General features: G+C 50.4%; 3 protein-coding genes, 1 long non-coding RNA gene and 1 pseudogene across 4 annotated transcripts; 4 read left to right on the top strand and 1 right to left on the bottom strand.

Moving 5' to 3' along the window:
* The first annotated feature begins 2,152 nt into the window (after positions 1–2,152).
* Positions 2,153–19,616, top strand: LOC119505460 (protein FAM102A-like). Its single transcript, XM_037798253.1, has 10 exons — positions 2,153–2,461; positions 2,685–2,714; positions 5,510–5,626; positions 7,124–7,170; positions 7,298–7,455; positions 14,117–14,221; positions 14,328–14,523; positions 15,141–15,262; positions 15,381–15,447; positions 16,820–19,616. The coding sequence occupies exons 1-10, from the start codon at positions 2,168–2,170 to the stop codon at positions 16,863–16,865; spliced, it is 1,182 nt and encodes a 393-aa protein (XP_037654181.1). The 5' UTR covers positions 2,153–2,167; the 3' UTR covers positions 16,866–19,616.
* Positions 19,617–21,516: 1,900 nt separating this feature from the next.
* Positions 21,517–24,740, top strand: LOC119505628 (dolichol phosphate-mannose biosynthesis regulatory protein). Its single transcript, XM_037798469.1, has 4 exons — positions 21,517–21,675; positions 21,975–22,064; positions 22,886–22,988; positions 24,023–24,740. The coding sequence occupies exons 1-4, from the start codon at positions 21,673–21,675 to the stop codon at positions 24,079–24,081; spliced, it is 255 nt and encodes an 84-aa protein (XP_037654397.1). The 5' UTR covers positions 21,517–21,672; the 3' UTR covers positions 24,082–24,740.
* A 2,621-nt stretch (positions 24,741–27,361) lies between these two features.
* On the bottom strand, positions 27,362–34,239 carry LOC119504983 (ral guanine nucleotide dissociation stimulator-like). Its single transcript, XM_037797629.1, has 8 exons — positions 34,210–34,239; positions 33,257–33,536; positions 32,267–32,997; positions 31,984–32,105; positions 31,218–31,410; positions 30,877–31,046; positions 29,445–29,559; positions 27,362–28,110 (listed from the first exon to the last, which is right to left on the bottom strand). The coding sequence occupies exons 3-7, from the start codon at positions 32,933–32,935 to the stop codon at positions 29,556–29,558; spliced, it is 1,158 nt and encodes a 385-aa protein (XP_037653557.1). The 5' UTR covers positions 32,936–32,997; positions 33,257–33,536; positions 34,210–34,239; the 3' UTR covers positions 27,362–28,110; positions 29,445–29,555.
* Positions 34,240–43,646: 9,407 nt separating this feature from the next.
* On the top strand, positions 43,647–54,743 carry LOC119504986. The gene is made up of 5 exons (XR_005210661.1): positions 43,647–44,000; positions 44,154–44,295; positions 46,016–46,379; positions 46,620–46,686; positions 54,468–54,743. It is a non-coding gene; the product is annotated as an uncharacterized LOC119504986 (long non-coding RNA).
* Positions 54,744–66,786: 12,043 nt separating this feature from the next.
* LOC119545266 lies at positions 66,787–68,267 on the top strand (annotated as a pseudogene).
* The last annotated feature ends 1,375 nt before the right edge of the window (positions 68,268–69,642 follow it).

Below are 69,642 nucleotides of genomic sequence, written 5' to 3'. Positions count from 1 at the left end.
GCCTTTTTATTATTGAGTTGTAAGTATTAGTTACGTAGTCTGTTTTTAGATAGTCATCATATATGTGACTTGCACATATTTTAGTTCATTCTGTAGGTTGTCTTTCTACTTTCTTTATGGTATACATTGTAATGCAGAAATTTTTGATTTTGAGAGAGTTCAATTTATCTATTTTTTTTCTTTTTGTCACTTGTGCTTTTTGCTGATCATATCTAAGAAACTGTTGCCTAACCCAAGGTCACAAAGATTTACCGCTATGTTTTCTTCTAAGACTTTTATAGTTTTAGTTCTTACATTTGGTCCAATTTGAGTTAATTTTTGTATATGATGTTATTAGGGTCCTACTTCTTTCTTTTGCATGTAGGTATCCAGTTGTCTTAGCATCATTTGTTGACAGAACTTTTTTTTCCCTCACTGAATTGTTATGGCACCCTTGTCAAAAATCAGTTGGCCATAAATGTGAGGGTTTATTTCTAGACTGTTCTGTTCTTTTCTATTGATCCATAGTCCTGTCATTATGCCAGGACCATGCTGTCTTGTGCATTGTAGCTTTGTGGTAAGTTTTGAAATCAGGAAGTGTGGATCCTTTAACTTTGTTCTTCCTTCTCAAGATTCTTATGCTACTCTGGTCCCTTGAATTTCTGTATGAATTTTAGGATCAGCTTGTCAGTTTCTGCAAAGAAACCAGCTGGGATTTTGATAGGGATTGCTTTGAACTGTAGTTCGATTTGGGAGTTTTGCCATCTTAACAATAGTAAGATTTTTGACCCATGAACATGGGATGCCTTTTCATTTATTTAGATTTTTAATTTATTTTAGCAATGTTTTGTAGTTTTTGGAGTTTTCTATTTCTTTTGATAAAATTTATTCTTAGGTGCTTTATTCTTTTTCATGCTGTTGTAAATGTTTTCTTAATTTCATTTTGAATTGTTCATTGCTAATGCATAGAAATACAATTATTTTTTAACTTATATTTTGCAGTCTTGCTGAACTGTCTTATTAGTTCTAATTGTTTTTTAGTGGATTCCTTAGGACTTTATATATCCACAAAATCATCATCTGCAAATAGAGATAGTTTTACTTCTTTTCCACTACTGTGTATTATTTAGGTTTGTTTGATCCTTCCCTCTCTCCTCCCACCAAGGTATAAGCTGGTCCCCGCTGTGTTTCTGTTGCATAGAACAGGGTATGGCACAGCTGGCGCTCACCTACTTTTTGAATGAAATGAATGAGCAGAGTGGGGTGACTGGAGCCAATGATACCCCTCCCCTCCCCGGGCTCCCCTCCTGTGGCACCTGCTTTCTGTGGGGTCCCACCCACGTCTGCCAGAGGGTTGGGTACTCTCCCTTCCTTACCCCCTTACCTGGCCCTGCCCTCTTCTGCTTGTCCCAAGTTTGGGTTTCAGCACCTCACCCCCCAATGAGGAGCGTTTTGGCGATGGAGTTCCCCTGGATCCTTACCATCTTCTTCAGACGAGACACTTCCCACAGATCCCTCCTGACCAGGCAGACACTTCGCAGGGCTCATCTCACTGAGTGTCCCAGTGCCTACAGGGAGCAGGTGGTGTGCACATTTTACAGTGGATGGAGAGGTCAGGCCCCCAGCCCGAGCCACACAGTGAGTGTGAGGGCTGTGAGCCCAGGGCTGCCTGGCCCAAGTCAAGGTGCCCCGCATCACGGCCCTGGCAGGGATGCAGGATAAGCCTTGGACCCATCCCCAAAGCTTTGTGGGGGCCAGGAGGGGTTAACCGGAGAAAGCTCCTCATAGAAGGTGAGACTTGGGGGCTCTCCTTAGCTGAGGAAATGAACTCCCCAGCAGAATGGAAAGTAGATTTTTGCCTCACTTGAGCTGTTCCCTCTTCCTGGAACTGTCTCCTTCCCCGCTTTTCATTCAGATCTGAACTTGAATGTCACCTCCCTGTAGCCAGTCACCTTCTCTGACTCACCCCTTTCCCCACCCTCTCCTGGGGACACTGAGTCATCACTGGGGTGACTGTCAAATGTCAGTCTGTGAATAAAGACCACTGCAGTAGCCCATCACCTAGCATATACTCACCACTCAGATACATGGACAGGTAGGATGTTGCACACGGCTGACCCCACAACCCCATGGGTTCTTTCTGCCCGTCAGCCTTTTGTGGGCTCTGAGGGGCCTATGAACCAAGGCAATGGCTGAGTGCTCTGGTTCTGAAATCCACCAGCCCTGGGTTCAAACCCTGCTTTGTTGCTCATTTAGGGATCTGATCTTTGGGAGGGTGTGTCTTTCTCTTGGAGCCTTGGTGCCCTCAGCTATAGGAGGAGGTGACTTAGAGCCTACCTCACAAGGTTGTCTGGCCCACAGGGAGGAGGTCCAAGAGAACTGCGTGCGGTGGCAGAAGAGGTTCACCTTTGTGTGTAAGATGAGCGCCAATCCGGCCACCGGCCTGCTGGACCCCTGCATCTTCTGTGTGTCCGTGCGCAAGGTGAGGCCAGGGGCGGGAGTGGGGCAACTGGCCTGGCAGCTTAGGGTCCATCCCCTGAGTTACGCCCCCCCACTCCCCCACCCCAAGGGAAAATGAGAAGTGCGGCTCTGCCTCTTCTTGTCCTCCTCCCCTGGCAGTCAGACTTAGGGGGTTTGGGGGAGACCCGCGTGGTTCCTCGGATTCCATAATTACCCTGCTGCTTGTGTCTCCCCTCCTTGTGCAGGAGCTGAAAGGCGGGAAGGCTTATTCCAAGGTAAGCAGGGCTCTGTGGAGGGGGGTGGGATGGGGTGGGAGGGAGCTCACCTGAGAGAAGTGCCCAGAAGGACTTCCGGTCCCTTCTCTGCCCCAAATGGGAGGCATTCAGCTCTACATGAGAAAGAGTATTTTGGGAAATGTCTTTATTAATAATTTTTTTATTAGAGAAGCTGTAGGTTTACAGAAAAATTATGCATAAAATACGGAGTTCTCATATAACATCCTTTTATTAACACCTTGCATTAGTGGGGCATGTATTTATTTGCTATAATTGATGAAAGAATATTTTTGTAATTTCACTATTAACCGTGGTCCTTGGTTTACATTAGAGTTCATTGTCTGTTGTACAGTCCTATGGTTGGATTTTTTTTTAATTTTTTATTCTAGCAACATTCAAATATATAATTCAGTGGTATTAATTATGAATGCAATGTTGTGCTGCCATCATCACCATCCTTTTCCAGAACTTCTCCATCACTCCAGATAGAAATTCTGCACAGCTTAAGCATTAACTCCCCATTTCCTATGCCGACTCCAGCCTCTGGTAACCTGTCTTCTAGTTTCTGAAGCTATGAATTTGCTTATTCTAATAACTTCATGTTGTGAGATCATGCAATATTTGCCTTATTTCACTCAACATGGTGTCTTCAGAGTTATTCCATGTTGTCTCATGTATCAGAACTTAATTCTTTTTTATGATGAATAATATTCCATTGTATGTAGGTACCACATTTTGTTTATCTATTCATCAGTTGATTGCTTGGGTTGCTTCCATCTTTTGGCAGTTTTCTTTATTAATAATTTTTGCGCTGAATATTATAAAGGCAGCACAGGTTTGTTGCAACAGAAGTGGTACAGATGTTCATAGAATTAAAAAAAAGACTTTTTCATCCCCCTTCTTCACTCCAGGCCTCCTCTCTGGACCTCACCATTGGAGTTGGTTGGGTTCTTTCCGGGCCTTCTTAGAAAAAATAAATAAATTATTGTAAAGTAAATCAGACATACAGAGCAGTGAATAAAACGTGTGTGGTTTAGAGGAATGTAAAATGCACATACTTTGTATGATCTTGTACACATGTAAACAATATGATTTTTTAATACACAAATGGGACTCACTCTAAGCAGATTCTGCAGCTTGGAATTTTACTTTCCAGTAAAAATCGTTTCTGGGTATCTTTTCCTGTCAACACAAACAAATTTCCTTGTGCTTTGTAGCAGTAGCAGAGGACCCCATTGTATGGTTGGGCTGTACTTGATTCAGCCATTCCCGACTTGTTAACATGTATGTTCTTGCCAGTCTTCTCACTGCCCTCACAGACCGGCCCTCCACAGAAACCTTTTCCACTGGGAAAAGTGGAAGAAAACAGCTTTAGAAGGTTTACTCTGCCCTCAGCGCCTCTCTGTAGGGACCCTGGGCACATCCCTTGTGGGCCAGCAGGCAGAGGGTGGGCTCATTCGGTCGGGACCACAAGTGTCTTCGCCTCACCTCTCCCCCAGCATGGAGGGTGGCACTGCCCAGGGCCTGGCCCTTCCCACTGAAGAGCTCAGGAAGCTCAGCAGGTCTGCAGGCACTCTGCCCCGGCCCCACATGCTGCTGTCTCTCTCCAGAAGCAGGGGGCGGGTGGCTAGAACCAGGCTGTGGAAGAAGCCTGTGGAAGAGGCGGTTGTATTGGAAAGTTCTCCTTCTGTTGGCTCATGTGGGTTAGGACAGCAGCACAACTACGAAAGAACCTACCAGCAGACAGCTGGGAGCATTCCCCCTCCACCCAGCAAACATTTATTGGCACCAAGCACATGTCAGATGCTACCAGGTCCCTTCCCTTCTGTTATCTGGTAGAACCTTCACTCCAGGTTTTATTCCCGTTAGAGGAGAAACTGAGACCCAGACAGGTGGGACTGGGTGCTGCTCAGGCATGAGGTTCAGTACTGGCTCTGCTGGTTAAAGTTGTGTGGCTCTGGGCAAGTCCCTTCCCCTCTGAACCTTGGTTTTTTCATCTGTAAAATGGGCATCATTTTGATTCTGGAGCATGTGTCCTGAAACACTGCAGTGGAGTTGCACATGGCAGGTGCTCAGCGGTCATCCCTGGGTGCCTTGGTTGTCCCCCAGCCACCAAGCCCTCACCTCAAGTGCAGTTTTCCCTCCAGGTCTGGGCCGCCTTAGCTTCGATCTAGGGACTCCTTAGCTCCTGCCCTGTTTTTGCACTCTCCCCCACTTCCCTACCCATCCCTTGCCTCCTCTCTGGGACTTGGCATCAGAGAAGCAGCCTAGATTCCCTGTCCTTGCTCCCAGAGCTCCACAAGAGCCTGTCCAGACCCTCGACTCTGCCCACCAGCCCCTTCACTATGGGCCTCCACCTGCAGAGTGCCCCGTCTCCCAGACCCCTGCCCCCCACCCCACTGCCAAGTTCCCATGGGCCTTCTCTTCTCCCCTGCTCTCTCGCCTGGCAGCTCGACAGCACGGCCTTGTTTCCCAGGGAACAATGTGACTGTGTCACAGACAACAATGTCCTTTCATCTCAGGCGCACTGGCCCCAGTGCATACTGGGATGTGGCACAAAGGGTGCTTTGTGTGGCTCAGGGATGTGAGCTCCTGGCTTTGCCATGTCTGTGACGCCTACCCGGGGCCTCTGTCCTTGGGGCCTGGTTATGCAACAGTCAGGGCTGTGGGTCAGGCTGGGGGCTCTGCCTGCCCCTCCCCGCTCTGCCAAGTTAACCCTTCCGGCCACATCTGCCAGCCATGCGCCCACACTCCCTGCAGCCTCCCACCTTCTCTGGCTCCTCTTCTCCTCCCAGCTGGGCTTTGCCGACTTGAACCTAGCCGAGTTTGCAGGCTCGGGATCCATGGTGCGCTGCTGCCTGCTGGAGGGCTACGACACAAAGAACACCCGCCAGGACAACTCCATCCTCAAGGTACCCAGGGACCCTCCTGCCTCTTTTGCCTGCTCCCCACCAAGGGGAAAACCTAGCTCCTTGTCAGAATCCCCCAGGCTTGTTAAAAATGCAGGTTCTCACCCTGGACCAGGCAGTGAAAGAAAGAGGAAAGACATGGGATCAGGGTCAGGAAAACATCAGGGGGTTGAGGATTGGGCTCAGTTGCTTTAAAGGTTTAGCGAGCACTTTAGGGAGATAAGCATTGTGCTGAATGCTGGCCATCTCTTATCTTAAGATCCCCTGACAACAGCCTCATGAGGTGTGTCTATCATTAGTCCCAGTTTTGCATAGGAGGGAGTTAAGGCACAGAAGTTTAGTACTTTGCCTGGGGTCCCTAGCACAGCTGGGACTTGAACCCCCAGCCATTCGAGTCTGCAGTCCAGCCCCTAACCATTGCCCCATGACCTTGCTGAGGTGGCCCAAGCTCCCAGGTAGAGTGTCTGTGAGTGGAAGAATCCGCATCTCCCTGGACCTGTGCGGACTGCGAAGGCCCCACTGTGGCCCGCCCTGCCCTGGCCTGACACGTGCAGGTTTCCAGTGCTGGCGGCAGCTCCCTCCCCAGGCGGCTGCCTCTTAGCCTCTCAGGAACAGAGATGTGTGGATGTCTTCTGCCAGCACACCACTCTTCCTCATTTCCACACCCTTCCATCTGGCTGAGAATGCAATGTTGTCCTAACAACACCTCTGGGAACTGACCCAGAGGGAGAGTGTTGTGCTAGAGCAGAGCCGGGCAGGTGCTCTGGAGCCTCCTGGACCCTCGCAGAGGAAACCAGAAATACCAGAGACCAAAGGTCCAGGCCAGTCACGGCGAGAGCCAGGGGTCAGGTGGCCAAAATCTTTGTCTGGGTGGGTGTTAAATTTCCACTGGCTTCATGCTTTACTTTATCCAGCAAACTTTCCCTGAGCCAGTACATGCGAGTTGGACTCTGAACATGCCCTCCCCCCACCACCCCCCGTGTCAGACTTGGTGAGCTGCAGCCCAATTCAGGCTCTGAATTCCCCACTACCACCACCACCATGGCGGGCTCAGTGAACCCTCTTCCCACTGTGAGGGGCCCGGTACCCCCCCTCCCTCTCTTGTCAGGCTCAGCGAGCCCCTGGCCCGCTGAGGGCTGTAAGCGGGGCATGGAGAATGGGGAGTGAGTGTCTGTGGCCCCTGCCCTCAAGGAGCCCACAGCCTTGTCATGATTTTAAAATAGCAGCTGGCTTTTGCTGCACATGTACTCTGTGCCGGGTGCTGTGCTCAGCTGCCTGCATCCTCACTTCTGTTCCACAAGGCGGGCACCATGATAATCCCCATCTTCCAGTTGAGGAAACGGGCTCAGTGAGGTCAGGTGGCTTTGCCAGAACCACCCAGCCAGGAAGGGGCAGAGACAAGATTAAAGTCCAAGCCCTTTTGAAGCCTGATCCAAGGCTACAGGGAGGTGGCACCTGGACTGGGTGTAGCGGCATGGCTGATTTCTCTCTTTCCCATAGGTCACCATTGGCATGTTCCTGCTCTCTGGAGACCCCTGCTTCAAGACGTGAGTGCCAGCACAGGCTGGGTGAGGGGGTGGCAGCTCAGGACTGGGAGCGCAGGCTCTTGGGCTCCCCTGTCTTCATCTGTTCCCAAAGGCAGGGCACCTCAGTCACTCCTGTCTGTCCTCCCAGGCCACCGTCCACTGCCAAGTCCATCTCCATCCCAGGCCAGGATTCCTCCTTGCAGCTGACATGTAAGGGTGGTGGGACCAGCGGCAGTGGCGGCAGCAGCACCAGCTCCCTCACAGGGACCCGGCCCCCCAAGGCCCGGCCCACCATCCTCAGCTCAGGTACTGTTCCCCATCTTCCCACCCCTCCCAGCCCCTGAAAGCTTTTACCTCCCCAGGGTCCTCAGGTCCCAGGGATTCTCATGCTGAGAAGAGGTTGGGGGTGGAATGGTATCTCCATCTGTCCATGCTTCCATCTGGCAGACGTTGGCTGAGCACTTCCTGTGCACCAAGCACTGGGCAGGGCCCCGAGATCACAGCGGTGACCTGGGCCCAGACCGATGCGCCACCCCTGCCTTGTGGCCCTCCCAGGCTAGCAGGAGAGACAGCCTTAATCCCATGATCAATAATTCAAATACATGTCCACTCGCAGATGTGGCAGCATTGGGGTGGCATTTGAGTTGGCTTCTGGGGACACAGGGGTGCAGTGTTCCTGGCAGAGGGAAGTGGGGTGAGCTCCTGCTTGTCCACTTGCTTTGTGACCTGAGTCTCAGCATCCACCTCTGTAAGATGGGATCAGTGGTAGCAATTGAATCCTGGGTTGGTTTGGGGCTTAACTAAGGAAATGTGCAATAGTGCCGGGCCTGACACATACTAAATGCTCAATAGGTATTTCCTGGTATTTTATCTTTATTATCATTATTACTAATATTGTTGTTATGAAAAATGTGACCGAGTCAAGCCCTGGAGGAAATGGCTTGCTAACTAGGACGAGGTGATGGGTGTTACCTGGAAAGGAGGCTCTGGTCTGCCCCAGAGTGTTTGCCAGGCTCCCCCTGTACCTAGTTCTGGGTGGGGTGAAGCAGGGTCCCCTAGAGGTGAACTCAGCTGGGAAGCAGACTGCCCCCGAGTGATTAGTGAGCAAGGCAGCATGTGGCGGCCCTAATTTGTGCCCCAGGAGCAATAAGAGAGGGCACACAGCCTCATGCCATTCAGTAGATGTTTGTTAAATGATTCTGCCCTCACCAGGGCTGGGGAGCAGTGAGGGACCCTCTGACCTCAAGGACTTTGCTTTCCTCCACTCGCATTTTTCCTGCAGATCCAGCCAGATGAGGAAAGCAGAAGGCTCTGCCCAGAGTTAAAAGCTCAGGTTCTTGCCTGCCCAGGGGATGGAGGCCTTCCAGAATTAGCACTGTCTCCAGCTTCAGAGTGGGAGGGTTGCAGGTTGCGGTCGCGTTTGCTGCTTCGTGGGGGGGGGGGGGCAGCCGGTTGCTGAACCCTCGGCTCTCGGCGTTGCTCTGAGGGTACCGGCGGCGGGGGCTCTTTCCCGGAGGCGAGGGCGTGGCGGGGGACTGGGCCCTAGTCCCCGGCGGAGGCGTGCAAGGAGGGCGGCGAGAAGGAGCAGGCGGGACACGGTTCTTTGAGGGTGAGGAAAACCAAGGGAGCGAGAGAGAGAGAGAGAGAGCTTTATTAGGGGAGAGCACCAGCTTATATTGGGTGATTAGGGGGCGGGGTAGCTGTAGAGGTCAAAGGCTTGGATTGGTTCAGAGAGGGTGCAGAGGTTGATAGACAGGGGGCGGGAGTTGTTCCGGTAACTGAGCATGCTCACTAGAGGTGGGGGAGTTGCTCTGGCAACGAGGAGTGTCCGAGCAGGACAAGGGGGTGGGGAAAAGGCGGTTCCCTCCGGCAAGCCTCTCCCAACAGTGGTATTTTGGGTGAGGAAATGGGGCCTGCCTCCGGCCTCACTTTCCCAGGCCCGGGGGGCTGTGGAGGGCGCTGTCGCCCGTGCCCACCACCCTCCCCAGGGGCGGATCCGGTCCCCTGGCCCAGGCCCGCCAAGTCGAAGCACGTAATCAGTGTCCCGCATTTCCCCCTTCTTTTCAAATTAAAGGGAGAAGCTTACCGGAGAGGTCCGCCAAGGGATGAGGGAAGGGGACGGTTGGGGAGGGGAAAAAGGGGTAGACGGTGGCTCAGCAAGGTTGGAGCTCAGCGTTGGTGTGGCGCCCGGGCGCTCGACAAGGGCCTTGCTGGTAGCGGGCTGGGCGAAAGTTTAGAGAAGCTGGAGCTCGGGGTTGATACGAGGTTCAGGCGATTGAGAAGGGCCTCGCGGTCGACGGGTTGACCGGTGGCGGCGAGGTCGCTGAGGGTTGGTTGTCATCTTGGAGTAGGCAGCATCAGAGGTGGCGAGTCGCTGGTACTGAACTTGCACGAACGAGGAAAAAATAGCATCCGTTTGTTTCCTTACAAGTTGGACGATTCTGCGGATAATGCAGGGCCCTAGGGTGAGAGCTAGAATGATCATTAGTAGGGGGCCAAGGAGAGGGAGGAGGTATGGGAGGAGGGGTGTAAAGATGTGGGACCAATAGTTGGTGGCTTCACGGTCTCTTTTACGTTGTTCCAGTCCCTCTCGGACCTTTTTTAGGCTGTCCTCGGCGAGACCTGTGGAATTGGCATATACACAGCACTCTTCTCCTAGGGCGGCGCAGAGGCCCCCTTCTTTGAGGAGGAGAAGGTCGAGACCTCGGCGGTTTTGGAGCACTACCTCAGAGAGGGAATTGACAGAATTTTTAAGATGGGAAATAGCGTTTTGTAGGTGAGTGATATCTTCGTCCACGGCTGCCCTGAGGTGAGTTAGGGCAGAGTTTTGTCGGGCTAGTGCAGCAATTCCAGTGCCAGTGCCTACAAGACCTAGGAGGGAGGCAATTGTAAGGGCGGGTGATGGGCTCTCGCTTTTGCAGAAGGGCGGAATCTGCAGTTCTTTCCAGGCGGAGGAAGAAGTCTTCCTCGCTGTGGTATAAGACCCTAGGGATAAGGACAATTAGGAGGCAAGTTTCATTAGTTGTATAGAGGGTTTGCACATTAAGGCAGGGGGTAAGTCCTGTAGAGGAGCACAGCCATTGGGAGGAGTTGTGGGGAATAAGAAACTTGGCAGAGCTGCTGGGAGAGGAGTAGTCGGCACAAGCTGTGAGGCTGGGAGAGTTACTTGAGCGAGGGCGGATGCACTTCCCTGTAAAGGAGACTGAATGAAAGGTTAGGGGGACGGCAGAGGTATTCCAATTGCATTCCGAAGGGCTGTCCTCTGTGTTTTCTGAAAAGGAGAGGTTGGAGGCAATTGGCTCATACAGGGGGAAGGAGGTGGAGAGGCAAAGCCAGCAAGAGGAGGTAAGATTAGGGCTGGAGGAATTCACTGAGGTGAAGGCCGCTTGGATAAGGTTGAGGAGGGGAGAGGAGTAGCGAGGGGGGTAGAGGAGGTCGGGGTGGTGGGGTTGGCGATGCGTTGTTTGCAGCTGAGGTGCGGCTGGTTGGAGCTGAGGTGCAGCTGGAGAGCTGTGGAAAAAGGGGGTTCACTCGGACTGGGGTCCAGGCCCAGGTGTACTGTTGTCATCTGGTGCACCAGGCTGCGGAGATGACGGCGTTCTCGTCTCGTTAGACGCTTGGTTGCTGGTGGCGGGCCGGATTGCCCTTCCTGGGATCCAGATTGGTTGTGCTGCATCATCTGGGAAAACACAAGCAAACCCGCGCCCCTGGGCGAGGAGTGGGGAGGGACCCTTCCAGGCATTATTCTCTGGGTCCTTCCAGTAAACCATCGGGGCCTGGATGGGCCTATACGAGGGCCCCCAATGTTTATGTAGGGGCGAAAGCCCTTCTTTATTGAATGTGAGTAGATTAAGGTGAATAAGGGCTGCTATGATAAGGTCCCCTGGAGTTGCCTGGGGGAGCATTGCCCTTTCTTTTTCAACTTGTGTTTTTAAGCGGCGATGGACGGCTTCCACAATGGCTTGCCCCTGTGGATTATAGGGGATGCCGAAATGATGGGTGATGTTATATAGCTGAAGAAAGGCCGCAAAGGAGGCACTGCGATAGGCAGGCCCATTGTCCGTTTTTAGGTCCCAGGGGACTCCCATGAAGAGAATTCCTTGTCTTAGGGCCTTGATACAGTGTTTGGCCGTTTCCCCGGCGAGGGGGACTGCATAACACATGGCCGAGAAGGTGTCAATTATTACATGCACATATTTGAGGCGTCCAAAGGACGGAACATGAGTTACATCCATTTGCCATCTAGAATTGGGTTTTAGGCCTCGTGGGTTGACTCCCTGAGGTTGCAGGGGGCCAAGCGGCGCAAAGGGCGCACAAATTGCACAATTGCGGACAAGATGTTTACAGGTATCTAGGGGGAGGCCACATAGATGATGTAACGACGTAGCCGAAAAGTGAAACCTAGAATGCAATAGCTTGGCCTGGTTAACAGCGTCCCCCGGAGGGGCTGCCGTGTGAGTTAGCATAGCTTGGGTATTTTGAGCTGAGACCGCTTGGTCTACTATACTATTGCCATTAGCCAGGGGCCCCGGAAGGCCTGAGTGACTACGAATGTGGCTAATGAACCAAGGATCCTGTCGATGCTCCAGGATGCTTCTGAGGTCAGAAAGTGCTTTATCAATGGCCGAGTCTCCCGGGAAAAAGGTGGAAAACGCGAGGACTCGGCAGACCTGATACGTGTAGAGGCTGTCTGTGAAAATGTTTACTGGGTGGTTGCAGTGGGCATTTAGCGCGTATGACACCGCCAGAATTTCCCCCACTTGGACTGAATGAAGGTTGACATAACTGAATAGGCGGGGTTTTGGGTGGTCCTGAGAATAAGAGAGGAAGGCGAAACGGGTTTTGGAGGCGTCAGTGAAGACGGTAGTGGCACCCGGGATGGGTGCAGAGGAGGGGAAAGGATGGAAGGGGCTATGGAAGGGAAGCTTGGCGAGCCCCTGTAACAGCCGATGGCTAGGATAGTGGCAGCTGAATTCCCCCTGAAATCCTTCCAAGAGGATTTGCATGTCCGGGTTATCACGTATAAGCAGGCGGGTTTGGCCTGCGTCCAGGGGCCAAACAATTTTTTCCGGCGGCTCTCCAAATACATGAACAGCCAGGGTGACTAGATCTGAAGCTAGGCTGATCCAGAGCCGCACTGCGGGGCAAATTTTCCTAAGCCGGCTTTTAGCAGGGTGCACTCAAAGTAGAGGGCCTGGCACGGGAGTGGGGGTAGGGGCAGCGCTGTCCTAAGGGTTGCCTTGAGGTGTAGAAGGCAGCCAGGGGTTGTTAGTCGGCAGGGTGGGAGGAGTAGCGGCAACTGCCGGTAGCGGCTCCGAGGGGGAGCTTGTCGAAGGGGGGAGGCGGAAGTGGGAGGCCCCAAGCGTCACAAGATGGCGGCGCTGTGGGCGTGGCTAAGACACAAGATGGCGGACTAGCTCCGTCCTGTGAAAGGGCGGGGTCTAAGGCATAAGATGGCGGACTAACTCCGCCCTGTGAAAGGGCGGGGCCTAAGGCATAAGATGGCGGACTAGCTCCGCCCTGTGAAAGGGCAGGGCCTAAGGCATAAGATGGCGGACTAACTCCGCCCTGTGAAAGGGCGGGGCCTAAGGCATAAGATGGCGGACTAGCTCCGCCCTGTTAAAGGGCGGGGTCTAAGGCATAAGATGGCGGACTAGCTCCGCCCTGTGAAAGGGCGGGGTAAAGCGCATGCGGTTTCCGGCCCGGCTTAGGGCTGACGTCATCACTAGAGCACTTCCTCCCCTCAGTGGAAGAAGAAGGAGGAAGTTCGCCATTTTGGAGCAGTTTGGGGGGGCGGTTGCAAAGAGGCACACGGCGCCAAACAAAGAAACAAAGACACAAAGGACTACAGCAAAGTAATGGAGGGGAAGAGGGAGAGTGTCTGGAGGAAGAGTGTCAGGAGGAATGAGGGACATAGGAAGAGAGGACGAAAGGTAGTCGGGGGCAAAGCCGGGTTAATACGGGAAAGGAGGAGCGGCCCGGGCGCGGAGCGGCGAGGGAGAGGCGGCTCCGGACGTGGAGCGGCGAGGGAGAGGCGGCTCCGCGGGGCGGCGAGGGAGAGGCGGCCCTTACCTTGCAGGCGAGGAGAAGGGGAGGTGGAGAGGCGTCCGGGCGAGCGGGTGACCTGCTAAACCGTCGTGTGGAGAATTCCTCACACGGGGCACCAGTTGCGGTCGCGTTTGCTGCTTCGTGGGGGGGGGGGGCAGCCGGTTGCTGAACCCTCGGCTCTCGGCGTTGCTCTGAGGGTACCGGCGGCGGGGGCTCTTTCCCGGAGGCGAGGGCGTGGCGGGGGACTGGGCCCTAGTCCCCGGCGGAGGCGTGCAAGGAGGGCGGCGAGAAGGAGCAGGCGGGACACGGTTCTTTGAGGGTGTGGAAAACCAAGAGAGCGAGAGAGCTTTATTAGGGGAGAGCACCAGCTTATATTGGGTGATTAGGGGGCGGGGTAGCTGTAGAGGTCAAAGGCTTGGATTGGTTCAGAGAGGGTGCAGAGGTTGATAGACAGGGGGCGGGAGTTGTTCCGGTAACTGAGCATGCTCACTAGAGGTGGGGGAGTTGCTCTGGCAACGAGGAGTGTCCGAGCAGGACAAGGGGGTGGGGAAAAGGCGGTTCCCTCCGGCAAGCCTCTCCCAACAGTGGTATTTTGGGTGAGGAAATGGGGCCTGCCTCCGGCCTCACTTTCCCAGGCCCGGGGGGCTGTGGAGGGCGCTGTCGCCCGTGCCCACCACCCTCCCCAGGGGCGGATCCGGTCCCCTGGCCCAGGCCCGCCAAGTCGAAGCACGTAATCAGTGTCCCGCAGCAGGTGGCTTCTTTCAGAACCTGTTTTACAGTCTGTAAAATGGAAGTACACAGTGGCCCTCCCCCGCTGTGGGAGGCTGTGAGGCTCAGTGAGAGGATGGGTGTGAAGGGCCTTGGTAGTGCTGATGGGTAAAACCCCCCCCCACACAACACACCTCTCCCTGCCTTCCAGGGGTGCCAGAGGAGCCAGACCAGAACCTGTCCAGCCCTGAGGAGGTGTTCCACTCTGGCCACTCACGCAACTCCAGCTACGCCAGCCAGCAGTCCAAGATCTCAGGTGAGTGCCCCATCTGGCCCCACCCCAGCAGCCTCCCACAGCTTCCCACATTCCTGGAATCCCCCAGTAATGAACCCCCCCCCCCCCGCCATTGCCCACCCACCAGGCTACAGCACAGAGCACTCGCGCTCCTCCAGCCTCTCGGACTTGACACACCGCCGCAACACATCCACTAGCAGCAGTGCCTCGGGTGGCCTCAACATGACTGTGGAGGGCCCTGAGGTCAGTGAGCGGGAGTACCGGCCCCCCGAGAAACCACCACGGCCACCCCGGCCTCCGCATCTCTCAGACCGCTCATTTCGGTGAGTCCCACTGCCCCAGCGAGGCCTGGCCAGAGCCACAGCCTGCCACCAAGTGTGCCTCTGCGCACAGCTTGGTGCAAGGGTGGGGAAGACCCCAAGGGGCTTTGCTGGGCACCTACCCTCCAGGGACAGTGTGATGCAGTGGACAGGAAAGCTTGGCCACTGTGCTCCCTGTTTCTGGTGACTCTCTGAGCCTCTGCTTCTTCCGCTGGAACACAGGGGCAAATGTCCCCACCTCAGATTCAACCAGATGATGCTCATAAAGGATGTGGCTACATGCCTGGCATGTAGCAGGTGGTCAGTTAACAGTTTTGCTGTTGGCAGTTTGGTGTAGTGATCAGGAGTGTGACCATTCATGCCAGGCAGAACTGGGCTGAGCCTTGGGTCCACCACTTACATGCTGTGTGGGCCTGGGCAGGTTACTTGACCTCTCAGAGCTTCTGTGTCCTCATTTACAAAAGAATAATAATAACAGCACCTTCACCCTAGGGTTGTTACAAGGTTTAAGTGGATATGACATGGAATGTGCTTGGAACATTCTGAGTGCTGTAGGTGCCGCTCTTGTTGTCATGCCTGTTACCGTTCTTACTGTTGTGACTCTGGCCCATCCCACCCAGACGGAAAAAGGACTCGATGGAGAGCCACCCAACCTGGGTGGATGACACGCGGATTGACGCGGACGACATTGTGGAGAAGATCATGCAGAGCCAAGACTTTACGGACGGCAGCAACACCGAGGGTGAGCTGCCCACGCCAGGCAGAGGGAGGGGTCGGGGGGATGGTGTCACCTGCTCCAGGGGGGCTCCCTGGCTGCCCCTGCCCCAGATCAGCCTCCATCCTCTCCTGTGTCCTCACAGACAGCAACCTCCGGCTGTTTGTGAGCCGTGACTCCACCACACTGAGTGGCATCCAGCTGGCCAACAGGTAGGGGGAAGGGTCAGGGGAGGGGTGGCCAAGGAAACTGTGGGGCATGAGGGTAAGATCTTTGAATGCCATCTCTGACACGCCGTGTGACTTTGGGCAAATCACTTCTCTTCAAGCATCAGTTTCCCCATGTGCCAAATGATGTGGGCAGCACCTGGAGAGTAAGAGAGCACCAGTGCCATGGGGTTGGTTGGTTATGAGGATGTTCCAAGGGTGATCCTTGGAAAGAGCTTAGTTAGCACAGAAAGGGCTGACTACATTTTAATTTGGACCCAGCTTTCCTTCCTAGTCCTCCTGGATCTGGGAACCCTAAAATATGTTGATGATTTCATTTATTTATTGAACGCCAGGCACTGTGCTAGGTGCTGGTGATCCAGCAGTGAGCAACACATCTCTCTGCCTTGATGCTTACAGACCACATTTTTGCTTGAACTCAACAGTTTGCAGTGTGCCCTCTCATGGTCATTCATTTAGAACGTTTGCAATGTGCCTGGCTCACCAAATGAATGAGTGAGTAGAGTGTCCCATGTGGAGAGTTATGCTGAACGCTTTTCCCTGCATTCCTGAGGGCCTGGTGGGAAAGTGTCCGTTTAGCATCTAGGTCCAAGGCAGGGAGGAGACCTGGCAGGGCAGCCCTGGGTGCCAGGACATGCCACCTGGTGCTACTCTGCTGACCCCTGCTGGCGGAGGCTCAAAATTGCAACCAGCACCTCCCAGCCAGCCTCCTGGGCTGCCCCAGGTGGGGCAGGCAAGAAGAAAAGAGAGAAAGCCTCCTTAGAGGTTTGTGAACATCCCGCTCTAATTCCTCTGAAAATGAAGAAATTAGGATCCGAGAGAGAGAAGAAACCTATTTGGTTGTCAGCAGCATCATAGAGGAACTAGATGCCAAACCCCGAATGTCCATGACCCCACAGATGGGCCCCAGCATCATTGGGGAGAAGGCTGGCTACTGGCCAGGTTCCCCACCTTCCACTGCCTTCTTGGCAAACCTCATAACTCCTCTTAGCCTCATTTTCTTCATCTGACAGATGCAGCTTGGATAGTCCCTACCTGCCAGGGTTGCTGTGAGAATGGGGGTGGCACACCATGTGTGTAGGCTGCTGGTGTCCAGGACGGGTTAAGGGGCACAGCCTGTGACAGTGCTGCAGTCTCACCATAGACCTGGTGACAAGTCTTGACTCTGATATTTAACAATCTGTGTCAACTGGGCAAGTGAAATTTAACATCTCTGAGCCTCAGTTTTCTGTCTGCAAATATAGGCCTGTTAACAGTGCCTCCTTACAACTGAAGTACCTCCAAGGGCCTGGCCCAGGTGAGCACTTGGCAGAAGGAGCAATGAGGAGGACAAGCTGACCTGCTTCTTTCCCCACAGGGTCTCCTCTGGGGTCTATGAGCCAGTTGTGATCGAAAGCCATTGAGGAGCTGGTATCCAGGCTGGAGAAGGGCCCTGCCTTTGTGGGTGTCTAGACCTGCATCATTCCACGAGGGACCTTCCCCTTTGGATCACCATCTGCGCTGCATCTCATCTGTGCCTCCCATGTGCACTCCAGCCCCACACCTGTCCCTAAAGTATCATTCCATAGTCCTCCCATCCAGGCCAGGGCCCTCCTGGCCCTTTCAGGTCCAGGCACCACTGTGAATATTTTCCTGTGAACCACTAGAGGGCAGGACAAGCAGGCCATGCAGTAGGCAGGCAAGAAAGACAGCCAGGACTGCCCCTGCACAAGACTGACCTGGCCGTCTTGGCTGAGGACATGCCAGCAGCTCCTTAACATGTAGGGGCTGCTTGCAGCTGAGGGGGTTGTTGCTTTTCCCCTGTGTCCCCCACTCACTCCAGAGGCTCTGGTTTCAGGCCCCCTCCTCCGGCAGGGCCTTGCTCCATTGCTCCGTTGGCCTTGGAGGGCAGCCCACCCCCAGAATCCTGCCAGCATGACCCCCTGACTGCTTAGTGCTTTAGCTGTCCTTCCCCTGTATCCTGGGGGACCCACTGGTGGCCTCCCCCCAGGAGCCAAGACCTCAGGCCCCACCCATGCTCCAGATTGAGACCCCCCCTTTGCCCGCAAACGAATGTTCTCCTGCCACCCTGGCAGCCTGCACTTTGCACATGCTTGTCTCAGCACAGCCCCCACTGGCCCCTTGCCTCCCCTTCCCAAGGATTCCTGAGCTCTGCCTGCTGTGTAGTTGGAGTCCCAGGGTCTAGCAGCCTGGCTGGAACCTGGCGCTTCCTCCCCACCCTCTAGTTAGCCCCGGCTTAGGTGTAACCTATGCGGAGAAAGGTCTGAGCATCGGTGTGATTTTCCTTCTGCCCAGGGTAGGGTCCTGAGCAACTTCACTGTTTTTCCTGTAGAGGTGTCACAGAAGGTGCCTCCCAAGCTCTTGGAGATTGGGGGCCTAGCTAAGCTAGACTTTAGCAAGGAAGGCCCTCATTTCCTCCTCAGGGTCAGCTGGCCCAGGCTGGAGAGGCAGGTGGGGTGTGACTGGGCCGGCCCGGAGCTGGGCTCCTGGCTGGAAAAGTACCTCAGCCTTCTGAAAGCATCCCCCATTTCTGGGCAAGGAAGAGGTGGGGTCCTTTAGGGGGATGTATTTTTTTCCAGTGGGGAGCAGTCTGGCCCTGACCCCCCCTCACTAAAGCCTCTGCTCTCAGCACTTTTCCTTCCCTGGTCCTTATTACTTGCTTGAAGGTGGGGTCTGATTGCCAGCCAGTCCCTGGACAAACTCCATGTGCCATTCTTTTAAATTTTAGTCATTTTGTATAAACCCAGCAGGCTGGTGTTTAGTTACATCTTCAAGTCTTTCTTTTCTTTTCTTTTCTTTCTTTTTTTTTTTTTTTTTTGAGTTCACAGTTCAATATTTTCTCCTCCCCCAGGTGAGGGGAGATGGTTCTGTTCTCTGCCCTCCCTGCTGGCTGGGTCCCAGCGGGGCTAGGGCTCTGGATGGAGGAGCTGGGATGCTGGATCTCTCTGCCAAGTGGGGTGTATCCTCCCCAGGCCAGGAGGGTTCCTTGCCCAGTTTTCTATCTGCCCCAGCTGGTAAAATTTGGGTTCCTTGGTCCTGGAACCTCACTGGCATTGGGACCAGAGCATTTCTAGTAGATATTTTGTGTTTTTGTTTTTGTTTTAAATCACCTAACTTTAGAAGAAAAAATGAATGTTAGAAGGTGCCTGCCAAGGCAGGATGGAGTGTTTGCTCTGGTTGGGGAAGGCTCTGATGAGCTCCGAAGATCCCTTCCTGCCCCACAAACATCTGGCACTTTAGAAGGAAACTGGCAGCACTGTGTCCAAATGGGGTGACTCCCAGAGGATGGAGGTGTGCTGTCCTTTTGTGTCAGCATGACCTCAGCTCAGTGGAGAGGTGCATTCAGGGTGTATTTTGGGTTTGGTTCAAGGTTCTGGCGCTTTAGGTACATAACCGCTGGCTTTGGCATGTTGGGGAGACTGCCCCAAACCAGGAATCCTAGCCCCATCAAGGGCAAGGTCTGAGTTTGAGAGTCACCCTAGAAGGAGAGAGAGCCTGCCATACTCCTACACCAGGCCCCTGGCAGAAGAATTTGATCAACTAAGAATTCAGCCAAAACCAAATGAACAAACACTGGCTGGACCCAGAGGCCTGGAGTCCAGCCTCACCCCCATGTAGGAGCCCTTTCTTTGGCCCTCTGGCCCCCTTGAGCTCAGTGAATCCCTATCAGGCGCCCACAGCTCCGGCTGCAAATTCTATATGTAGAGATAGATTTTATTATAGATATTTTTGGAAAGGAATCAGTCTATGCAATGCCAGTTTGGAATCTTCTTGAAAGACAGTTTAATGTTTTTACTAGGAGATTTAAAGAAAATAAAGGTCTACAGTATTTTTAGGTCTTTTTTTCCTGGTCACTCTACAAATTGACCATAAGACATGATCAGCCAGGATGGAGAATGTCCACGTTTTCCTCTATTTAGGGAGATGAGCAGAGAGATGAGGGAGGGGCATCGTTTGTCTTTTTTATTTTTATTTTATTTTTTTTTAATTCCCCTCCTTTCTAACAGAATGCTGCCACCACTGCCCCCCAGATTCAGCGGGCTATTTGTATCTCTGTCTCCAGCTTCTATTGTAGAAAATAACATTGTACGGGGAAATCAGTGTAGTGTCTTGGTTTGGGAAAAAAATTAAATGTTGTGGTTTTTGTTTTGGTATGGCATGTTTTTTCCTTGTTACTTCACATTGGTGTTGGGATCACACCAAGACCACATCGGAAGGGTGCCAGATCTGTGAGGTGACTTTCCCCAGGATAGGGAAGGTGTACCTGCCAGTGTTTTCTCTAAGTACTGGCTGCAGTCTTAATTATCACCACCTTTATTACTCCAGATTCCTGGTGAGGAAGCTGAGGCCTGGAAGGACGGTTACTTGCCAGTTTCACACACCTATTAAGTTGCAGGGCCTGTATTTGAATTTGTCTCTGACCTCAGAGGACTTAATCTCAGAACTGAAGTTCTAACTAATGCTCTACAGACTTACTCAGTAGTCAAGTGTGCCTCAGGGCAAATAACTTGTCTCTTAATCCTCAGTTTTCTCAACTGCAAAAATGGGGTTTGGGATCAAATGAGAAAGTGGGTATACAAGCTGCTTTGCAGGAGGTGCTGAGCATGTTCCCAGGCCCAGGCTGACTCCAGGGCGTGGCCTGGGCCCCTCACTCCCTGCCCCTGACTGTCCCAAGTCACATAGCAGCGAGGCGGGCCAGCCAGACTCATGAAACCTGAGCAGCCAACCCTGTGAACTGAGGAGAGACAGCATTCCAGACCCTGGAGCTGGAGGAGAGACACTGAAGATGACCTGGCCCAACTCTCCCTTGTTCTGGGCAGAAGGGATAGGGAAAGGGTCTGCCCACGGGGCCAGTGTGAGGTAAGGAACTGGGCTATGGATCAGAAAGTATACAGCTCCTATCAGCTTTGCAGGGGTAGCCCCCATAGTCAGAGATGGGCTCATTGCCGCTGCCAGCGGGAGCAAACCATGCCAGGCTCAGACCCTCCCCACCATCACAGGGGAGACAGCCTCCACACAACCTCTAAGGGAGGCCTGGAGTCCCAAGATGTGACCCTGTAGCACTCCAGAATGTTAAAAAACAAACAAAAACCACAGAATCTTAAAGCTCATTGACCGATTCATTCAGTAAATAATTACTGAGCTCCTGCTTTGTGCCAAGCCTCATTCTGGGTGCTGGAGTTACAGCAGTGACCACAGACCCTACCCTCAGGAAGTGCACAGTCAGGTGGGCAGGACCACCAAGTAAATCAGCTAATTAAAACACAGTGACAAGTGCCATGATGGAGATGCACCCAGGGCTGTGGAGCACAGAGGAGGGAGCCCCTGCCTCCAGCTGAGGCCCCTGGCCTCCCTCAGTGAAATGTGATGGGTGAGGAACAGCCAATCCTGTGAGCTGTGGGGAGACAGCCTTCCAGACCCTGGAGCTGGAGGAGACATCAAAGATGTCCTGGCCCAACTTCCCCTCGTCCTTGGCAGAAAGGGCCTCCGAGATAGGGGAAGGGTGTGTCCACGGGGCCAGTCTGAAGATCCATCCGAGCTGCTGCCACACTAGGCCAGATGGTGAAGAGGTGGGGAGGCTCCCCTAGCCCCACCCCTGCAGTAAAGAGGGGACACCTCCAGGGTGGACAGCGAAATAGAGTCTGTCTGTCGGCCAGGTGATGGTAAGGGGCCCTCTCATTGCCAAACAGAATCCCCATCCCCGTAGGTTCGGGCCAGTCCCTCTGTACCCCTCGCACCAATAAGTTAGGGCTTCCGGACCAGGGACCAGGACCTTCGGGTTCTGGTGTCGGTTTCACTGCTGACATGGCTTGTGACCACCGGCAAATCTCTGTTCCTCTCTGAGCCTCACTTGATCCATCTGAAAAATGGGACTGCCATTCCAGCCTGGCTTTGGGACGCTGAAATATTTAGGGATGGGTTTGGTTTCTGGAGTGGGTCCAATAGGACTAAGGCCATGAGGGCCAAGCAGTCTGGGTTCCCAACTCGGTCCTATTCTCTAGGGGGAATTCGGGCAACAACCTGCCCCACAGTCCCTTGAGAAACTACAATTCCCGACATGCAAAGAGGAGGCGACAGTCTCTTGATCTCGGGCATCGGCTCCTGGGCCTGGGAACTACTACTCCCGGCGTGCCCCGCGTCTCAAAACAAGGAGGACCCGGATCCGGAACCGGAAGAGGCTTGCTGCTCTCGCGGCGGAGCGGCGGGGAGATGGTGAGGTTGTTGCTGGGTCTTGGAATTGGGGGCCCCTCGGGTAAGGGTTCGGAGTACACCCAGGAGCTGGGGCTTCCGCCCTCGGAATTGGGATTGTCCTCTCGCGGGCACATTGTACGGATGAAAACACCTAGGCCCGGTACCCCCATTTCCAACCTAGAAACCGATAACTAGTTAACACTCAATAGGTTTCTTGAATGAAGGAAGCTTTAGAGCATAATCAGGCTGCGACACCCTCGCTCCATTAATTCACGTCAGTGGAGAGTCACTTCATCAGCTGAACCTTCCCTTTTCTCCAGGCCACGGGAACAGATCAGGTGGTGGGACTTGGCCTCGTCGCTGTCAGTCTGGTCATCTTCACCTACTACACCATCTGGGTGGTTCTCCTGGTGCGTCTCCCTTGCCCTCTTTTTATCTCTCCCCATCCTCGGATCCTGAAGCCGACCTAATACCGTTTAAGCAGCTACCATGTGTCAGTCCCAGGCTAGGTGCTTTACCTGCCTTATCTGGTTACATCTCCAGAACCGCACTATGAGGAAGATTCTGGTGGTGTCCGCATTTTATAAATGAGAGGGCTGAGGCTCAGGGAGAAGGTTCTGACCCAAAGTCTCATGCGTAACCACTGCACTGTGAAGCCCTGTTTTCTGAGTTGCTTTGCCTTTGATGGGAATTCTAGTCGTTCTGATTATTCTGTTGGCTCCTGAGTATGGCCAGTGCCAATGGATTTTGTGAGAGCCTTTAGGATTTTTTTTTTCTTACGAGAAAATTTGTTGGTTATTGCTTAAGGAGTGCAGTGTGTTTGGAAGGCAAAATCTTGTAGAACTTGGTATCCTTTGGAGAAAAATGTTAGTAAAGAGAACCTTGGGCCCCAGGTTGGGAATCACTGGAGAATTCCTCATTTACCCCTTTCCCCTGCCAAGCCATGAGTGCCCTAGGGCAGGTCCCTTGTCTTCTGTTCACTGCCAAGTCCCCAGCACAACCCAGAGCAGGCACCAAGCCAGTGCCCAGTAAACAACCATTAAATAAATGAAAGAAGGAAACAAATCAAGAAATCCAAAATGCCATCATCTTAAAGAAAAACTGATGCCATCCCAGTGCCCTGAATGGAGTCAGCCTCTTAGATGGAGGAGGTGGGATGTTTGGGCTTGAGGAGCTAGATGGGCCTAGGCAAGGCAAGTAATGCTCACTAGAGCTCTGCCCTCGGTCCCAGCCATTCATTGACAGCCAGCATGTCATCCACAAGTATTTCCTACCTCGAGCCTACGCTGTTGCCATCCCGCTGGCCGCAGGCCTCCTGCTGCTCCTGTTTGTGGGTAAGTCATCACTCCCTTGGTCCTGGGCAGGGCTGTCTAGAGGGTCCCCAGGAATGACCCTTTCCCACCCCTGAACATACTTGCACACTTTGGCACATGCTATATCCCTACTTGAGGGTTCTTATCCTCATCTCTTCCCTTGGGGTTTTCCGGTTCATCCTTCAAGGCTGGAGGTCAGTAACCCCTCTGGTCTTTCTGATGCCTTGAGCTCATTGGTCTCTAGTGGGAGGTCTCCCTTTTCCCTGCCCCCACCTCCACCACCACCGTCATTTTGTTCACACCTCAATCATCTCTCACCCTCTTGTCATCCTGGTTTGTAAGCCCTGCACCTCTCTATCTCCCAAGGTTTAGTGTTACAGGTTCTCAAGGGGCCAGGGATGTCTTTTTTTTTTTTTTAATAATAAACTTTTTATTTTGAAATAGTTTCAACTTACAGGATAGTTGCAAAAATAATACATAACCCATACAGAGACTCCAACATACCCCCATCCAGATCCCCAGATCCACCAACTTTAAACCTTTTGCCACATTTGCTGTATCATTCTACCTATCTGTCCATCCATCTACCGATCTGTCCATCCATCCATCCATCCAAGGACTGTGCCTTAACTATTACCATGTCCCTAGCACCTGACACAGGGTTTAGCACTGAATTGGTCTGGATGAGTCAACAATCAGATGACTGGTTGATCCTAGATGGATGGATGAGTGGGTGGATGGATGATAGATACTGAGTGGGCAGGTGGGTGAGTGGGTTTGTAGGTGGGTGAGTAGATGGATAGATGGATGGGTTTTGTTCTCCCACAGAATCCCAAACACCAAATGCAGTGTCTTGTATGTGGTAGACACTCAGTTGGTGTTTGTTCAGTGAATGTGAGTGAATATATAGCTTGGCGAATGACCGGGAAGATGACCAAATAGTCTGGAGGGTGGCAGGGTAGGTGCATGGCCCCTGGGTGGGGATGGCCCTGTCCTGCCCTGCCAGCACCCCTGAGCCCGGATCTTATCCTGCCTCGCTGGTCTCTCTAATCCAGGAGTGTTCATCACCTACGTGATGCTGAAGAACCAGAAGGTGTCCAAGAAGGCTCAGTGAAGGCCCAATGGGGAGGAGGCTGCCTGCCCCTTCCCTGCTTCCCTTCGCAGCAGGGACAAAGGATGGGAGCCAGCAGGACCGGTCCAGACACTGAAGCCTCTCAAGCCTGGCTGCCCTGCAGACATCCCATGGGATGGAGCAGTGCACTACTCCCCCCGACCACAGCCCCTGACTACTACTCCCCTGCTCACCCTTCCAGAAGCCAGGATGGAGGGGTACCTGGAAGTCTCCTTCTCACCCCCTTCTGGCCCAGGACCAGAAAGATGCTGGTCCTCCCCACCTCACCTTTAGACTTCCTGTCACTTTTTCCTCTGGGTTCTACTCTCTTGCCTCAGTTTCCCTCCTTTCACACATTTAATGTTGGACTTAACAGGCTCTGAGGCAACATGCAGTCTCTCCCCATCATACTCTGCTCCTCCATGAAGGCAGTTTTACCGAGCCTGACACAGCCTCCAACCCTATAAGGACTTCTAGACCCAAAAATCCTAGGGGAAGGTCTGTTATACCAGGATCGCCACCAGGCATCAGGGTACATTAGGGTGACCACACTGGGCCCCCAGACTGACAGCTTCTTTTCTCTTCCCAACCCCCGGGCCTCAGAGCTGGTCTGTTTGGAGAGTTTAACAATAAGCATTGATCATGTGTTTGTCCGTGTGCCACTCCGGACTAGGGGAGCTCCTGTGGGTGGGGTGGGGGGACAGTCATCTCAAGTCAGAAGATCCTGGTTCATGCAGTGACAGGGCCTCAGGTGCCTTCTCTGGACCAGACACGGGATACAATGGGAACTGGAACAGATGTGGCTCCAGTCCAGTAGAGCTCATGGCTGGGGAGTTGGATCTGGACAGTTGGCATAAGTGCTTGGAGAAGCTCAGAACCTCTGTCGCCTTATGGCTGGGGTGAGGGTGAGGGGCTCTGGTATCGCAATCTGCCCAAGGCAGATTATCCCCCCCAACACACACCTCCCCTCGATTAGCTTGGCCAGCATGTACTAGCGTTTCAGGGACCCTCAAGCCAGTCTCTTAAAAGCCCAAGCCCATTGCCCATCTGTTGCTTGCACACAACGGAACCCCAACTCAGCCTGGCCCTGAGAAGCAAGGGCTGCAGCTAAGCTGGAACAGGGCTGGCTACACTGTTTTCGGGTGGGCTGATCTGGCACAGCAGGCTAACCGTGCCTCCCCAAACATACACACTGGGCAGCTGACTGTCCTGTCCACCACAGTGCCTGGTAGAAACCCCTCCATCCCCTCAAACCTCAGATGTTCACTCTTCCTCCAGTAAGTGGAGGATCTCGTCTCCCCCATCATAGAGAAAAGAGGCCAGACACAGTCACACCTGCCCTGCCCTCACCTGTTGCACCTTCCCCTTTGTTTTCCAGTCCCAGGCAGAGCTACCCACTGGATCCTCTCCCACTGCTATAGCTCGAACCTCCTGTCACCAAAGATCCCTCTCTACACGTCCAACCTCTGCCTCTCAACAGGACACTCCAGTTTCATGAATGTGCGGCAGGCTCCCATTGTTCCATCAATCCAATACTCCCCTCTAGGAATCTCCCTCTCCTCCCCTTCACAGCCAAACTTCCCTAAAAGGCATCCACACCTGCTGTTTGTGTTTCCTCACTTCCCCCTGCGCTTGGCATCCACCCACCTTACCACCCACTCTGGGAAGGCTGCACCCAGTAAGGCTGTCTGTTGGGCTGTCAGCACCCCCCTCCCTGTGCCAAACTGTCAGTCAGAAAGAGAGACACCCTATTACCACCTCCAGGGGTAGCAAAGAGCATACCAAGACCTGTCCCCAGAAGCAGTGCTCCTAGGGGCCCAGCCCACTCCATGGTTTGCAGGTGTCGGGGTCGCCAACAAAAGCATGACACAGGCGTTTCATGGAAAAGCATTTACTCACCTAGAGGAGACAGAGCAAGGCCAGCCCCCCTAGAGGCATCGGCTCCCCAGGGCCAGTGGGTCTCAATCTGTGGCCTCTGCAGGGGATGGTCTATGCACACGTCTTGTGTCACAGTGGAAGGACATCACTCCCTCCCTGCCAGGAACAGATGTACCAGAGGTGAACAAATGCTATAAAATGGCCATACTTTAACTAGACTGTCTCCCACTGCTGTTTCCATATGCTTGGGGCCAAAGCAGAAGGAGTGTGCTGTCAGTCCTCTCTGCTAGGCGATGTGTTTCACCTCAAGGAACTCCCAGGAAGGAAGTCAGCCCACATTTATCATCCCGTTCTAGGAGCTGGGCAAGCATAGTCCTGACCACAGGGTTTATTTGTGGGTCAGGGGGAAAGGGAGAAGGCTGTGCTCAGACCTTCCCCTACTATGCAATCATGGCATTTAGTCTTTAAATCCAAAGGACATTTCTCTAACTCTTCTGCCACATTTGGGATATCCCTGCGACCCACCCTGCACTCACCTGCAGCACTGACTTGGGGTCTCTAAAGATCCGTTCTCTAGTTTACACGTCTCTTGCATTTGTGCCCCTCTGTTCTGCCATGAGATGGTGGGTTCTTCATGTCCGAGTTGTAGCCTTCTCCCCCCCACTCTCCTTGGGTGACTCATCGATGCCCAGGCCTGTCTCTAGCTCAGCCCATTCCTCTTAGCAACAGATGCACTGTCCATGCACCCAGCCGCCTACCTGACATCCCCATTGGATGCCCAGTGGCACCTCAAATTCACCCTGTCATGAGCTGAATTCATAGGCTTCCCCCCAAATCTGATTTGCCCCTCACAACCAGCATCATCCTGTGTCCCTGACCCCAGCCTGGCAGACATCCCTGACCCCGGCTTTCCTTCACCGCCCACCCACACTGGCCTTTCAGTTCATGGCCCTTTGGACAGTTTCCTCACTAGTTTGTGCCAGGCACTGGGCCAGGAAATGAAACAGCCCTGGTCCCTTCCTTCCTGACACCCACATTCTAGGAGGGGAGAGGTAATAAACCAACAAATGATCACGGCAATTTCTGATGCCTTCATCTCTGTTAAGGGTGATGTACAAAATAAAACAAGGTGATGTGATCATGATTCAGGGTAGGGGCAAGGCTTTTCTGAGTAGACGACAAGAAGGAAAGGTTCACTGGCCCTTCTCCGTTCCCTCACAGACAATGAACTGACAACCCTGCATGACTGCTTATTTGAATGATCAGGTGAGAGCCAGTATCTCATTCATCTCAACACAGTACATGACAGAACAAACCCTCAACTCCGAAGCTTGAAGAAAAGAAGATTTAATATAATACTAAAGCCTAACATATCCTATATACAAAAAAAAAAAAAAACTACCTCTCTCCAATAGGTATGTATTTTCTGCCCAATATACCAAAGTTCAATAACTGACCAATCCTCCCCAATATGCCCTCCCACTACCTCCATCTCCAGGGGTCTCATACACCCCAGGAAGCAGTGGTGCATGGCCCTTGCATAGCTTCAGATTTAAGGTCTGTGGCACCCAGCTGGGTGCTTCCTCCCTCAATGGGTAAAGCCTTACAGAGTGAAGAGGCCTCTCCAATCCCTGGGATGAGGGCCTGGGATGGGTGGGAGGAGAAGCCTCACTCCAGGGAGGTCCTGATGATAAAATGTTTGGTGCAGCCTGAGGAACACTGCAGTGGGGTGAGGCAGGGCAGGAACCCCAGGGAAGGTCATGTGTGGGGACCCATGGCCCGAGGAGGGGGCAGTGAGTGGTCCACAGGAGTCTGGGTCAGGCTGTCAAGGGGCAGGGAGATGCCAGCAGGAGGAGAGGTTCAGGGCTGAAACAAGGGTCAGGGCAGGGAGGGCTCAGCTGGCTGGTGAGGAGGGAAGCACCTGGCACGGCGATGGCACCCAACCAGCTACACGTGGGAAGATGACCCTGAGGCTGGTGGCTGTCAGGGCCAGTGAGAAGCGGCTTCACTTCTTCTTCCCTTGGAAAAGGGTGAACAGGCCACCCTTTTCCCCTTTCTTCCCCTTGGCGGAGGTTTTCTTAGTCAGCAGCAAATCATAATTGCCTGAAGGGTCCATGGCGTAGAAGAGATTCACCCTATCTGGAATCTTCATCCCTGGAGGAGAGGGAAAGACAGGTGGTCACCACCACCCACTGTACACCCACAAGGGCAGGCCTGTGCGAGAGACATGAGTCCCAGTATCCAGGTCTAAGACCACCAAGGACCCCTCTGAATGACACTTGCCCAAAGGCAAAAGTCAAGAAGCACTGAACCAACAAATCTTTTGAAAAGGGGACTCTGTCTTTACCAGGGTCAACCTCAGGTGAGAGCTGTCAAAGGCTCCCCCACCTGGACACCTCACTCCCCAATCCTAGATGTCTTCCCTGCTGGGCATCTTGGAGCTGGAGGAAGCCTTCTAGAATGTAGACATCTCTCCTGAATCCCACACTCCTAGGGACAAGGTGACTGAGGACGAAGGAGGGGCAGGCCAAGCCCAGGCCTCCTGAGCAGGGGTCCAGGGGGCCTCCAAGCCCAGGGAAACTTAAGCCAGCACTGACTTCCTCTCTGAACCTCTTTTCCACCTGTCTGCTCTGGCCTAGAGCCTGCTGGGACACAAGGCTGGGGCGGACTCACTGCTCCAGGTTCCATTGTGTGGCTCCTTCTCTGGGTCCTCATCCTCTCTAGGCCTCACTCCTCCTTTTCTGAAACTCGGGGTCCCACCCACCCTGCCTATCTCACCACAGTGGTGCTGGAAGATGAGAGAGGATTTAGGAAACCACCTCCAGGGTGTCAGAAGACTTTCCCTGGGCTAATGGCTGAGAAAGTGTGACCAGCTCACCAAAAAGGAAATACAGTTACCCTTTATGGTGCGTGGATAGACTATGTGCTCTCAAACGGAGTGGTTTCCTCTCCCGTTGGGGATGAGGAACAGGCACGAGGGTGTAACTGCCCCATGGACCCAGACCCCAGGCTGCCCGGCTCTCAGTCACTGCTGTGGGGACTGAGTGGATTCCTGGAGCCTCTGAGGGGGATCAAGGGGAGTTTGTTCTCTTTTGTCATTATAATATTTCATATTTGAAATTGGTGTGCACAGCTTCTTCTTTCTTTGGGATGCACAACTGATCCCATGCTGGCTAGGGTGTCCCTCAAAGTGGAGACTGTGAACTTGGCTTGATGCCCACTGAGCCAAGGAGGGAGGCATTTCTCTTGGATCTCACTGATGTCAGCTTTCCCCTAGGACCCCCCTGTCTGGACACACCCAGGGAGGACAGATGTCCGGGAGGAGGAGCCGGCAGGAGCAGTCGCTGCAGGCACCGAGGGCACCAAGATGCTGACCGCTTCCCTTTTCACAGGTTTTCTGGGCAGAGGGCCTGGGTCCCAGGGGCTGGGAGTAGGGTGCTGAGGCCGCCACCCGCACAGAGGACTTCTTCAAGAACCACCTGACTTACTTCTTTTCGGAGAAACAATTTGCACCAGCATGTAGTCCTCTGGATCTTCTCCCTCCAGGATATGCTTCTCTAAGGCTTTGCGGATAAAGGCCCGGGTCCTGTCTTGGCAGGTCAGCTGGGGTATGTCGGGGGGACAGGCCATCAGGGCTCAGACTGTGGAGCCAACTCCCACAAGGGCAGTGGCCAGGGTCCCTCTGGAGCTGTCTCCCCAGAGAGCACAGGGCTCTGAGCTTCCAGTCAGCCTGGGTGGACAGGGGCCCCACTGCTTTCCTCTGCTCCCCTGAGCCACCTCCAGGAAACGAGGGTGATGTTTTCCAATTATTCCTTCCCCAACACCACCAAGAAATACACATCTGTCTTACAGCTCCCTCCCCAGGACAGAGCCCCTCCCCTCTGGGTCCTCAGTCTGCACAGCTCCTCCACCTCAAGGGCCCCAGGGACAGAGGCCTCCATAGAGGATGGTGCTGGAGACGGATGTGGACACTCTCTGTGAGCTCCTCCCACCACACTGAGCTTCTCTTTGCACTCCAGGAGCAGCCCTGCTGAACAGGCCCCTCCAGGATCACAGTGTGAGTGAACTCCGAGAAAGACATCTAGTCCAAGCCTGGGTGTCAGTGAGGAGGGGGAGCCGGACACCCACAGGCTGACCACACACCAGGCCTGTGCTGGTTCAGGGCACACACCCCAGCGGCCTCACCCCGAGTGCCTGGGCACCAACCAGACTCAGGCAAAGAGTCACACAAGTGACAGCTTAGTTACAACCACCCGAGTCCCAGGTGACAAGGGAAGTAGAGAAAGGCACGTGTGTAACATGGCAACTCAGCCACCCTGTGTGGGTGGGGGCTCAGGTGTCTCAAGCAGCAAATCTATCCAGGGTCTGGTCCCCTCACGGCCACTGCCCTGGGGCAGCCCCTCCTCTCCCTTCCTGGGGGGCAGCAGCAGCCCCTAACTGGCTTCCCAGGGTCTGCACCACTCGGGGCCTGATGTGATCCAGCCCCTGGGGCCTCCTGACCTCACTCATGTCCCCTGACCCCTGTTCCTTCACCTCTGGCCTCCTGACTGCTCCGAAGTTGGGGCAGACATGCTTCAAGCCTGGACATTTCCAGGCTGTCCCCTCCCTCCCCACCCTCAGGGGCTGCCTCACTGAGGTCGTCCCAGGCTGTCCAATCTCAAGGTGAAGCCTCAAACCCACCTCCACCACCCTCAGCCCTGACTGCCACTGAGCACCCGCCTGTGCTCCTCCGGGATCTGCGTGTGTCTCTGTCCCTCCCAACCCGCTAGCTTGTGGGCACCAGGAGGGCAGGGAGGGAACATGTCAGTTATTCCACATCCACTGTCTGAACGAGTGAGGGGCCCCCACGCACAGCTGCCCACCCGGCTCACCATCATGCTTTTGTAAACATTTCCATTGTCCATGTCCACTCTGACTCACACGATGCATTTGTCGTCCACCATCATGTTATAAATTGGCAGGAATTCAAAGGGTATCTGGGTTCTCAGAGGGGCCCTGGGCATGGGGTGGGCCGAGGAGGAGGTGGTGCCACTGGATGTTGAGGTGACACCGGGTGACTCCAGGGATGACGGGAAGGTCGATTCCCCAACCTGTGGGGGGACAGCAAGGTCAGAAGCAACCCTGGAGCCTGCAGGACACCTCTGGCAAATGGCAGGCTCCAGTGGGGCTTCTAGGAGCTCTGTTTCTTACTGGGGACCCCTTGACCACTTGTTTAGGGGGACATGAGGAAGGGCCTCCAGGGAGGAGGAGCGGGCAGGCACCTGCTTCTCCTGGCCATCGGGGAATTCGGAGACAAGGGCCATGCCTATCTCGAGATCTGGCTTTGAGGCATCAGCCACGTGTCCAGGGAATGAGGTAGCTGTGTCCCCACTGCTGAGGTCGGGGCCACTCTGGAGCCGGGCACTGGACTCTGTCTTGCCACTAGTGCTGGGCTCAGCACTGGGTTCCTGAGGGCTGAAAGGAAGGGCGGCTTACCTGGGCTGTTGCCAGGGACACAGTCTACACCCTCATGCTCCCCTTGCACTCTGGGTCAACCAACCAGAGAATTCATTCAACATCTCCTATTTTCATTGAGGGACACCAAGGACCAGAATGATGGTGGACTCCATACTGTCTCAGGCCTGCTCAGGTGTGGAGAGGGGACCCAATACTAAGCAATCAACACCCTGAGCCCATCCTTAGCCCAAAGGGACATTGAGCCCTGAGGCGTCCCTGGACTGGGAACACACTCAGTTCTCCAAGGCATGAGGTCCCCTGGGAGGTCTGGGGCCTGGGGTGTGTTGCTGGCCAACAGGGCTGGGGGCTCCAACTCACAAGACCAGTGGTCGCTACAGGGCAAGTGGCTGCTGTGAGGCTACCAGAAGCCACAGCTCAGGGCTCCCTCCCACAGTCTGATCAGGAGTCTGGGTGCCCCGGGGGTCCCTCGGCCACAGGTCTGATGGGACCCAGAGTCAGGGCCACAGGCTCTCTGGACCTGGCCTGTAGGAAGATGCCCCCAATTCTGTCCACTTTCTGCCCTGGGATTACCACTTGGCCTCGCTGAGCTGTTCCACATTCCCAAAACAGGCCCCAAGTTGCTCCAGGGGTCGACAGTGGGTCTCGCTGGATTCCGCCTGGAGGTGCTGGATCCTCGGCATGACCTGGTCTCCCTGTGGCGAGAGGGCAGGAGAGGGTGGAGAGGTCACCAGGCTGTCAAATGGTGGAGCTGGGATTTGGACCCAGATCACGGGACTCCAGTCAAGGAGTGGCAGTTCAGGGACACCGATGCCAGAACAGTTCCTCCCAAGTCCACCCAAGCCCAGATGCTCACCACCTGCATCGGTGTCATCTGTTCGGCCACCAGCCTGGGGGGGTCCTCAGAGAGGGGGGACTTCACCTCCTTCAGACCATGCTCCAGGCTCTCAGGGGAGCAGCAGGAAGGCTCTGGTGGCGGAGCAAGAGCTGGTGCTGAATTCAGCTCTGCCAGTGGCACTGCAGGTGACACGAGGATTTCCTCCTGCTCTGCAGCTGTTACCACGGTCGGTGAGTTACCAGGTGCTACGTCCGGAGGTGGCACTGGTGCTGGGTGGGAAAATGGCAGTACAGGTGACACAGGAGCCACTTCCTGCTGTGGACCTGAGGCTACTGGTGTTGAGTTAACCAGCTCCAGCTCCTCAGTTGGGAAGGTCACCACCTCTGGAGGTGGCAACGGAGCTGCCTCCAGCTCTGGCAACGGTGTGTCTGCTGGTGAGGAGGATGGCTCCACATCAGGTGCCATAAATGCCTCGACCTCCTGCAGTAGAGGTGGCCTCAGAGCTACTGCCGGCTCTGTCAGTGATGCTGCAGCTGGTGATGTTGCAACCTCTGGAGGTGGCACAGCAGGTGGCTTCAGAGTTGCCTCCAACTCCAGAGGTGGGACGAACGTTGCAGGAGTAGGAGGCTGGAGTTCTCGAGCCGGCAGTGGCTCTGCCACTGCATGTGGCACTGGAGGCAGTGCCATCGATGGAACTGGCTCTGGAGGGGGCACTGCGCTGGTTTTCACCTCTGGGTCTGACACGGGAGCTGGAAGAGGAGGAAGATGCAACAGGCCTGGCTATCTACGGGCCTTTCCGGAGGCAGAAATGACTGCACGGCCTCTACATCAGCCCCACACAAGCACGCCACCCCCAAGAATCCTTCCCAAACTGCAGTTCCCCAGGTGAGTGGTCTGATGCTCCCTTTTACTCGGGGCCCAAAGGCACCCTCTGGAGTTTCCTCCTTGTGAGGCTCCAGCCCGTTCCCTCCCCACCCGCTCACGTGCCCTCACCCCCAGGGCCCTCACCCTGTCGCGGTCTCACTGGGCTCCGAGGGCTCCAGGAGAGAAAGGAGGTCCTGAGCACGCCTCTCCAGGGCAGACCCAGGCAGGGCGACCTGTGCAAGCGCCACCAGCTGTTTGAGGCAGGGAACGCCTGGGTGCTGGCAGAAATCAGCCGGCAGCTCTTCCAGCCAGGTGAGCAGGAGGCAGGAGATGGAGCTGGGGGTGGACGGGTGGGCAGCAGGGTGAGGGGAACGGCCCTTCCGGCCACACTGCCCTCTGACGACCACCTCCCGGGTCGGGGTTCCTGGGTCAGACAAGAAGACAGACTTCTCCGTCTGTGTCCCCTGGGCCCCTCCACCTGGAACAGAACCTTCACGAGGACAGGGAGGGCTGTGTCTGCTGTCAGAGGGCGCAGCCCTGGCACACAGTAGGAAATGTGAATGTCTCCGCCTGATGAAGGAACAGAGCCTGTCCCCCTGCCCTAGCCTGCCCCGGTCCCTCGTGGCCCCTCAGTCTGGAGTTCATGCCCTGAGGTCGTGCCTCATTCTCTGTGAGCCATGTGAGGGCCTCTCATGCACTGTCACTGTCCCCCAGAGGGCATGGGACAGCTCCCCCCAGCCCTCCAGCAGCTAGGCTCACAGGACTAAGCATGGAGGCACATTTGTGAGCTGCATTCTCACCACACCCTCTGATCTGGAACTGTGGCTGGAGGGTGTTGCAGGGACAAGAAGAGCTGGGGTGGAGCTGGGATGGGCTCTGAGACCCAGGGTGGTGTCTGTACCCAGTGCCCCAGGAACCCTCCCATGGGTCACTGTGAGTCCGGTTCTCCTGCAGGAGATGGAGCCCTGGCTTCTGCTCTCCCGTGGGAATGATGAGAGGTACCCAGGGTTCTGCCCAGTCACTCCTGCCACCAGCCCCCCACCCCCATCCTGGCTTGTGAAGAAGGAGCCCCCTCTCCTCACCCCGAGTTCACTCACTTTTTGAAGCCTTCCTGGCCTCCTCCATCCCCATCACCAAAACTGCAGTAATCTGCATATCTAGAGGGGACACGAAGGTGTCACATGTAACTTTCTTGGTGCACCTCCTAATGATGATATCTGGTGCTGCTCTCTGACCCCCCTACTAGAAGGAAAGCCCAGAAGTGCAGACAAGTTTGCAGCTTTGTGCAATGAAGTAGACTGAGTGCCTTAAAAAGTGCCTGCACGTAGCAGACCCTTCATATATATTTGAGGAATGAATGAGGCCTGAACTGCACCTTCTCAGATAGGGCCTGGGGCTCCTCTGCCAACCCCCAGCATTGTCTGCCCAGGCTACCTCGAAGACAAGGTCCATGAAGATGGGATCTCAAACCTCCTTTGAATAGGAATACACGTTTGCAAACGTCAGTTTGAGGTACAGCTTCTCCACGTGGAGAGGAAATTCCTAAATGTTGACAACCCCTCCCCACTGACACCCCTTTCTGAGGCCTAGCACAGGGAAACACCTTCCCATTGAGTCCTGATGGTGACCTCAGGAACCTGGTCCTTCTCCCACCCCACTTCCCAGGAGAGGAAACTGAGGCTAGAGGCTGCAATGACCTTCCCCAGACACACAGCTCGTGGGTGGCAGAGCTGTCAGGGGATGGAAGAGGGGGGCACTCACCTTTTGGCAACCTGGTCGACGACTTCTTCAATGGAGAGGAAGCCCTGGTAATTTATTAGCAAGTTGGTCACGTAGACTTGGTCACCCTCCTGCACGGCCAGCACCAGCAGCTTCATGAGCTTATCCAAAACCCGTTCCTTGTGGGTGCACTCCAGGCTGCTCTGCACCCTCCTCTGTGCCGGTGTGTTTGTACGCTAGGAAAGGGCAGAGAAGGAGCAGATGGTGAGCAGCTGCACTGGGGGGAGGTGTAGATCTGCCTCTCCCAGGCCCTCCGAGACCTGGTCATTAAGAGGGGCAGGAGGGCTTCCAGCAGAAAAAGGGCCCAGCCTCCAAAGGAGAATTGAGGTGAGGGAGTAATGAAGTCGTGGACCTTCCCCATCATTCGGGGATCTGAGTCACAGGAGAACCTCCCTGTATCACTGCCTGGAAAAAGCTTCATCCCATGAGTCCTCAGGAAACACCGCCATTATTGGGATGGGGGACCCTCCAGGGGCAACTCAAGGTCCCGCAGGTCAGAAGCAGAACCATCCATGCTCGGGCCTCAGGATGATCCCTCCACACTCTGGGAGGTGGGTGTGCCCCAGACATGGAGGGAAGGGGTCTGCTCCACCTCATCCCTTCCCCACTTTGGAGGCAGTGGACGCAGATGGCCCAGATTATGGGAACACCTTTGATTTCAAAGCAACACCCTGACTTATGTCTTTTACCTTAAAGGGAGTTCTGGGAACCTGCAGCCATGGTGATCCCTGCTCTGGCAAAGGGACAAATGCCAGGGGTATCCAAGTGGGAGAATGTCCCCTACAGATCTGAGGACCTGAACAGAAGCCTCAGACAAGAGCAAACCCAAATGGCCCCTGGACGATGGGATGGGGCTCCAGCTCTCACGAGGGAGTTGCAAATCAAATCACCAAAGTGACCCCATTTGCCCCACTGACCCCAGACTTGCCAAAACGCAAGAGAATGTTCACAGCCAGACTGAGCGGACATAGGGAAGGAGCCATGGTAGGGGCCTGTTGGTGGCCACTGAACCACTGCAGCCTTCCAGAAGTTCAGTGGCTCAGGCTATTGAATCTCCTCTGCATGTGTATGACCAGGCATCCCATTCTGGGGATTCTATCCTGGGATGCGGGAAGCGCGAGCAGTCTGCTAGGACAAACAGGAGATGTTCCCTGCAGCACTGCAGAAATGGCCCAGGAAGGAATCCCTTCAAGAGCTGAGAACAGCACAGGCTGAACCACTGGTCCATGCAGCCCCCCTTCTGGAATGTGCTGCAGGTGTCTCAGGCCACAGTTCCTGGCTTGGAAAGTCAAGGGGATATGTTATATTAGTGTTCAAGTTGCACTGGAAATCATGTGATCGAGTGAGCCCCACTCCTTTGAGTCAAACCACCCTTGAGAGCATGAAGATCTGTAAGGCTTGGAGATGGTGTGGAAGGCCACTCCGGCCAAGTACCCCAGTGTGAGAATGAGATTAAGTTTAGCTTTCACACAGGAGAGGTGTGCCTTGCAGGGTGGGGCAGTTCAAGAATTGGCAGAAGGTTAAAAAGACAAACTGTAGTCCATGGTCAGTCCTCCTGTTTATCTGCCCACTATCCACGGTCAGTCCCCCTGTTTATCTGCCCACTATCTGCTATCTCTGCAAGGTGGAGACTCGGGGGAGAGGTTCCCAAAATAGCCTCATAACTTGTTACCAAACTAGCCCAGACTGGCTCTAAAGAGGCCTGGGCATAACCATTATACTCAGGGGTAGAGATTTGTTCCAAACCTTCCAAATGTTGGAAATTCATGCAGGAAACTTATTTCAAATGTTTCCAATTTGCACAGGCTTCATGTTTCAAATCTGCATGGGCTAGTTAGGCTTGTGCAATAGAATGTAACCTCTGGAGTATCCAGCCACTGGAGGAACAGGAGGGACTTGCCATTAGGTGTTAAGAAATAAATTCCGCTGTGTCTATTGTTCTGGGCGCCAACCCCCCACATTGGGGTTGGGCACCCATTCTTGCAAGATCGTGAATAAATTCTTTTCTTCTCCACAATCCGGTGAGCATTTATTCCTTTTAGGAATAGGGCTTGTTTCTCACACCAGGGGTCAGCTGTGTTCAACAATTGACAATAAAAAAGCAGGAAAGTGCAAAGGAGCTCTTGGCTTAATCTGGGGGGAAAAAATTTGCTATCTCTTCTCAGATGCTACTACAAATGTGTGTAAAACTACTCTCCACCTGGCTATGAACACGGTTGTGCAGATTGGTGGGGTGGTGAGGGTGGAGAACCAGATGCCTTTTGGAGTGAGACTTTCAGCGAATCAGAAGACAAAGCCATGGAAAGATGCCCGGGGAAGGCTCAACGGTCATATCTGCACCTTCCAGCCTGCCCCAGCTGCCTCAGGACCCTGGAATCAAGAAGCCCCTGCTCCTGCTCTGACTTACACATTCCACCAGTCCAGGCTGTGGTCAGGAGGCCCTCCACCTTGCATATAGATACAGTGTACCTGACGCCTACAAGCAGCTCCTCACTGATGCCCTGCGTGGAGCTCTGCAAACACAGTGCCCAGCAGCTGCGCAAGGGGCATTGGGAGGCTGCCTGGCCATCGCCACAAGGGGAGCACCCCTTGTTATCTCTGCGACCCAGGTCAGGCACAGATGGGGGCCTGAATGCACCTCCGGCCCACTTGGAATGGAGATGATAACTTACGGAGCCGGGATTCACACGTTGAATAACGGTTGCCTCCTCATCACCACTTGCCTTCCCACCAGCCACCTGTGACCTGAGGTGTGAACACGAAGGGCCCACCAGTTTTCCCAACCCTGCCCCAGATGGACCCACTCCTCTCGGCTTCTACACAGTGTTAGGAAGGGGGATAACAGGTTGCTGAGGGAGGATGACAATGCTGGCATTGCCTGAATTGTCTGAACTTTGCCAACCCTGACTTACCTTTGAAAACCTCCTGGCCAATGGACAGCGGCTTCGTGGAGAAGGGCTGAGCCAATGTCTGCTCCGCTGGAAACAGGTCTCATTCTCCAGTGTCTTGAGGTGAGAACCTCGGGACTTACCAAAACAACAGGACATGTTGCTCTCTCGAGCGTCTCCTGTTAAGTGAGCTGGGCAGGGGGTAGTCTGTGGAATCTGGGTGCCTGGTTACCAGGATTCCAAGTTCCACTGGCTCTACCTCCAAGGAAGTGAGGTCACATCCTTGGGTCCCCTTAACTGACACCTCTCAACAGCAAGACCCCTCAGGTCCCCTCAGGTCCCATCCTCCTCAACCATGTCATCATGTTCTCTGGGCACAGTCTCAAAGATGATGCCAATGTGGATGGGTGGGTGAGGGGAAGAGCAATGCAGGCTGGGAAGGGCATGGCTTTGAGATGAGCCAAAACATGGCCTGTTGTCAGGGTGTAGAAGTTTCCAGTGAGGCTGCAACACAGTGGGGAGGCAGCAGACTGGGGAGCCTTTACTGAGAAGAATACAAAGAATGTTGTGTGGAGGGGTTGGGACACTGCAGGCTGGAGGTGAAGAGAATGATCTCGGGGATACGGTCCTGGTGTCCAGCAACTCAGAGCTGGAGGAAGCCTAGTGAGCACAGGCCACCCCACCCCAACCTGGATTCCTCCATAGCCAGGCATGGGTAGGAGGCACGCCTCGGTGTCTTCCCTTGCACACTGTGGGTGCTGTGGCGGCTGTCTGGGAATGCTGGCCGGAAGTCCCGGAGACGACTACCTGTCAGTGGAGCTGCTCAGAAAACGCTGGACTCAGACGGGCCTCGCAGCCCTAATGTCATGTACTCTTCACACCTGGGTTGAGATGGATGGAGGAAACTGCCAAATGTCCAACAGCTCAGAGGTGACTCTGGGAATGGGATTTAGGCCTCTTTCCTTTCAGTGACTCACATTCACACAGTCATTCAAATAAAACTTTCAGAACACTTTCTGTTAGCCCAGCAACATGGAGATGACTTGGGGCATCGTCCATGATTTCTTGGAACTTACGGCTGTGCGGAAGTAGAGATGGCGTATCGACACGGCAAATGCTGACATAGGGATGAGGAGGAGCTCTTCTGAGGACAAAGAAAGGCCTCCTGTGCAGAAAGTGAGGGAAGAGCATGCCCGATGGGTGTGCAGAGTAGAAAACATGTTCTGCATCAGGTCTTACAGGTCATGTGATGATGCTGGAACACAAAAGATGGGAGGGAGACAATTGAATATACAGAAATGTCATGAAGTTTGAGATGCAGCGAACCCATTGCAAAGGGGTACTGCAAAAATTTTTTATACATTTTAAAAAATTTTAAATTTTTTTATAAATAATTTTTTATAAATAATATATATAAATAAATATATAATTATATTTTTATATATAATAATATATCTATATATAAATAATTTTACATTATAATCACAAATGCGGTAGCTTCCTAATGACTGATACTTCAGAGAATACAAAACATTGACTTGTCCTTGTAAGATTGATACCTTTCGTTATGCAAATTTCTGACCTGATCCTCGTCGCTTGAATTCTGCTCCATCCACTGCCACCTTTGCTTACCGCTTCTTTTGTGGATCCTGAAACCCAAGCCCAGACCCTGTTTTCTTCCTAGTGATGAGAGCAAAGTTGAGCTAGTGCAATGGACCTAAGTGTCCAAGTGCTTGATTAAGACAACATGACAAGATGAAGAAAACCATCAAATCTTTATGCCTGCAGATTAAGCCACAGACCAAATGGAAAAATTCCTAATTCTCTTCGTTTCCTTTTCCCCATGGAAAAAGCTTGGTATGTGTCAGATGTATCAGTGCAAGGGAGGGGAGTCATCTCCCAACACGTGTCATCCTCACACTCGGTCCTCAACTCCGGAGGCTCCTGGGGCTTCAGCTGAGCAAGAGGAAGGTGCGCATGGCACTCCAGGTCCAAGCCAACCCTGGTGTTCTTGTCCAGCCAGATGTCCAGGAAGGGGGTGATGGCACTGGGTGTGGGTGGGTTGCTATACAGTGAGAGGATTGGCCTGTGCATGCACACAGCCGTCCAAGCAAAACCCTCCCAGAGGCTCCTGTGTCTGCCCCTGCCTGTCCATTAGACGCCATCTCCTGTCCCCCCATCCCCACTCGGCCTGTCCTGTCAGTGTCACAGCTAGCCCCTAGTAGTAGGGAGCTAGAACAGAGCCTCAATCATACGATTTCTCTGTCTATAATCTCATCAACTCTCCCCTTCTTCAGCAAAATCTGGCATACTTCTCTGTATCTCCCTGTTGGCAGCCTCCCACTGGAACTGCATGAGGGCAGGGAGGGTTGGGTTGCTGTTGATGGCTCATTGCTAACACATACTAGGAGCTTCATAAATATCTGGCCCAAGAGGGAACTGTGTCTGCCATCCTGCCTCAGCCCACGTGGACCCTCAAACAGTAGCTCGTGGCCCAAGGTGCTACCTCATTCTCCTTGTACCATGTGTGGGTCTCTTCTTCCCACTGCCCCTGTCGTCCGGAAGGTCAGGGGTGCAGCCTACCCCAGCCCCCCAACAGGTGGGCATGAACATATAGGTTCAAATCTCATGTTTGGTCAGTTGCTCACCACCTATCCTGATCAGGTTCTTCAGCCAGCGATGTGGAAGAAGCAGAGATGGATGAGGCCATTGTTGGGACTACTTATTGTGGGGACTGGCTATGAGTCCCTAGGGTCCTCTCTGGCGTCGGTGCCCCAGAACACCAGACAGAGCTCCCTTTGATGCCTGCCCTCCAGTGGGCATCATAGGTGTCAGGGGCCCAGGTCTTTGCCAAGCCCCTCCTGCCACAACCCCCATACTCCCCATATTGGTTGGGGGTAAGAAGTACTCCTCTCTCCTCACCCTGGGTCCCTGGCATTCTGGGATGCTCCTGGTATCCTCCTGGCAGGTCACAATGAGGGAAGCTACGTCCACACGTAGAGGAGTCCATGACAGTGTCACATCTCATTTACTGGGTGCACGACCTGGAGATGATGTCTAGTGTTACTTTGGATTCACTGACTAGAATGGAAGCCCATATGGCAGAAGTTCTACCTGCTAATTTCCCTGAATTCAGCTAAAGGACTAAAAACATGTTGGCACAGAGTGGACAGCTCAGATATTTGATGAATGAATTATCTGAGACCTGCCCCTTCCTAGATATCTGAGTGGCTTTGGGCCCCCTGCCAGGCCCCAGCAAGCCTTGTTCTGGCTACACCCAATAAGGTGTCACCCTAAATGGATTCTCAACCCTCCATTCTCAATTCTGTGGGAACAGAATTTTGCCAAATATCAAGAGCTCAGTGAGGTGTGAGGCAGAGCTTCTTCATGGGGAAGAGGAAAATGCTACAGTGGACCTCACCTGCTCCTCTGCCCGTCCTTTAGCAGAGCCAGACACCACAGACGCCATCTCTTATTGCGATCTGACAATGACCAGGAAGTCAGTCCTCCTACCATCCCACTTTTCAGAGGAGTGAAACTGAGGCTAGCAGCTGCAGTGACCTTCCCCAGAAACGACCTAGTGTGTTGCAGAGTCATTACTGGGCCATGGGGAGAGGAGAGCTCACCTGTTGAACAGCAGGTCCGGCACCTGTCAGGTGAAGCTCTGTAAGTGCCCAGGAAGATATTGATAGAGGAAAAGTCACTGTCCTGGATGGGAGGCCCCCAGTGCTCCTGAAGCCTCTCTTGTCTGCCTGCCTTGGCGAGATTCGCTGTGCAAGTGTCTTTCCAGTTCTGGAACACTTGTATTCACAGTGGGGTGGGACAAATGAGGGACATATAATCAGTGGGTACACAGTGTCATGGCAGGAATTTCTAAACTCCTCCCCAAGCCCACCAGAACCCGCAGCTCCGACTCGGAGGGAGATATCTGCCCCTGGGCTCTGTGCTGTCCGGATGCCTTAGCCTGAGGGAGCAACTCTGAGCAATGGGGACAACAGCCAACTCTCCAGCAAGATGACCGTGGGGTGAAGAAGACACACAGCAGCTCAGCACAGCACCGGGCATATGAAACCACCCAGGGATCAGGACCTGATGTAACGCCTGTCTCACCCACGGCCCCCAGCAGCTCCAACAAACACTGAGGAGGAAAAGCACATGGGAAACCTGTGTGAGGGAGGCTCCAGATACCTGCTGGAGGGCTGTATTCAGGAGAGGGAGAGTCATCCTGAACCAGGGCAGGGTTGGGGAGTGTGGGGGGTGGAGCCAGACCAGCAGCTTTCAAGGCAAAACATGAATGCAGGGGGCACTTCAGGCTCTTCAGGTTCCAGGCACCCGGAGCAGAGTTTGAACCCAGCTGATGTCGCACATCCTGTTTCACAGCAGCACATACTCAGGCCCAAGGAAGGGCTCATGCAGAGGGTGTCCCATCTGAGCTGAGCACCCCAACTTCTCAAGTCAAACTATAGATTCTCCCCTTAGGCCATGAGCCTGGAGAGAGCCGATTCCCATCACAGGTGAGATTTCACACCCTGATCATTTGGACCCTCCATCTGGGCCACATGGCCCTGCCCTGGGTGTGACCCCTAACCCCTAACCTGAGGGCTGGGACAGGAGCCCACTGGGATGGGAGGTCCAGTGTGGATGGAGCTGGAGCAGCTCCTGCTCCTCAGCACCAGAGGCCACAGAGACGACCAGTGTCTTGGGTGACCCCAGGAATTGGAGTTTAGGGACAACGCTGTGCTGATCCCCTAAAGACCCTGAAACATTTCCCGGAAGCACCCTCCCGGCAAGCCTGAGCCCAGCTCCCTGCCTCTTCAACACTGAAGAAAGAGAAAAAACAGCTCAGGTCGGGGAGAGAGACCAGGCCCCTCGCAGTTGTCCCCTGCTGGTCTCCTCCACCGCTCCTTCCTGACCCCTCCTGCCCTGTTCACTACCGGATACTCCTTGTCAGGCAGGCAGGTCACCATGGGGCCCAGGCTTGGGTGTGGGAACAGTCGGTGACAGCTGAGGATGTAGGTGGCCTGGTCAATGGCCAGGTTGGGGAGGGGGCAGCAGGGTTCTCCAGAAGCTTCGGGGCTCTCATTCTCAAAGCAATCCCAATGGCAGGGAGTTGATCCCTAGCCTAGGAGGCTCTAACCTTGTTCTACCCTCTGTTCTCTGTGCATTCCTGGGTCTTGGCTCAATCCCTACTTTTCTCAGGACCTCAGTTTCCAGTTTTATACTGACGGGTTGGCCATGGAGCTGAGTAAGTGCCTGCCCGGAGAGGAGAGGCTGCCAGTCCTCTCCATACTGATGGGGTGTGGGCCCGTGGCATGTGGCGATCCTACCACCCCTGACAGGGGAAGACGGCCCGAACTGGGCATCACCTGGACAGGGGAAGACGGCCCGAACTGGGCACCACCTGGACTTGAGCATCATCCTCAGCCTGGGGCTGTCAACGGCTGTCCACCCTGGACCAGGACAGCGCACGGCGGTGACAGGCTGCTGGGCTCCACGCCTGGCCTCTGCCCCGACGGGCCCTGGGTCCATGGTCCCCCATCGCGTCCTCCCGTCCTCCCGCAGGCAGCGCGGCTCCCGGGGTCTGTGCCCCGCCAGCTGCTGGGGGTCCTGACCCGCTGTTGGCTTCAAACTGGGAGCAGATGCTCCGCCTCGCAGTGGGCGGGGAGATACTCGGCCACGCCCCACACCCCTCTCTGCCACGCCCCGACCCCGCCCAAACGGCGCCGAGGTCCTGCCTTAGGTCCCGCCCAGGCCCGCCCCTCGGCTCCTCCGAATTACCCTCAAGGCCAACCAGCAGGCGGGAGGGGCGGGCTCCGGGAAGCGCATGCGCGCCCAGCCCTCCCTAATTGCCGTTTACTGCCCCAAGGGCTCTGTGCGCGGGAAGCGTTAGGAGGGATGTCCGTGTCCCTTGCCACACTCTTCTCTGTGCCCCCGGTGTCTCTTGGGGTTTTGGCCCAATCCCAGGTCACCAGGCAAGACCCAGCTAGAGCTGGACCTGGTGGTGGTGGAGAGTTTGCAGACGCGGGGACACCGAAATATCCCGTCCCCTCCCCCGCTGCCAAGGTCCCCAGATACCACCCAGAGCCCGGCCAGGCAGAGGGTGACGGTCAGGGTGACCTGGAGGCCGGCAGCAGCCCCTGCAGAAGAGACGGCTAGGCAGCCTCCCGCTCCTCCGCTACGGACCCTCCCTCCTCCTTCCTGACAGGATCCCAGAAGCCAAGGTCCAGTGGGTGCAGAGGCTGTCCCCGGGGCAGGGGTGAGCTGGAGGGAGCAGGAGACCAGGGTCCAACCGCCAGTCTGGGTGGGTGTTGGGGACAGCGACTGCTGTTAGGCAGCCCCCCCTGGGCGCTCAGTGGTTTTCTCCCGTTTTACAGGTGAGCAGGAGGCACCAGCACCAACGTCCCAGCCCGGAAGGTGGGACTCAGGCCTCGGCTCTCACCCCTTCCTGTTCCTCCTTCTGCTCATCAGAGGCCTCCATCGGGTTGAATGCCCCTGGGGCCAGGCAGATCTCCAAAGGTCCACGCTCTTCAGGCGCCTTCACGTCCCCTGCTCCAATCCCCCAAAACCCTCAAGAGGTTCAATCCAAGACCCCACTTCCATTTGAGGAACCACAGCTCTGACAAGAGACCGTATTACCTTGTCCGAACAGGGCAATTTGAGGCCCAGTGTCGGTTTGTTTCGAGGTCCATTGAACCCCAAGTGCTGTGCACTGCCCCAGTGCCCATAACAGTGCCCTCTGACCTCATCCTTGAGAGGATGGGTGGGTGACTGGGAGTACCAAGGCAGCAGGGGGGCTTCTGTGGTGGGCAGGGGTGTGGCCTGCTCCCTGGATGAAGAAAACGCATGTGAAGCTGGATGGGAGTCAGCAGAGCAGGCTAGAGAAGGCGTCCGGAGCACACCGCACAGGTCTGTGAAGGCTGGAAAAGGACTCAGGGCACCTGCAGGTTGGCACGTGAGCAGGGGACATGACCCATGGGGCCTTTTGAGAGCCTCCAGGCCCCTGGGCTGCAGGGAGCTTAGTGAGCACATGGTCCCCTCCCACCTAAGCCTGGATTCCTGAGCCTCAGCCAGCACCGAAGGGCACCCCCCCAGTTCTCCTTTTGTACTGGGTGCTATGGTGGCTGCCTGCTTCGTGCTGGGGAAGAAGGGGTGGCATTGTGGCCGGAGGCCCCGATCTTACTATGTGTTAAAGCACTCGTGCAGGAGGCGTCAGTAACCAGGGAGAGCTGAGTGGGGCACCAAGAGGACACCACGTCCCCCGAGTTACTGGATGGCTTGTCACCTGTTGCTGTTTTTTCATGTCCAGGTGGATGGCGCAGATGCTGCAGTCACTCCCTACTGGGTGTAGAGGGACAGTGATGAGTTGAGCTCAGAGCCCCCTAAAACGCAGCATCTGTGGGTGGGAGTATCCTAATGGGAAAAGTAGGGAGGCACCGGCGAAGAGGAGGTTCAACTAGGGGCTGAGCTGCGGTCTGAGGTCATCAGACTGCACGAGGGCGACTCCCTGAACTGTGGGGACAGCTTGGTCTGCAGAAGCCATGGATCTTGTGTCCAGCTCCAAGGGGCTTCTAGAAGTCTTACTCTGAACTCGGGGGCTATTTGCCAGTTTTCAGGTTCAGAGAATAGAACACGGGTACCAAGACATGAGGAACCAGAGAAGGGCTGTCAGGGAGAGGGACAGAAAGTCACCTTTTCTCCTGGCCTCAGGACATCCTGGGGCAGGGCTGATACTCATCCTATCCCCATGAGAGCTGGAGGACACAGTCAGGTGCGCACTGAGCTTGTGGGCTGTGTCCTCAACAAGCCAGACTGGAGCTGGTCAGGGGCATTGCAGCTGGACCTGGTACTTGGTGCTTCATTAGGGGTCTGGCCGCTGGATGGAAGGCTTACAGTGGGGGGCCTCTCCCAGGACCTGGACAGCCTCCCAGTGACTCAACCATAGTTTGTATATTGAGCCCCCAGTAAATGTTCAGTCAGCAGGACCCCACAGGCTCCAGCTGTCTGCAAGATCACTGAATATCACCCCGTTTCCCAAAGATGGAAACTGAGGCCTGGAGAGTAGGCAACTTGCCTGTCATAGGTTGAACAGGCATGGAGTGGAAATCCCAGTACAGACTGTCTCAGTCCCACGGACCCTGTGGAGCCCCAGGCTTCACTGAGCCCTCAAGCAGCCCACCCCTTCCTGCTGCAGGCCAGGACCCTCACCATCGTTTTAACCTGGCTTTTTTTCTCCCAGGACATGAAGGTGTTGTTGGCTGATGGAAGCAGAGGATCTAGCTCCCAAGAGAGGGTTTGCTGCATGGCAGGGCAGCCATTATGGTGCCACCAGGAGTCTCACCCCAGGTACCCTCCCAGGGTCAACACAGAAGTTGGAGTCTGGGGTCCCCATCTGTCCCCAGGCCATAAGCCTGATGCTGAATAAGGAGCCGTGGATGCAGTCTCCCTGGGCCCAGCCACCAGGGAGAGGGTGCCCCTGCCACCATCCACCTGCTGCCCTGGCCTCACCTCTCCACCTCACTGAGCCCCTCCAAGGACCTGGATCAGGCCTCAAATTGCTCCTCTGGTGCGAGGCTGAGATTTCTGCAGGTCGACGGGATCAGGTTGGTCTGCGCCATGACCTTGTTTTCCTGGGACAGAGGGATGGAGAGAATCCTGAGAGGCCTGGGAGGGGATGATGGGCATCCAGGGACCAGTGTCTGGGTCTGGGCTCCTGTCAGAGCCTCTCCTCGCCTCCACTCCTGCCCAGTCGCCTATCTGTTCTCAGAGCAGGGTTCAGACAACATCTCCTCCAGGAAGTCGAACCTGACCCCAGCCCCCTCCCCTCTCTCTCCCCTGGACAGGTCTCCTGTGCGTCACATTCTCCGAGGGTCAGGAGGAAGGGGATGGTGCCAGGGAGTGTTCTGTCAGGTGGGTCACTGCCTTCCCTCCCCTCCCACCGTGAGTGCCACTGCCGGTCACCTTCCTCCTCTCTTCAAAGTGGATCAGTCTCCCTGAAACCGAGGGCAGTAAGTGTCCGTTGGAGAGACCCTAGGCCATTACCAGCCTCCCCTCCCCAAGCTCCTCAGTCTGCATTACCGGAAGTGCCCACCAGGGGTCAGGGCAGTGCACATGCCGGGCCTTAGGCTCTGGCTGGGCTGAGGGCACCAGAATAGGGGACGTGGGGCCGAGGCTAAGGGACCTCCCAGCCCAACCCTCTCTGATGATGGGTGGAGAGACTGCGGGGTCGGGCGGGAAGGGACTGCTCGGCCTCTCCCATGCTGCCCGACCTTGGGGAGACCCACTTCATTCTCCCCTTTGGCCATGCCTGAGGGAGAGGCCGTGCCCAGCTCAGCCCTGCCTTATGCAGTTGTGACCTCAGAGGGGATGTGGGAAGGGGACATGGGCTGTGGCTTCTGCCCACTCTATGCTTACTCATCTGGGAGGTGAACATTACAATTGCAGCCCTGGATCCCACGGTGCAGTGAGACGCCCATGAGAAGAGGCATGCCCAGTGCTGAGAGCTTGGGGCTCCGGGAGGGGCTCTCTCCTCCAGGCCTCAGGGTCCCTGGCCCCCAGGGCCCCTCACATCTAGATGATCCTGAAGAACTGTGTCCAGCATCACCAGGTCTGTTAGGAATGTCCCAGGTAGGGAACAGGGCCCTGGACAACCACCTGTGGCATCAGGTGTGTTTGTGGGGGGTGGTGAGCAGCAGCTCTCAGGTGCCCACCTCAGGGTCCTGACACCCCAGTGCCCCGGCTTCCAGGCCCACTCACTTCCCAAGTGTCCAGGGGAGATATTCTGAAGTTCATGAGCTCTGAGAGGTGCATCCCTAGGTGGGGAATGATGGCCTGGGTGACAGCCGGGGGCCTCAGGTGGGGATCAGGAGCCCAAGCTCTCTGGGACCACCCACATCCCCTGCCCTGAAAACTCCTCAGTCTCAGGCTGCAACCCCCCACCCAGACCTCTCCCCTCTCATCTTGGACTCTTAGCCAAGTCCCACCAAATTCCTCTCCCAGCCCCATGGACCCCAATATCCCTGCTAGTCACCTCCACACAGTGGTTTTTTGGGAAATCACAAAGTGTTTGTGGTTGCTGGACCCTCTCCTCCCCACATTCACATGAGCCAGGCTTTCCCAGGGGGTCAGAGGGTGTCCTTCCTGAGTCAGAGGAGGTCATGTCTAATGCAGTCTGTCCAGGCACGGTGGCACCAGGAGGCAAGGGCTGACCTGTGTACGGTGAGGACGGGTTGCATCTGGAGACCTGATTGACCCCTTGGCCTGACCCCTGGAAGCTCAGACCCCAGCTGGGCCCACCCCATACAGGGGCTCCCCCATCCTCAAGGAGTCCCTCAGGGCCCCGAGAACTCATGCACAGCTCTCTTGGACTGCTTTCCTTCAACTAGGGAAGGTACCACCCAACAGTAGCCCCCTAGTTGGGGTGAGAGGATGGGGGGACCCAGGGTGCTGCCCAGCCCTCCCCACCACAACATCTCTGCCCTCACTGGGGTCTGTGGTAAGAGTAGCCCCAATCTCTTGACACAAATTCACCCACTTTTTCACTTGGTCCTGATATCCACCACCCCCTTCAATTATTTGGTGGTTTAAATCTCTTTGGGGGGTATCTGATGCGGTCCCAGCTATCGTGCTGGATGTGTCACCTGCTGCTGATGTCCGCTGTCACTGTTGGACTCCCCAACTACCATGAGAAACCCAGGAGGGGGTGGGATTTCTCTGCTTTGTTCATTGAATTAGGTTCAGGCCTCAAAGATGGCTGGCCTACAGTAGACACTACGTGTAATTCTTTTTTCTATTTTTAGTGAATGACCCCTAATCTGCACCTCCCCTGGTTCCTGATTGGGCCTGGTTCCCTTCTGCTACCTCCTATGCTTCCTGTATGGCTGAAGCAATGACAGGGCTCCCTAGATGGGATCTCAAACACCCTTTACAAAGTGAAAAGCAAGGTTAAGGGGTCTGTAAGGGCTAGTGGTGAAAGCTTCATGGGGAAGAAGAAAATTCTATAAAATATAGTCACTGCCCTCCAGCAGCCCATCCTGTGGAGTCAGGCATGGGGAAGAACTTTCCATGGCTACTCACATTTAGTCCCTAGGATAAGTTTATGAGGTTGTTCCTCCTGCCACCTCTTTGTTCAGGGGAGCAAAGTGAGACTAGAAGGTGGGGTGACACTTCCAAGACCCACAGCTAGTGGCTGCAAAGTCCCCACTGTGCCCTGCGGGCTTGGGGGGTGGGGAGGGCAGCTCACCTTTGTAACTGCAGGTCCAGGCCCTGTGGGGTTGTGGGGACAGCACAGCACGTGCTCAGGGAGGTGCTGATATAGGACAAGTCGCCTCTGAAAGGTGGGACCCAGGGGCTCCCCCAGCTCCTCAGGTGTGTCTGCCTTGGTGGCAGCAGGTGGCACCTGTGCTCGGGGCTGAGTGACTGTCACACTGGGGTGGGATGGGGTGTTCTCAGAGAGGGAGAAGGGATTAGTGGCAGCACCGTGAAGCATCAGGACAGTTGGGGACGGGGGCCCAGACCGGAACTCCAAGCCCTCAGTGACTCGTGGCCTGAGATGGGACCTGAGAGCCTCCAGCACACAAAGGTTCTGAACTTGACAAGGAGAGTTGGAAGCTCAGGACCTGTGTGAAATGTCAGGGACTTGGAGTCAGTGTGGTAGCTGTGTGCGGAGAGCCCCTGCCCACGTTGGGAGACTGCGTGAGGGGCAATTTCCCAGGGAGCCCTCACAAATCAGCCCCACTCACGAGAGGAGAAAACAGAGGTCAAGTGGCTGCTCAGGGTCACGTAGGTCGGAGCCCGGAGCCCTTCCCGCTGGGGCTGAGGGCTGTTCCCTCCATGCTGGGGGAGGCTGGGGTGACTCCTGCCCTCGCGGCCGGAGAAGTCAGGGGACAGGGTCCAGCAGGATGTCTCCTCAGAGCAAAGGCCTCCCATGGTGGGCACCTTGTCCACCCCCGTCCAAACAAGGTCCCTGAGCAGCCTGCCTCAGTGTCCTCCTTTGTTCAGTGGGGGTGTTCTGGCAGCCGTCTCCTCCCAGGGTGAGCACGCTGGCTGGAAGGCCCAGAGCTGACGACTCGTCAAGCAGCTGTCCAGGAATGGCTGGGGCCCAGGGAGGGCTTCCAGCCCGAATGTCCTTGACTCCTCAGTCCTGGGGCTCACAGGGGTGCAGTGACCTGCTCCCTGCCACCCACCACCCACCCATGCTCAGGGTGGTGCTGGGACTGACCACTAACCTGGGAAATTATAACCTCCTATTGAGACAGCCATTCAACAAAGATTTAGAGAGTGACCCCTTGGTGCCCATCACCTGGGGAGACCTGTCAGGCACCCACCATGCCTTCTTGGCATTTAGAGCTGTGGAAGTGGTAGAGATTGGTATGACAACTTGGGAAATAATGGCGCAGGGTTGAGGTCAGTGCATCAATCAAGGCAGGCTTCCTGCAGGAGGTGAAGCCAGAAGTGAGTCATGGGGAATTTCTCAAGGTGGTGGGGCATGTGTGGTGGAAAGTGTGTGCCTGACAGGTGGGCCCCATGAGCAGAGGTGTGCTGGGCCAGGCCCTGGAGTTTGTGGGATGATGTTGGACCCTCAGATGTGGGAAGGGGGGCATTGACCACAGAGGACATGAAACTTCAGTTACAGGATCCCCCATTGCAGGGGGTTAAGAACTTTGTATGTGTAATTTTGTATAGCTTTTATTAAAATGTTGCCTTCAAAATTGTAAACACTTCAGTGTTCACAAATGCTCATATGTCATGCTGATACTTCGACTATACTTGCAAAAGCTCAGACACAATCCTGTCAGGGCAGGGCTGAGGGCTCCCGGCTTGGACTCTGTACCTGGCCACTCCTCCCACTGCCTCTCTCTGATTGGACATCCCCCCCAAGCCACCCCTAGGAACTGAATGACAACATGAAACACATGAATATATGTGTTATGGGTGTCCCATAAGGAGAAGAGAAGGGAAAAGGAGCAGAAAGAATAATAGAAGAAATAATCATTGAAGATTTTGTAACTTTTATGAAAGACATAAAATTACAGATTCAAGAAGTGCAGCATACCCTAAACAGAATAGATCTCAATAGACCTACTCCAAGACACTTACTGATCAGATTGTCCAATGTCAAAGACAAAGAGAGAATTCTGAAAGAAGCAAGAGAAAAGTGATCCATCACATACAAGGGAAGCTCACTAACACTATGTACAGATTTCTCCACGGAAACCATGGAGGCAAAAGGCAGTGGTATGATATATTTAAGACTGATAGAGAAAAAGTGCCACAAAGAATTCTACATCTGGCAGAACTGTCTTTCAAAAATGAGGGAGAAATTAAAATATTTTCAGACAAACAGACACTGAGAGAGTTTGTGAATAAGAGACCCGTGCTTCAAGAAATACTAAAGGGAGTGCTACAGGCTGATAGGAAAAGACAGGGGAGGGAGTTTTGAAGAGTGTAGAAATTAAGACTACCAGGAAGAGTAAAAGGAGAGAAAGAGAAAGAATAAGATGTGACATATAAAATCCAAAAGAGAAAGTGGTAGAAGAAAGTACTGCCCTTACAATAATAACACTAAATGATAATGGATTAAACTCCCCAATAAAAAGACATAGACTGGCATAAAGGATTAAAAAAACAAGACCCATCTATATGCTGTCTAGAAGAAACCCACTTTAGACACAAGGACAAAAATAGGCTGAAAGTGAAAGGTTGGAAATGATATTTCATGCAAAAACAACCAGAAAAAAAGCAGGAGTAGCTATATTAATATCAGACAAATTAGACTTCAAATGGAAAACAACTAACAGAGACAAAGAAGGACACTATGTATTAATAAAAGGGACAACTCATCAAGAAAACATGACAATCATAAATATTCATGCACCAAGCCAGAGTGCCCCCCAAAACATAGGGGCAAACACTGACAATGCTGAAGGGAGAAGTAGGTTACTCTGCAATAATAGTTTGACATTTCAATATACTGCTCTCATCGATGGATAGAACATCTAGACAGCAGAACAATAACAAAACAGAGATGTTGAATTATATGATAAATGAACTAGACTTGACAGACATTTACAGAACACTACACAACAGCAGGATACACATTTTCTACAGGGCTTATGTATCATTCTCTAGGATAGACCACATGTTGGGCCACAAAGCAAGCCTATATTAAAAGAGAAGAAATAGCAAAAATTGAGGAATTAACTATTCACCTGGAGGAACTAGAGAAAGAACAGCAAACTAACTCCAAAGCAAACAGAAGGAAAGAAAAACAAAAGTTAAAGCAGAAATAAATGAAATTAAGTACAGGAAAACAATAGAGAGGATCAACAAAACCAGAAGCTGGTTCTTTGTGAAAATCAGTAATACGGATGGACCCTTAGCTAGGCTAATGAGAGAGAGAGAGAGAGAGAGAGAGAGAGAGAGAGAGAGAGAGAGAGAGAGAGAGAGAGGGAGAGCGCACAATCAGAAAGAGGAAAGGGGACATAACTACTGACTGTGAAGAAATAAAGGAGATAACGAGAGGATACTATGAGCAACTGTATGATAATAATGTAGACAACTAAGACAAAATGGACAACTTCCTGGAAAAACAGGAACAACCAACACTGACTCTAGAAGAAATAGACAACCTCAACAAACCAATCACAAGTAAACAGATTGAGTCAGTCATCAAAAAGCTCCCAGAAAAGCAAAGCTTAGGACCAGATGGCTTCACATGTGAATTCTATCAAGCATTCAAGAAAGAATGAGTACCAATTCTCCTCAAACTCTTCAAAAAAATTAAAGAGCAGGGAAAGGTTCCAAACTCATTCTATGAAGCCAACATCACCTTAATTCCAAAGTCAGACAAAGACACTACAAAAATAGAAAACCATAGACTAATCTCTTTAATGACTATGGGTTCAAAAAACCTCAACAAGGGCTTGACATGTATATGGAACATGAAATAATGGTTTATTTACCAAGGTATAGTAGAATTCCTGGTGTATGAAGAAGTCACTGGGTTTTTATGACTGTACATTGACCAGGATTAAAATCGTAGTCATGTGCTGTGTCAAATGAAGTCATGGGATAGGCAGGTATTTGGAGTCCCTGGGGATTGGGTTCTTGACCACCAGATGTGGTGAAATGTCAAAAGACATGATTTTCATCTTAGAATGTATATGCTGAAATGAATAATTGGGGTCTAAACTGGGTCAGTACATTAGGGGTTCCTGTGTGGTAGGTGAACCTGTATATATGGAGTAAATGTATAATGTGCTGCAAGGAGGGGAGGGTCCATAGGGGGTCCAGATGACTGATCTGAAAGGTAAGATACCCAGGCATAACCTAGATGTGATGTGCACCTTTCACTATGAGCATGTTTAGGAATTTGAGTTTAGAAGACAGGCAGAGAGCCAGGTTCAAATTCTAGCTATGACATTTTCTAGCTATGAAAATTTGTCATATTACTAAAGCTTTCTGAATTTCCTTTCACCTGACATGTTAAATGGGTAAATGAAGAATAAACAGCAAAATGATGATAAGGAATAAAATAGCAAATATACATAAATAACCAAGCACAGAGTCATATGTACTGCAATCTTTATTTTCTTTTACTTCTACTGGATTTCAAATTCAAAGATTTAACTTAATCCTGCTTCTGTTTTAGAAAAAAAATTGTCATCTGTCCAGACAATACATTTTGTTAATAACAATTCTATAGATGGAATTTATTTTTACAATTCTATCATGTATATAAATTATGAAAAGCATTAATGTTGGTGCTGATGACAATTACCATAGAAACTGGTTATACCTACAACTTCAATAAGATATCAGAGGGAGCAACTTTATTTCCCCCAAAATCCCTTCACTGAATATTTTATGAGCCATCAAGTCCTGTAGAGGTTTGGGGGCATAAGAAGAGCTGCTATATGGTCAGGGTTTGACAGAAAATTGCCTCATGTGACCATGGGGTTTGGCAAATTTGAAGTCTGTAGGACAAGTCTTAGGCTATAAACGCCAATAAAGATAATATTGTAGATCTTAGTACAAATTTCCCATGGGCATGTGGCTGTCTGGAAATACCAGCAAGAGTCAATGTTGATGCTTTAGGAAGACACTCTTCTGACTCCTGAAATCCTGAGTTCTTGCTTTCAAGACCTCCAGATGATTGGATGAGGAGACTTCCCACATTTCAGAGAGCAATTTCTTTGTTGATGATAGATGCTATCAACTGACTGTACACATAAATCCCACTTACACAATACTAATAGAGGAACAAATAGGCTACTGTTTGATCAACCAATTGGACACTCAAATGTAGCCAAGTAGAAACATAAAATTAACACTTGTAGGTCACCATTGGCACACATACACAACTCTACACCATACCTAATCTCAAAATAAAGATATATCTGTCCTGCAGGCAACCCAAAACCCAGAAAAAGATGCAAGTCCTTGGATGATATTCATTCTTATCCTAGATATCCTGGAACTTAGATATTAGGACAAATTTAATACAACACATGTTATATGAATAAGGGGATGAGAGAAGGAAGGAATCTAAGATGACAGATAGAGACACATGAAAATATATTCATTAAGGTTGTTAGTGCAAAGCAGAGGCTAAGCCTATTTATAATTGTGATTAAGAGTCACCCCCAGGGAACCTCTTTTGATGCTCATATATGTCCTCTCTCTCTAAGCCAACACTACAGGTGAACTCACTGCCCTCCCCCCTACATGGGACACGACTCCCAGGGGTGTAAATCTCCCTGGCAATGCCAGACATGACATCCAGGGATGAAACTGAACCAAGCATCGTGGGATTCAGAAGGACTTCTTGACAAAAATGGGGAAGACAAATGAAGCAAAATAAAGTCTCAGTGGCTGAGAGATTTCAAATGGAATCAAGAGGTCATTCTGGAGGTTATTCTTATTGCATTGTATAGATATCCTTTTTAAGTTTTTAGTGTATTAGAATACCTAGAAGGAAATGCCTGAAACTGTTGAACTGCAATCAGTATCCTTAATTATTGAAGATGATCATATAACCATATAGCTTATACAGTGTGACTGTGTGATTGTGAAAACTTGTGGCTCACACTCCCTTCATCCAGTATATGGACAGATAAGTAGAAAAGTGGGGACAAAAACAAATGAATAACATGGGGGAGAAGTGGTATGAGATGGTTTGGGGTTTTTTTTTTTTCACTTTTATTTTAATTTTTATCCTTTTTTTTATTTTTTGGAGTAATAAAAATGTTCAAAAATTGATTATGGTAATGAATGCACAACTATATGATTATACTGTGACAACTATTGTACACTTTGGATGATTTTATGGTATGGGAATATATCTCATTAAAATTGCATTAACATATATATTCATAATAAAAGACAGAAATATTTAAAAAAATCCTCAACAAAATACTCACAAATCGAAACCAACTAGCAGAACATTAAAAGAATTATATACCACGACCAAGTGGGATTTATTCCAGGTATGCAAGGCTGTTACAACACAAGAAAATCAATTAATGTAACACATCACATCAATAAATTAAAGTGGAAGAGCCACATGATGATCTTGATCGATGCAGAAAAGGCATTTGACAAAATTCAACATCGTTTCTTGATGAAAACACTTCAAAGGATAGGAATAGAAGGAAACTTTCTCAATATGATAAAGGCAATATATGAAAAATTCACAGCTAACATCATACTCAATGGGAATGACTGAAAACTTTCCCTCTAAGATCAGGAACAAGACAGGCATGCCCACTGTCACCAGTGTTATTCAACATCGTGCTGGAAGTTCTAGCTACATCGATTAGGCAAGGAAAAGAAACAAAAGGCATCCAAATTGGAGAGGAAGGAGTAAAACTGTCACTGTTTGCAGATGACATGATTCTATAGGTAGAAAATCCAGAAAAATCTACAGCAAAGCTACTAGAGCTAATCAATGAATACAGCAAAGTGGCAGGCTACAAGATCAACATGCAAAAATCAGTAGTGTTCCTATACACAAGTAATGAGCAACTGGATCAGGAAAGTGAGAAAAAAATTTCATTTACAATAGCAACCGAAAGAATCAAGTATATATGAATAAACTTAACCAAAGTCACAAAAGACCTATACTGAGAAAACTACAAGAAACTGCTAAAAGAAATTGAACAGGACTTCAAAAAAATGGAGGAATATATTGTGTTCATGGATTGGAAGACTAAATATAGTTAAGATGTCAGTTCTCCCTAAACTGATTTATAGATTCAATGCAATACCAATTAAAATCCCAACAACTTACCTTGAAGAAATAGAAAAACCAACAACCAAATTTATTTGGAAGGGCAAGGTGCCCCCAAATAGCCAAAAATATCTTGAAAAATAGGAACAAAATGGGAGGTCTCACACTACTTGACATTGAAGCATACTACAAAGCTATAGTGGTCAAAACATCATAGTATTGGCATAGAGATAGATATATTAACTGACAGAATTGAATTGAATGTTCAGAAATAGACCCTCTCATCTATAAACAATTGATCTTTGATAAGGCAGTCAAGCCAAAGCAACTGGGACAGAGCAGCCTCTTCAATAAATGGTGTTTGGAGAACTGGATATCCATATGCAAAAGAATAAAAGAGGACTCCTATCTAACACCTTATACAAAAATTAACTTGAAATGGATTAAAGACCTAAACATTAGTGTAAGACCATAAGACTTTTAGATGAAAATTAAGGATATATCTTAAGGATCTTATGATAGGAGGTGGTTTCCTACACCTTACACCCAGTGTGAGCAATCAAAGAAGAAATAGATAAATGGGATCTCCTCAAAATCAAACAATTCGAAACATCAAAGGGCTTTGTCAGAAAAGAAAAAAGGCAGCCTATCCAATGGGAGACAATATTTGGAAACCACATATCAGATAAGTGTTTAATATCCAGAAAACAAAGTGATCCTACAACTCAATAACAGAAAGACAAACAACCCAATTAAACAATGGGCAAAAGACATGGGCACTTTTCTGAAGAGGAAATACAAATGGCTCAAAAACGTATGAAAAGATGTTCAACTTCACTGGCTATTAGGGAAATGCAAACCAAAACCACAAGATATCATCTCACACCTACTAGAATGGCCATTATCAAAACAAACAAGCAAACCAACCAACCAACCAACCAACAAACAAAAAAAAACAGAAAACTACAAGTGCTGGAGAGGATGTGGAGAAAGAGGCACACTTAGTCACTGTTGGTGGGAATGCAGAATGGTGCAACCACTCTGGAAGACAGTGTGGCAGTTCCTCAGGAAGCTAAGTATAGAACTGCTATATGATCCAGCAATTCCATTACTAGGTATATAGTCAGAGGAACTGAAAGCTAAGACATGAATGGACATTTGTAAACCGATGTTTACAGTGGCATTATTCATGATTGCCAAGAAATGAAAACAGCCCAAATGTCCATCAATGGACAAGTGGCTAAACAAACTGTGGTATGGAATATTATGCATCTGTAAGCAGAACAGTCATGGAACATACAATAATGTGGATGAACCTTGAGGATGTCATGTTGAGCAAAGTTAGCCAGAAACAAAAGGACAAATACTGTATGGTCTCACTAATATGAACTAACATTAATGAGCAAATATTGAGAGCAAAAAGCTGAGAACACATGTTATCAGGAGAGAGAAAGATCATAGAGATAGAGCATTTGATGCTGAGGGACTATAGAAAATTCAACAGCATTGATAATATAGATCCAGAAATAGCATAATATTGTGTGATGGTAGCACAATATTTTAAGTACATTGAACAAAGATGCCTGTGAGTAAAGCTGAAAGAGGAGGGCTGGGGGCATGTGTGATACCAGAAGGAAAGATAGGTGATAAAGACTGGGACTGTATAACTTAGTGAAACCTAGAGTGGTCAAGGATTGTGACTTAATGTACAAATATAAAAATGTTTTTTTACATCTGGGAGAACAAATGAATGTCAACCTTGCAAGGTATTGTAAAAGGTATGGTATTGGAGAAAAATATAATCAAACTGGAATCTATGGTTAATAGAAACATCGTAGTATGCTTTCATTAAATATAACAAAGGCAATATACCAAAGCTAAATGTCTATGTGAGGGAGATATAAGGGAGGGGTATGGCTTTCTTGGTAGTGGTGGTGTTGTCTCATATTATTATATTGTTTTGTATGGTATCTTAATTTTTTTAATCTTTTCTTTTCATAAAAAGTTTTTGGAGTAATAATTACGTTCAAGTGCTGATTGTGGTGATGAATGCACAATTAAATGATACTGTGAACAATTGGGTGTACACTGTGGATGATTATATGGTATGTGATATATCTCTATAGAATTTCAGGGGGAAATACAAACAGGGATACAAGTGCTGGAGAAAACATGGAGAGAGGGATGGACCAATTTACTGTTGGTGGGGAAGTAGAATGGTATAGCCTATCTGGAGGACAGTGTGGTAATTCCACAAGAAGCTAAGTATGTGGGTGCCAAAAGGTTCTGCAACCTTATGTGCTATATACTCAGAGGATCTGAAATCAGGGACATGAATGGACATTGCCACACAGGTGTTTATGGCAGCAGTTTTCATGATTTGCAATGGATGGAGGTGGCCAAAGGATACATTGTCTGATGAACAGAATGGTGAATGTGGTGTATGCATAAACAGAATAGTGAGCAGCTGCAAGAAGGAATAAAGCTGTGAGACATGCAACTAGGTGAATGGATTTTGAGGACAGCATTTTGAGTGAAGTTTGCCAGAAACTAAAAGATAAACATAATAATGTCTCACTAATATGGACTAACTGCAATGTTGAAATGCTGAGAATTGAATCTTAGAGCATGGCTTATCAGGAGAATGCTTATTGTAATGGTCCCTAGATTGTAAGCTCATATAGCAGTCACATCTATTTCTGAGTTTAATGATTATCTCCAAATTCTGAGATACTGAGCTCTTTGTATAAAACCTGGTCTCTAGAACTTTGGGTATCTGTGACACTTGAAATTCAGAGCTAGAACTCGGCAGCTATGAATGTTAGTATTGCCTCATACAACTCTTTTTAAAAAAGCTGAAAAAAGTATTCAGACTTCAACTGGTACTATGGATGAAGAGGATCTGGTTGTGACTAAGGCAAATCAGGCCAAATGGCAAAGGATGATACTGTGTTTTAAAACTTCAACTTCTATGTGAGACCAAGGGAAGAGATGTTTATTTGCTCCAGAATCTATATTTTCTGCAGCACACTAAATAATTTAACTTGTACGGTCAGTTTATTCAAACACCATAATCAAATGGAACTTTGAATAGAAAGTGAATGCTGGTAGTTTTGTACAGGTTAGTGTGAAATCCCAATACATCCCAGAGTAATTTGGGCAGAGAATAAAACTATATTTGCAGGTCCCCCCAAAGAACTGGGGGAAAATGCAGAACCCAGGACTTCCCTACCTGGGTTATTACTGATATTCTCACCAAGTCTGAGGACTAACAATTTAGTAGGATGAGTACTCAGTCTTGGGGCTTGTCCTATAAGAAGCTTCTTGCTGAAAAGGAGAATCTAAGCCTACTTATAATTGTGCCTAAGTGTTGCCCCCAGAGAACCTCTTTTGTTTCTCAGATGTGGCCTCTTTCTCTAAGCTAACTTGGCAGGTAAACTCACTGTGCTCCCCACTATGTGGGACATGACTCCCAGGGGTGGAATTCTCCCTGGCAACATGGGACATGACTCCCCGGGATGAGCCTGGACCTGGCATCGTGGGATGGAGAAAGCCGTCTTGAACAAAAGGGAGAGACAAAATGTAACAAGAGAAAGTCTCAGTGGCTGAGAGATTTCAAATGGAGTCGAGAGGTCACTCTGGAGGGCATTCTTATGTGCTATATAGACATCCTTCTTTAGTTTTTAGTGTATTGGAATAGCTAGAAGAAACACCTGAAACTGTCAAACTGCAACTCAGTAGCCTTGATTGTTGAAGGTGATTGCATAACTACATAGCTTACATGGTGTGACTGTGAAAACCTTGTGGCTCAGACTCCCTTTATCCAGTGTATGGACAGGTGAGTAGAAAAATGGGGATAAAAACTAAGTGAAAAATAGGGTGATATGGGGGGATGGAAAGTTTTAGGTGTTCTTTACTTTTATTTTTACTTCTCTTAGAATAAGGAAAATGTTCCAAAGTTGATTCTGGTGATGAATGCATAACTATATCATGCTACTGTGAATAAAGGTACACTGTGGATGATTGTAGGGTATGTGAATATATCTCAATAACACCATACTTAAAAAAAGCACTTGGGTGATTACTCTGGATTATCAAATTGTCTTATTAGTGGACTTGGTTCATTCGGTTGAATCTATGCCCTTCATGATCACTCTCTCAGTGTAGTGCCATATTCCTCACTTCACAGGCTTGCCACAAGGCCCTCTCAGAGTCGACCTGCTCATTTCCCCCATCCCCGTCTCCAGTGCCCAGATGTCAGAAATCCCTGCTTGAAAAGGGCAGGAAGCTCCTTCCAGCATCAGAAGCCATCACTAATGATGGAGTCTCTTCCCAATAAAACTGGGCAAGGCAGGTTGTCACGTCTCATCCCACTTCAGCACTAATCACCGCCCTTCCTCCTCCCCTCTGCAGCAAACCCCGGTAAGAGGTTTTGCACAGAGGCCAGACACAAAGTAAAAATTCCCAAATCTATAGCTCTCCTGTATTTTAACAAAAGAAAATATAAAAGCATGTAACAGAAGGAAAAATTTCTTTCAGAACAGCAACTAAAAATTTTTAAAACCCAAGGAGTTAGCTTAACAAGAAATGTCTAGGGCCTCCTACAAAGGAAATTATAAAATATTTGGAGGCATAAAATGATAATTGAATCAACAAAGACTCAATACTTTAAGAAAATATAAGTGAATATTTCTTTAATCTTATAGTGGATATATCTTTCTATGTGTGACAGGTAAGCCAGAAAGTAAATAAGACAGATTAATAGAGTTTACAACAAAAAATATAAAATAATAAAAATGAATCAAAAAACAAATACAAAATAAAAAAGACAAAATTAATCAAAATATTTAGCATATTACAAACACCATTTAGAGATGTTAAAAAACAATATAACTATATATGATATGCACAGTTTATGTTTTTTATTTACATATTCATCCTTACAATTATTTTTCAAAAATTTCTTATTCTCTCTTCTTTAGATGAACTTTTGGGTCTTTTTTGCAAGTTTCCAAAAATCCCATTGAAATTTCAATAGAAACATTTAAATTAATTTGGGAAGAATCAACTTCACTAAAATTAATTTTATCTTTTCCATCCTTTGTTTGCTAGGGAAATTATACCTGAAATGTTTGTGGATTTGATTTGTTTCATTGAATGTACGTGCATGCTAACAGCCACTTATTTTTTCTGTCCAGTCCTCCATCAAAATGTTTGGTGTTTTGTGATTTTAGGACATGGAACTGGTGTCTGTCAATCATTTTTAGTCTTTGGAAGCTCTATGCAAAAATATCCAGCCCTGCTTAGTGATTCATTTCACCAGCCTTTTCTCTTCCTAACCTTCACTTTTTTTTTTTAGCTCATTCTCTCCACCTGGTGTGATCTTGCAACACCAAACCCCAAATTCTTGAGATCTCAGTATTGATATTTGCTTAAAAAGCATTTACTTGCTGAAAGGATTCCTATATTCACATCACACTTGGAACAGTAAACTGTCGTCCAAATTCTGCAGAGGCTGATCAGGGCTGCAGGGTTACAGCTGGCCCTTTGAGTGCCTTCATGAAGCTTAGAAACAGGCACTCCTTCAGACAGGACCTGGCCTTTGTATGGATGACACAGCCGAGCACAAGCCAACACAGGGGCCAAGAACACCTGGTAAAGAAAAACATCCGTTTCTCTGTGAACCAGGAGACTCTGTTTTCCTTTGACTAGAGTGAAACTTGACCTGACTTTGAGAATTGCATCCAACCCCAAAGATGAGTCAGACACTCCCCAGCGTTTGACCTTCCTGCCTTATAAAGATACTCAGAGAATAATACGCCCTATGGGGCTTTATTTTTTTCTCCTTAAGAAAATTCAATAAACTGAATCTGTTAGATTTCCCAGTAATTTTCACTTTTTCATTTTCATTTGTTGTCCTAACAGCAGTGTGAACAACCCAGAAAATAATACTAAGAGTCAGGAACCTGTGTTTTCCATAGATTCATTTTGGTTTTAATATTCAAGTTTGAAGAAAATAGTTCAGAATCAGGAATTTGAGAACTCTCTTTTCTCAGTGATCCACCTACAATGGATTTGGCCACAGAACTCTGTCATCATTATTGATCATTGTAGCTCCTCTGAATCACAACAACTCAACATTTATTAAGTGCCTAATGTATGTCAGACACCATGTTACTAACCAGGGATAACTAACATGACCTAACATCTAGGGACTCTCCAGGACAGGAGGGGAAATGTGCAAACAAATGCAATAAAGCATTACAGAAGCTATGACGGTATGAAGAATGTATGAGATATGGTGGGGGCAGGGGAGATGAGGGAATGGCCAGTTCTATTTGGGAAGAACCAGTCTCTGGAATTCTTTGTAGAGGAGGTGATACTTAAACTTTGCCTAAGCGAAGCAATGAGGGAAGACAATGAGGGAAGAGAAGGACTTTGAGGCCAGTGTCTTCAGCCCAATGCTGAATCCTGCAATTTTCTAGCCGTGTAACACTGGGCAAGGGAACCTCTGAATATGCTCTCAGATGTGTAACATTAGAATCATTATAGTAGTCTCATAATATTTTGGTAGGGGTTATTTTAGGATTAAGTATATCAAACACTGACATTAAGAGCAGATGATTCCTGGTAGAGGGGATGAGCAGGAGAAAGGGTATTGAGATCCAAATTTTGGCTCCTTGAAAGGACTCCTATTTTCAATCTGTAGTCTGAGAATCACCCTTGGAGCTGTTTGTGGTGCTGATCTCTCTCACCAGGGCTTAATGGCTGTTATCTTGGGAAGGCAGGCTCTGCTCTCCCTGTGTTGTTCTCCTGAGGTCTGAAGTGTTCCCTCCATGTCAGCCAGAAGCCTTGGCTGCAAGTGAGCCCAACTCCTGAGCTCTGTCAGCAGCCACCGCTCCAGCTTCCCAACACCTCTTCCCTGAACCCTCCCTGCCTCCCTGTCCAGCCCATCTGGCAGCCATGTGGAAGAAGGGCTGACTCAGGCATATCATGATGGGATGGGGGCTCTTGGCAACCATATCCTGGCACTGCAGAGATAGAATAGGATTAACTGGTGGGTTTGTTCATGTCCTCCAGCTGCCTGAGAGGAGTAGTGGTCAATATCTGGAGAATTTTTCGTTGTTTACAACTGGAGTGGTTGCTATGGTCCTTGGAGGTTACAGGCACATCCTATAATGTACAGGATAGTCCCATACAACAAATAATTTTCTGGCCCAAAATGTCATTAGTGCTGAGGTTGAGAAACTCTGCTCTACAGTTTGAGGCAGTTTGATGTAGTGATCAGAACTCGACTGAACATACTGAGCTCCAGTTGAATGGTCTGGATTTACCAGCTATGACCTTCGATAAGCCACTGAACTGCTCTGAGCCTCATTTTCTAGGTGTGATTGTTGGGTTCCTGGTCTAGGTGGCCTCAAATTCCCTGCAAGTTCTAACTCAACATATATTCAATCCATAAATACTTGCCAACTGCACTGCTAGGAGCTATCATTCTGTGATATTATGAACAGAAAATATAAAGAATGCATAAGATATTGAAAAAATAGAATGGGGAAAGTTGTGAAAAACAGCTAATATGAGATTATTACCCAAATATACACAGAGTTTATGCAAATATAAATGTTCAGATAAAATGTAGGTTGTAGACCTTCAAGAAAGAGGTGAGAAAAATGACATCTTCACTAGCAATTAAAAAGATGCAAGATAATATATAACTATGTCACTTTTGCTAATATGAAGGAATGAACCCAATGTCATTGAGATGGTGAGGTAACAAATGCACTTAGATATTCCTCTGTCTCCCTCTGAATAATCCCAAAATCTGGCACTGTGGAACAGTGAGAACAAAATCAGTTATGCTGCTCTACTAAATCATTCCCTTATGAAGGCTATACCTGAAGTTTCTATTTATGTCTATTAAAATTCATGAGAGGAGGAGGCTCTAAGATGGTGGCATGAAGAGGAGTGGAAGCTAGTTAGTCCCCCTGGAACAACTAATAAACAACCAGGAACAACTAGTAAATAATCTGGAACTAACTGCGGGGGGACTAAACATGACCATCCACTCATCATACACCAACCTGAATTGGGTGGAATACCCAAGATTGCAGCATAAAATCTGTAAGTAAAAACTGCAGATCCAAGCTGGAGAGCCCGCTTCCCACCCCCCACCATGGCCCAAGCTGCAAAGCCTCACAGAGCTAGAGAGGAGCACTCTCTGAGCAAGCGAATACAGCTCAGCTAAGCTCCATCTGGGGTTTTAATTAACAAACATGGACTGCTCGATACAAGCTATGAATCCCCAATAAGCAGACAGAGGCTTTGGATGACGACTGACCTTGGAGAGTTGGAGGGTGGCCATGGACTGACTCTAAAGGGGCTTTCAGTCCCTGTTTCGGCTCAGTGGAAGAAAAGCCTCAGCCATTTTCAGTTTCCGGCGCTCTGAGCCAGACAAGGGTGGAGATAGCACAGGCAGAGAGAGTCCATTCAAATGCTAATGACATCTCTCTAGGGGCTCTATCTTCTCTAAGAGGAAAAAGGTGGTTGCCCAGCTCTACTATCCACCTTCCATTCAGAACCAGACCCCAGAGCCTGGGGGAAAACAGCCACGGCCCACACCTCCTTACCCAGTCTGGACCTACAGGCTGACAGGAGTCACCTGCTGGGCAGAAAAGCATATTGGACTTGAGGCCCTCACAGAATGTACCAATCTTCTAAGAAAACTCAGGGAACCGGATACTGAATATGTCTCTGGGACCCTGAGTTCATTCTGGTCAGGGAAAACCTGATAGGGTAACCAAGGAAACCAGATGCCTAGACAACAGAAAACTACAACCTACACTAAGAAAACGAAGTATGGCCAGCCAAAGGAACAAACTTACACTTCAACTGAGATACAGGAATTTAACAACTAATAATAATCAATTCAAAAGTTTAGGGAAGATATGCAAAAGAGATGAAGTATATAATGAAAACACTGGGCATAAATAAGGTAGAAATTGAAAGTTCGAAAAATCAACTGGCAGAATCTACAGAAAGAAGGGCACAACACAAGAGTTGAAAGACACAATGGAGATATACAACAGCAGATCTCAAGAGGCAGAAAGTAATCACTCAGGCACCTGAAAGCCTACACAAAAAAGAACAGATAGAGAAAGAATGGAAAATATGAGCAACATCTCCGGGAACTTAAGGACAAAATGAAAGCAGGAATGTACATGTCATTGATGTCCCAGAAGTGGAAGAGAAGGGAAAAGGGGGCAGAAGCATAATAGAGGAAATAATCAATGAAAATTTCCCATCTATTATGAAAGACATAAAATTACGGATCCAAGAAGTGCAGTGTACCCCAAACAAAAGAGATCTGAATGGGCCTACACAAGGACACGTAATAATCAGATTACAAAATGTCAAAGATAAAGAGAGAATCTGAAAGCAGCAAGAGAAAAGTGATCCATCACATACAAGGAGCTTGATAAGACTATGTGTGGATTTCTCAGCTGAAAACCATGGAGGGAAGAAGGAAGTAGGGTGATATATTTAAGATACTGAAAGAGAAAAACCGCCAACCAAAATCCTGTATCTGGCAAAAGTGTCCTTCAAATATGAGGGAGAGCTTAAAATATTCTCTGACAAACAAGCACAGAGTTTGTGAACAAGATACCTGCTCTACAGGAAACACTAATTGAAGCACTGCAGACAGAAAGGAAAAAACAGGAGTGAGAGGTTTGGAAAACAACTTTGGGAGATAATAGCACAGCAATGTAAGTACACTGAACAACGATGACTGAGTATGGTTGAAAGAGGAAGGATAGGACCATGTGGGACATCAGAACAAAGGATGAAAGATAAATACTGGGAGTCTATAGCTCAGGTAAACCTAGGGTGTTCAACAATTGTGATAAAACATACAAATATGTTTTACATGAAGTAGAACAAATGAATGTCAGTTAAAAATAGGGTGGGATTGTGGGGAAAATACAATCAGTGCAAACTAGAGACTATAATTAACAGAAACATTCTATTATGCTTCCTTTAATATAAGAAAGGCAATATACCAAAGCTAAATGCATATGGGGGGGTGGTAGGGGAAGGGTACGGGACTCCTGGCATTGGTGATGTTGTCTGACTCTTTATTCTACTTTAGGTTAATGCTATCTTTCCTTTTGTTGCTTTCTAGCTGTTTTTTTTTTCTCTCTCTCTTTCTTTTTCCTTTCTCTCTTGTTTCTCTGCCTTCTTTGACTCTTCCTCCTTCTTTGTAGAAGAAACAGAGATCTCCTTATATAGATAGTGGCAATGGTGCTGAATACACAAATATGTGACTATACAGGTAACCAAGGTTTGTTTACTTAGGATGGAATGTATGGTGTGTGAACAAAACCATCTTTTAAAAAATGGGTTGATGAAGAAATCTTGAGGGCACTATATTGAGTGAGATAAGACAGACACATAAGGACTAATATTGCAGGGCCTCACTGATATGAACTAATCATAATATGTAAACTCATAGACATGAAATATAAGTTACAGGGATGTAGAATGAGTCTAAAGAATGGGGAGGGGTTGCTTATTATGAGCACAATGTTCAACTAGGTTGAACTTAAATGTTTGGAAATGGGCAGAGGTGATGGTAGCATGTTGTGAGAATAACTAACAGTGCTGAATCATGTGTGAAGATGGTGGAAAGGGTAAGCTCAGAGTCACATATATCACCAGAAGGAAAGCTGGAACTTAAAAGATGGGAATGTATAAAACAGTGAATCTTATGGTGGATAATGTCGTGATTAACTGTATATACTAGAAATCTCTCTCGTGAACTAGAATGAACACATGACATGATAACTAGAAGTTAATAATACAGAGGCATATAGGAAAAATATATATCTATTGCAAACTATATACTACAGTTAGTAGTATTTTAACATTCTTCCATCAACAGTAACAAATGTAGTATACCAATACTATGAATTAATCATGGAGTGGGGGTGGTTAGGGATATGAATCTCCTTCTGTGTCTTGCTTTCTTTTCTGGAGTAATAAAAATATTTTAAAAATTGAAAAAAAATTCATGAGAAGACTACAGGCCTTAGAGACACCTTGACCCCATGTGTGTGGAGTGTGCCTATGCCGACCACAGCCACAGCAGGATTTGAAACCTGAACCTTCTGCTCTTTCTGATTCCCCCTTGTTTCAGAATAGCCTCAGCTGCTCCAAAACTTTATTAGAGTTTATAAGCACAATGGCACCGATGGAGGGCAATGCACCAGAGACTATATATAGAATGAATGAGGAAGGTTGGAGGAGAGCAGTGTAGCAGAATACTATGAAATGATTGAACTGAACAAACTGGAACACAGCCTCTGGCAACATCCTTTCACAATAGAATGAATGCCTTTGTGGACATGACCAATGAAGAATTCAGAGAGGTGATGAATGGATTTCAAAACCAGGAACACAAGAAGGGGAAAATGTTCTATGAGCCTCCCTCTGAGGTCCCCAAATCTGTGGACTGGCGTAACAAAGGCTACATGACTCCTTTGAAGGATCAGGTTCAGTGAGGTTCTTGATGGGCTTTCAGTGCAACCAGTTCCCATGAAGGACAGATGTTCCAGAAAACTGGAAAACTGGTTTCACTCAGTGAGCAGAACCTGGTGGACAGCACTCAGGCTGAGGGCAATAAAGGCTGCAATGGTGGCCTAATGGACAATGCTTCCCAGTATGTCCAGGATAACAGAAGCCTCAATTTAGAGAAATCCTATCCATGTATTGGAAAGGACATGACTTGATGCTACAAGACCGAATATTTTGCTGCCAATGACACTGGCTTCATGGACATTCCCCCACGGTTGAAAGCACCTATGAAGGCAGTGGCAACTGTAGGACCCAGCTCTGTTGCTATCGACGTAAGCCATGACTGCTTCCAGTTCTGCTCATCAGCACTTATTTTGAGCTGGGCTGCAGCAGCAAAGACCTGGATCATGGTGTTCTGCTGGTCAACTATGGCTTTGGAGGAGCAGATTTAGATTACAGTAAATACTGTTGCATCAAGGACAGCTGGAGTGAAAACTGGGGCATGGAGGGCGATGTAAAGATGGCCAGAGAGTGGAACAACCACTGTGGAGTTGCCGCATCAGCCAGCTATCCCACCGAGCCACCTGAAGGATGCATGGTCATAATGAAGGATTCAAGGGCACATCAGGGGAATTTTAAAGCTGACCAGTCCTCATTGTGTGGGATCAAATGCTTGAATCATTGAGGATCGAAGTTGTGATTTAAATTCTGTGACATTTTTACAATGGTATTTAATTACTGCTGTAAAATCTTCGTAATATTACAACTCATTACTTAGCATTGCTTAATGTTAAGACTTGAATTCTCATTTTTAAGAGGATGTATAGTTTTACCTTTTTAAATAAAACTTAATTTCATGAGTAAAAAACATATTCATGAGACCCTTATGTGATAAAGCAAAGAGCAAGGTGTTAGATTATCCCATCATTCACTAAAGAGTAAGACACTGGATTTAAAGAATTAGTTTTCAGAATTAGAAATAAACCCCATTAGCACATGCTTTCCTCTTTTAAATCTCTTGAATGCCACCTTTAGGGTAGATGGGGGCCAGGGAGGGGTAGAAATTCCAGAAGAAAAGGAGAGCAAACCTTGGATTGAGTCCACCCCAGGTAGAGGAAAGTGTAAAGCTGCTGATGTCTTTCTTTCCAGGCAGGGGCCCCTGTGTGAGGAAGCCAACATGGTCTTCATCATTTGTCCTTGTACAAGCGACTCTTTTGTTAGAAGGATCAGAAAGCGGTTGTTTCCAGAAATGGCAGTTTCAACTTGATGCAGTTTGTAGATGGAAACCTTTACTGACCTGGTTCCACAGGGATTTGAGAAATACAGGCCAATGTAGCTGTGCCTAGAGGGAAAAAGCATATGTCAAAAAAACCTTTTAAAAGACCTCTCTTGACCTCTTTTGTTACTCAAATGTGGCCTTTCTCTAAGCCAAACTCTGCAAATAAAATCACTCCCAGGGATGAGCCCGGCCCTGGCATTGTGGGATTCAAAGCGCCTTCTTGACAAAAAGGGGGAAAAGAAATGTAACAAAATAAGGTTTCAGTGGCTAAAAGATTTCAAATAGAGTCGAGAGGTCATTCTAGATGTTTCCCTTATGCAAGCTTCAGCCAGATGTTGCAGTTTACCACAGTATGCCAAGCCCCAACCAACAGTATATCTGAAAACCCTAAAGAATACCATGGCCTCTATCTAAGACTCTAAGGTTTTACTTAAAACCTGAAAGTGTAAAAGTTTTACTTATTAAATTTATTTTTTCAGAAACTTCAAGACTCCAGATTGTTCCTATGCCAGATAAGCCCTGAATCCCAGAGGTACTAGTCTCTCCAAAAATATCAACAAGTTTCATTCCTCTACCCCATAATGTCGACACCCCTTTTCAGCACAAAGAAGTTAGAATGGTCATTGCCCAGATATCCCTGAAGATTGAGAGAATGACCAAATGAGAGAGAGGAGTTGTACTGGAGAAGTTAGGATTTCACAAATGATTATGACTACTGAATCTTAATATAGATTTGTCTTTTTAGCTTCTCATGTATTAGAGTAGCCAGAAGGACATACCT

Source organism: Choloepus didactylus, chromosome 10, assembly GCF_015220235.1.
Source record: "Choloepus didactylus isolate mChoDid1 chromosome 10, mChoDid1.pri, whole genome shotgun sequence".
Classification (NCBI taxonomy): Eukaryota; Metazoa; Chordata; class Mammalia; order Pilosa; family Megalonychidae; genus Choloepus; species Choloepus didactylus.
Note: the sequence above shows the minus strand (reverse complement) of the source record. Positions and strands in the feature narration are given on the sequence as shown.

Excerpts from the sequence above, each read along its gene's own strand:
- LOC119505628 (XM_037798469.1), top strand. Across the intron at positions 22,065-22,885 it reads CCATCTGGGTGGTTCTCCTG|CCATTCATTGACAGCCAGCA; the intron begins GTGCGTCTCCCT and ends CCTCGGTCCCAG. Across the intron at positions 22,989-24,022 it reads CCTGCTGCTCCTGTTTGTGG|GAGTGTTCATCACCTACGTG; the intron begins GTAAGTCATCAC and ends TCTCTAATCCAG.
- LOC119505460 (XM_037798253.1), top strand. The coding sequence starts at position 2,168 with ATGGCTGAGTGCTCTGGTTCTGAAATCCACCAGCCCTGGGTTCAAACC. Across the intron at positions 2,715-5,509 it reads GCGGGAAGGCTTATTCCAAG|CTGGGCTTTGCCGACTTGAA; the intron begins GTAAGCAGGGCT and ends TTCTCCTCCCAG. Across the intron at positions 5,627-7,123 it reads AGGACAACTCCATCCTCAAG|GTCACCATTGGCATGTTCCT; the intron begins GTACCCAGGGAC and ends TCTTTCCCATAG.
- LOC119504983 (XM_037797629.1), bottom strand. The coding sequence starts at position 32,935 with ATGGCACTGCCTCCAGTGCCACATGCAGTGGCAGAGCCACTGCCGGCT. Across the intron at positions 31,411-31,983 it reads CAGCTCAGCGAGGCCAAGTG|CCCTCAGGAACCCAGTGCTG; the intron begins GTAATCCCAGGG and ends CCTTCCTTTCAG. Across the intron at positions 31,047-31,217 it reads CCGATGGCCAGGAGAAGCAG|GTTGGGGAATCGACCTTCCC; the intron begins GTGCCTGCCCGC and ends GTCCCCCCACAG.